The 72,089-nt window shown below is 35.0% G+C and overlaps 2 non-coding genes across 2 annotated transcripts; both read right to left on the bottom strand.

The window, feature by feature from the left end:
• Positions 1-36,790: 36,790 nt before the first annotated feature.
• On the bottom strand, positions 36,791-36,897 carry LOC141662398 (small nucleolar RNA R71). The gene has a single exon (XR_012550517.1). It is a non-coding gene; the product is annotated as a small nucleolar RNA R71 (small nucleolar RNA).
• A 5,490-nt stretch (positions 36,898-42,387) lies between these two features.
• LOC141662458 (small nucleolar RNA R71) lies at positions 42,388-42,494 on the bottom strand. Its single transcript, XR_012550574.1, has one exon. It is a non-coding gene; the product is annotated as a small nucleolar RNA R71 (small nucleolar RNA).
• Between the last annotated feature and the right edge of the window lie 29,595 nt (positions 42,495-72,089).

Genomic DNA, 72,089 nt, shown 5'->3' with positions numbered 1-72,089 from the left:
TTTAAACTTATATCTAATTAATAATTGTCTTATGAATGACAAAGATTTTCAGAAAAACGTTGAGACAAGGTTAGATATATGAGATCACCTTGCAACGATATTTTTTTATACAGTTATACACTGGGACTTTGTGTATATTATGCATGGAAGAGGACTTCCAATATTTTGAAAAGTATATATGTATATATACTGAATATTTTGCGACTTCATCGCATTAAGATATCAAACTTGGTTCATTTCTTTTGACCAAGACTTTCATGAGTATTATGAGTAGGCTCATATATTGTAAATCATTATACATATTATTTTGGTGGGCTTGCTGCTCACCCTTGCTTTATTTCTTCATCACACAACAACAGTTAGGAAAGATGGCCAGACTCCAGCAGACCCAGCGCAAGCGCGTGGGAAGCGTCCCGCGTCTTCCCGTTGATGTTGTAGCTGCTATAGCTGCAGAGGTAGATCTATTGTAGATCAGACCATCTACTTTTGAGAATCAATTATGTATAATTATAACTTGTGGCAGATAATGGCAATTAACTGTAAATTTATCAAGTAATCATTTTGGGTTGTAATAACTTTTAAATTGTGGATTCAAAGACTTGTACTTATTTAAATTTCATCTCTGAGACTATAACGGGTTGTGGTGTGTGTTAGTGTGGGGTCACAGCATAAGGTTATTTATTATTAATTAAGTGAAGTGATATTGTGGAAAGAAAGACCGTGACGACCCGGATCCCCGACCCCGGATCTGGGGGTGTTATAGAAATGGTATCAGAGCTAAGCGTTATAAACCTCAGAGATGATGTGACGTTAAGATAATAAGTTCACTAAGATAATAAGAACTCTTGCCAAGTTCATAGTCGGGCTACCTAACGTAGTACTGACAGTTAAAACCCTTATGGGAACCCTTATAAATATCGTGATAGGAGCGTAGTTCGTTATCGTATATGGTAGCGGAACTCCGAACCCTGAGGTTGAGGAGCAACAACGCGATGATGTTTTATTAGTTATTGGAAATCTGATTGTGGATCCGATAGAGTGTCCTAATGCAGGACCGGATGATGTTGATATTGAGGATGTAGCGGTTGAGGATGTTGTCCTAGAAGGGATAGTTGTTGAGGAGGATCCCATGGAGGATCCTGACAGGATTGGATAAAGGACCACTGATGAATTGATGACCATGGTTTGGTCGACTACCAGAGGTAGGATTGGCCGGTCACTACCGGAGGTTCGTTCAAGTTGTAAAGATAGTAGCCCCTTTAACGCGGCTTACTCGTAAGACTGAGAAGTTCGAATGGACAGAGAAATGCGAGAACAGCTTTCAAGAACTGAAGCAGAGGTTGGTGATGGCCCCTATGCTGGCATTGCCGGATGGAAAAAGGAGATTTTGTGATTTGTAAGTGACGCTTCGCATAAGGAATTAGGGTGCTTCTTAGCACAGCAAGATAATCGCGTCTGCGTCAAGACAATTAAGGTAATATGAAATTTGATATCACCGCCCATGAGCTTAGGCTCGTGGCAATAGTTTTACCCTAAAGATTGGAGGCACTACTTGTATGGAGAGAAGTGCGAGAATTACCTAAGCCATAAGTGCTCTAGTACATTCTTACGTAGAAAGAGCTCAACATACGCCAGAGGAGGCGGTTAGAGCTAATCAAGAATTATGATTGGGAGATTCTTTATCATTCGGGGAAAGCCAATATGGTGGCTGATGCCCTTAGTAAAAAGGAGAGACTCAAGATGATAATGTCTTTGGGAGAAGTGATAAGAGATTTTGAGAAAATGGAAATAGAAGTGAAGGTAACCGGAGCCGGTACCTAAAAGCTGTTTGAGATTGCAATACAGCCCGAATTATTGGAAAAGGGCATATTGTGCCAGAAAAAGTTATGAGTGAAGGCAGAGAGCCAACAATTAGATAAAAGATTAATATCGAGAAAGATGATAAGGGAATAATGAGGTATTCCTATAGAATTTGGGTTCCGAAAGTTCAAGAGCGTAAGGATGAGAACTTAGATGAGAGCCATAATTTGAGGAATAAGATTTAGAGCAAACCCTGAACGTGATAGTCAGGGAGGTCGCCATCAAGATAGAAGGAACCCATGACATAATGGAGTGGAAAATGAGGAGTTTAAATTAAAAGATGACCCCAATTATGGGGAGTAGGATGAAACATTTCATACTAAGGAAACAAAAAGTCGAGTAAGGAAAGGAGACCCGAGACGGTACTCCTATACGGCAATTCATGGACCTGTCTAAAAAGAACTTAGACTATTATCCCCAACCACCACCCTGAGGAGACAGTGCGGTGAGAAATTCTTTCAGGACCTTTAAGTCGCTAAGCTCTCAGAGTTCCAAGGAACAAGCTGACCCAGTCGAGGCAAGAGCCTGGCTAAAGGAAATAGATGAATCATTTGAGATTCTAAATGATTGACGAACCACAAAAGACTGTTTTGTCACTTACCCTCCCAAGAGAGAGACCACCCGCTGGTGAAAGACCAAGAAAGGCACGGAGCCAGAGGTTATGATAAACTGATTAAAGTTCAGCCAATTGTTTTCGGGAAAGTAATCCCAAGGTTATGGAGAGAGTGTAAAAGCTTTAGAGCCAGAACAAAGGCAGACGAGTATGATGAATTATGAATTTAAGTTGTAAAAGTTGTTAAGATTCGTTCTGAAGACGCGAATCCAGAATGACGGGATATTTGAAATCAATGCTTATGTTGTGTTGGTTCATGAAATAATGATAAGAGAAAGGAAATATTCGAAATTCTCAAGAATAAAAATGTTGATAAAGGAAATATGACATAATTATAATGATGCCAAGTGGGGCACGTGTTAAACCACGAGAAAGTATGGATCGAACCAGTAAAGGTCGAAATTATTCAGGGCAATTAGGACCTAAGACAAAAGATGTTCTAAGTACGATCGAGAGTCAGTCGCGACAGTGATTAACCTCTAAAGACTGAGGCAATAACTTATGGAAAGATGGTGTTATTTTTTTTACTCATCAGATTCTTAGGAAAACATCTTCACATAAGCTGTGATTGAAATGAGGTAGAAAATTTAGTTGAAGGTGGTTAAAAGACATTGACTGTAAGGAACTATTACTATCAGGAAAGGCCAAAGAGGTGGCCGACACTTTAATGGTAAAAGGAAAATTATAGGCGCTTGTGCCAAAGGAATACAGTGATGATGGTTAAAGTTGTGATGGTTGTATTTTGGGTTGGAAGATTGTCATTCCTTCTGATGACTGTGCAATACCCAACCGTAATAGTAGTTAGTAAAGGTTTAATTCGTGTAATCGCCATGAGTGGGTTATCTATCTTAGAAGGTACTATCTTGAGAATGAGCCTGGACCATATTTCAAAAGGACTAAACGAACCTTTGAGTAAGTCTTCTATTTAAGGCATATGATTAAGAATGGTATTAACCTGCTATCGTTGCTTTGATTGAAACTGTTCTGCAATTTTATCTGCTTCATGTCATGTATGTATGTCAGAATCAGGAGTGTACTCCATGAATCATGAATGGTGATTATGTTACCTCCTTAGAAGGATTTGATACGACATGTATGGACTCCGTATGGTTAGCTATTAAGACTTCATGGAAAATGAATGACTACAGTGGGTCAGTGGTGGACCATAGTAAGGCAGCAATGATTCTGCGAGTAGTGAGATGATTACAACCGTGAGAGTTGTATTAGAATGGGTGTTGAGATTGAGTACCACTAATCGGGTCGTGGTAGTGTATAAGTTATCATTGATAGACTAATTAAGTAGAGTATCTACCTAGTGAATAATTATTCTTTCTTATCAATAAGAGAGTCGTATTATTATACGAGGAAGGTTGCGGTGCGAGCATAGAATTCTAGTAACGATGATGTATAGAATGAGATCCCAGATTCGATTTTCGATGTCGAGGGAGTTTCAAAGGTGATTGTGTATAAGCTCGATGAAGAGCATGGGTCCATAGAATGATGGACGGAATAGAAATATTTAGGCATTGGAAATACGATGCTATAATACTTGATGTTGATATAAATACTCATATGATTCGTTCTCCTATGACAAACCTCTATAGTTCAGAGGTAGGTTCCAAGCCGGATATTTTGTGGCAGTATATTTTTTTCATATATACAATTCTCTTCCATTCGTTCTTTTCTCTTCTTTTCATTTCATGTAAGCTGAGAAGAACAACCCTTCCAGAAGGGGAGGTATTGCCGAATGACTATCTATCTGTGTGATAGAAGCCGAGTAGGATACCAGCTATTGTTTAATTGCTTGTCAAGTACTAAAGGCTGGCCACCTTCTGTACTAACTATGCGATATAACAAGTGTTCATGATCATAGTGATCTCTCAACAAATTCCTTTACTTCTATTTGATTGATCAAATTTTGGAAAATAGAAACAACTGAAAAAGGAGTAATAAAGTGGTGGTAGTATGCGGAATGGGAACACATTCGTGATACTAAGGTTGACGTGGTTATTAAAAGGTTATAGAACGCTAACGAGCAAAAGTATAACCAGTATAATATTAGGAACGGAAGGTAGTAGCGATTACGAACTGGAAAAGAATGGGTATTAAGAAGCAAAAGTTCTAATGATAAAAGCTATTATGAGAGTCTGTGCAATAGACTTGAAAGAAATTGGAATGATCACTTAACACGGAGTGAGTTTTCTTACGACAATAGATCATATGTCAGTATTGAGATATCGCCTTATGAGATCCTTGAGGGAAGACAATATCGATCTCCCTTATGTTAGGATGAAGTTGTAGAGCGCAAGATGCTCGGACCAGCAGTGGTCTAAAGGACCAAGGATATGATAGATCTAATCAGAGGACGGCTGGTAGTAGCCCAAGATGGACATGATAAGTATGTTGATTTGACACAAAAGGATAAAGAGTACGAAATAGGGGACCTAGTAATGTTATAGGTATCCCTTGGAAAGGATTGATGAGATTCGGAAAGAAAGGAAAGCTAAGTCCACCAATTGTTGGACCCTTGGATATATTAAGGAGTATTGGGAAGTTAGCATATGAGCTAGCCTTACCCCAGAACATGTAGCAAGTCATAGCGTGTTTCACGTATCAATGTTAAGAAAGTGTAATTCGGATGCTAGACAAATAGGGGCATATGAGCGCATAGACATGCAACCCGACGTAACCTATATGGAGCAACCAGGAAGGGTTATAGAGTGAAAAGGAACAAGTGCTTAGGGGAAGGATTATCAAACTAGGCAGAGTTTGGTGGCAGGACCACAATATGGGAAAATTTACTCGAGAGTTAGAAAGTGTAATGCTAAGAAAGTATCCCCATTTGTTTTCTATTTAATTCCGGGACGGAATCCTTTTAAGGAGGGGAGACTGTAATAACCCCAATTTTTGGAAATTTTTGAAACCCTTATGAATAGTGTTTTTGCTGAATGAGAAAACTTTTCATGCCACACTATGTAGGGGTTCTGATATGGATATTCTGAGATTTTATTAGTACTTTATATGGGATATAAGTGTATGTAAAGATCGTCAGAATCCAAATCCGAACACTTTGATTTTTCCCGGAAATCCAATAGATACGGAAAGAATTGAGTATAAGGTAACAGGATAAAAAGGATTTAAATTAAAGGATTATAATAGAGGATCATAAAAAGGAATATAATGTATTGAGAAAGGTTAAGGGAACCTAAGTAATAAGATCCCGGGCATGATCCTTCAAACGAGAAACGAGAACGAAAGTTAAGCGAACCGTATAACAGATCAGCGGTCATTAGGCAAACAATTAGAAGCTAATCAAAGGGATTAGTGGGGGATGATGTCATCCAACCAATATAAAGAGGACAAAGGAGGGGTGATGACATCACAAAGTGATGCAAGCATGACATAAGAGGGAAGGAAATGTGGTGGAATATTAGCCACACAAAATCAAGGGTAAATGGGTAATTGACCTAAAACAAAACAAAAACAACCAACCAAAAATCAAATCAAAGCAAAACCACAAAAATCTCTCTTTCTTCTTCATCTTGCTCTCGGCCTTTTCAAGAAAAACAAGGAGGAGTTTTCAAAAACTCAAGCTACACACCTTCAAAAATTATAAGGTTTGTTTCTTTAGCTTCCATAATTCATAACTTAGTTATGCTATAAGTTTGGATCCAAGAATCCAAGGTTTACCTAGTTAATCAATTCCTAAAAGTTTAGGGTGAATAGTAACTTTCAAGAACAAATTTTTGATTCTTGATTTTATTTGTAAGGACAAGGTAGCTTAAGCATAGATCAAGGCTTCCATGGGCTTTCCAAGGATCTTTCATTGATTAAAAGCTTCAAGAAGGTATAAAACTTCAAACCCTAGCTTTACTTTTGAGTATTAGGAATGGTTTTGATTGTTATAATTCATGAGGAGCATGATCCTTGTATACTTAGAGTGTGGTTGGATTTGTAATGAGTTTGAAGTTGTAAATCTTGATTATTGGTTAATGAACTTAAGTATAGCTTTTAGTTCATGTTTGAGGGTAGTATAAAGTTCATAATATTGAGTTTTGGGGCTGTTAGGATGTGATATGGATGGACTTTGATTGTATGAAGGGATTTGAGGTTGATTTGGGTTGTTTGTGAATGGGTTAAAATTTGGAAATCACGTAAACATAGCCGTCGTAACGTCCGATTTTCTTTGGACTGTTTGTGTGCATAGCATTAGGACCCGAGAACCCCCTGCTAGATTGTGACCACTGCCATGTTTAGATAGCTCATGTTACGAGCTTCGTTTTGATATGTAGTTCGTTCGATTCCGATGCACGGTTTAGGAGAAACGACCGTTTCAAGTAACGGCGTTTCGCGAACGAAACTTTTTCCCTCGCCTTACTTTGAAACATAGGTTAAAGACCAAAAAGGACTAATTGAAGTATGAAACATTTTTGGTAAGTGTGTTAGGCAGTTGGTAAGACACTCGCGAAGGAATCGCCTTAAAACTCGTAAAGGTTAAATTATTAAAAATGGTGGAGCCGAGGGTACCCGAGTGACTTAAGCGAATCAGTGAGCGCAAAACGAGCGTTAGAGTCTAAGTTAGTTAAAGTATAGATTTACAAGTGACTTTGGTTTAATTCCAACTTACTTGTTGCTTATAGGTTACCAGACTCGTCCCGAGCCATTCGTAACCCCCAGTCGCTCAGGCAAGTTTTCTACCCGTTATACTGTTGTTGTGATGTAAATATATGTATATGCATTATCTTGTGATATTGCATGATTGTTATTAGCAAATTTTGCGATATATTGGAGCATGCTAATATGGTATATATGCATGTCTGTTTCGTAATCTGGTTATCTATCTGTTGATTTCAATGCTTATAGTTGCATAATACCTATGCTAGAAATAAGCAAGTAGTTGCGTATACCCTTAGTATAGGGGATAAAAGGTGAACATATTTCTAAACCGGGAGTCGATGTTCCCGAGTATATTATATATATATATTTATATATATATATATATGGATATAGTTTTTAAAACTATGGATCGAATAAGGTTTATTCGATACCTTCATTCTATTATTTGAATATTATTTGAATATTCATTCGAGGGCTTATGACTCAGTTTATTTTATTATTTGAATATTATTTGAATATTCATTCGAGGGCTTATGACTCAGTTTATTTTATTATTTGAATATTATTTGAATATTCATTCGAGGGCTTATGACTCCTTTTATATTATTTATTGAATATTATTTGAATATTCATTCGAGGGTTTATGACTCAGTTTATATTATTTATTGAATATTATTTGAATATTCATTTGAGGATCTATGACTCCGATTATTTGCTGAAATATATTCTTTATTTTATTAAAGAATAAGGTGTAAATAATCAAACTTATTTTCGATTATTCAAATAAAGATAATACTTTCACATAAGTATATCTTTGGTTATTTAATACTTGTTTCAAGTATAAATTTTAATACTTCTACTTCAATTATTTTTATAAAGATTATTCTTTATGGGAATATTATTTAATTAATAATATTCAGATATTTTCTAATATTCTGGGGACTGATTTACTTCATTAAATCAGCTTTACTCCAAACACTCTTTAAAGTGTTTTCGAGTCTTCAAAATGATTTTTAAAAGTCAGAGCGGATCCCAAAACTCATTTTTATATTTAAGATCTTCCTTTTTAAGGGGATTTAAATACTCGCTCAAAACCTGGGGAATCCGGCTCTGTGGTGTGTTTTATATTCGCAACGAGGTTGCAGTTTTGATAAATGAATTGATTACTTGCCCAATGTTCGGGAAGTAAGCCCATCTAATTGAGTCGGCATAAGCGACAGGCCGGGGTACGGTCTATTATTGTGTAAGTGGCTGGGTGGCAGTCCATCAACGCGTGAGGGGCCGGGGTACGGTCGAGCGCGAGGTCCTAATGCGGCCAGGGTGATGACCGGTGAGGAATTCATCCATCTACAGTAGAAAAGGTTACTTATTGGTATCTTTGCCTGATCAGCGAGATATCGGGTTTATGCCAAAATTCTTTTCCTTTCCAAAATTCATTGGATGTTTCAAACTCTGTTCATACTTTACATAACAGAGGTTCCAGGAAATGTTTAAAGGGGTTTATATATGTGGATATATATATATACCGGGACTAAATAAAGTATCTCGTAACTTTATTTCATTCAATAATATTTCAAAGATTGAATCTATTCAAATCTTGTCTTGTAGTCTCATCTATGTGATGAAGTTTTGAAACTGGTTATAACTTGAACGGTGGTAGTTCAAGTAGTATTGGGAAAGATATAAGTATATTGGGGTATTTGGTAACCTCATCTTTTAAACTTATATCTAATTAATAATTGTCTTATGAATGACAAAGATTTTCAGAAAAACGTTGAGACAAGGTTAGATATATGAGATCACCTTGCAACGATATTTTTTTATACAGTTATACACTGGGACTTTGTGTATATTATGCATGGAAGAGGACTTCCAATATTTTGAAAAGTATATATGTATATATACTGAATATTTTGCGACTTCATCGCATTAAGATATCAAACTTGGTTCATTTCTTTTGACCAAGACTTTCATGAGTATTATGAGTAGGCTCATATATTGTAAATCATTATACATATTATTTTGGTGGGCTTGCTGCTCACCCTTGCTTTATTTCTTCATCACACAACAACAGTTAGGAAAGATGGCCAGACTCCAGCAGACCCAGCGCAAGCGCGTGGGAAGCGTCCCGCGTCTTCCCGTTGATGTTGTAGCTGCTATAGCTGCAGAGGTAGATCTATTGTAGATCAGACCATCTACTTTTGAGAATCAATTATGTATAATTATAACTTGTGGCAGATAATGGCAATTAACTGTAAATTTATCAAGTAATCATTTTGGGTTGTAATAACTTTTAAATTGTGGATTCAAAGACTTGTACTTATTTAAATTTCATCTCTGAGACTATAACGGGTTGTGGTGTGTGTTAGTGTGGGGTCACAGCATAAGGTTATTTATTATTAATTAAGTGAAGTGATATTGTGGAAAGAAAGACCGTGACGACCCGGATCCCCGACCCCGGATCTGGGGGTGTTACATAGAATATCCTATAACCTCTAATTCTCTAAGATATTACAGTATACAGGAATGTGCCACAAAAACTTATTTAAACATAAGCTACTCTTTCAACGGATGACAAAGTAAGATTATCCGTTGAAAGTTACAAATACACTTAATTAAATATTCTAAGGTGTTTTGGTGAAATATCATCAAGCCTACAACATATTTCTAATAAGAGTATTAAAGATACAGCTACTGAACAACAGTCTGTAGACCCTTTGATAAACTATGATGTGCCAAATGCTGATATTCTCCTTCAGGTCTAAGTATTGATACTTTCCTGCAGTCCACTCACATCTCTATGTTATCCATTATAACATCCCTATTCTTGCTGAAGGAAAGTCCATTCATTCTATAGTTCCACCATCTATTATTTACCCTATCACTGCTATTGATGTCGATGCAGGACAATGCATTAAAGATGAATGCATCATTGCAGAATCACCACAACACTCCGATGGTACTGAGGTTTCAGAGATAAATGCTGAAGCTCCACCTCTTATGGCCACTATTCTTGAAGATCTGGAGTTAAATGCTGATGACATGGCAGTTTCTGAAGCAACCGATTCTCACACAACTCCAATTCCTGATGATTTACTAAATATTGATACTGGAGATGAAGTAGCTTAGTTTGTACAAGGGCCAATTGCTGATGACGAATCTGTACATGGGAGTGAATCTCATGATGGAGAAAATGTTCATGTAGCTTTATATCCTGATGAGGATCTTGATGAGATTTTCTTTCCTGAGGACATGCCTAAACATAATAAGGAAATGAGGTTATCTGAGCTTGATACACAGAACAGTAGAAAGTCTTCTGATGCAGAATGGAATTCTACCTGGAAGAATGATTTGTATCCTATCTCTCTTGCTAATGTTTCTCAACATCTAGAGAGAGAAGAGCAGAATATTGCAAATCCTTATATTCTGACACATCTCAAGGCTTCTACACTATTGGTCAAATCAGTTCTGCACACTCAGTCTCGGGCTAATACTCAAATTGATAAACTCAAGGAATCCTTTCTTGAAACCAAGCTGACCACAACCAAGGATATCCAGAAGCAATTAGAATCATCATTGCTAGACAAGACAAAGTGGAAGCCAACCAGGTTAAGTTTGGAGCTACACAAGCTAAAATGTCTAGTCAATTGGATGAGGTATAAAAGTCTATGAAGATCATTATTTCCCTCCTCCTTGGTGATGATGATGCCAAAAAGGGGGAAAAGGTGTTGAAATCTAAATACAAGCAGGTCCAGTTGAAAGATGCTGATGAAAAGGATGGTCCTGGTGGTGATGGTAAAAAGAAGGAGCTTGTTTTGAAGAAACAAGGTGGAGTTCTGATTGGGTCTAGTAGTTCATCTAAAACAACTAGTCAATCTAGACTAGGTGGAGAAAAGAGGAGATCTGGAAGGCAAGTTTCAAAGACTGTGCAAAGTAAAGAAATGACCGTGGCTAAATCTCAAACTCTGAAAATCACAAATGCTGATGAAGACCAAGGTATTCTGGAGATAGAAGCTGGTGTTGAAGCAAGTCAGTATTTCCAGACACTAAAAGTAAAAGGGAAGAAAACAACTTTATTCTACAAGGATCCAAAGATTCAAGCTTTTGATTCTGAGGTAAGTAGAAGAATACTTTAAAGAGAAAATCCTGGGGTTGACATCGAACAACTTAGGCTTTTGGAGATGTTAGAAGCAATTGATGATATCAAACAGAAACTATTAGAAGCATTGACGGATGATGACTAAAAGCATCAACGGATGATGACCACAAGCATTGACGGATGATGATGACATCGACGAATGTTGATAATTGACGGATAATGATATCAACGGATGATGATGTCAAAGAATGATGAAATCATTATTTGTCACATCTGTTGATCTTTGAGAAGGAAAAAGAAACAGGAACTCAAGGCGGTGAAGGACTTTATCTCAAAAGCAATTGTATAGGTTTCCTTGTTATTAATAGAATAGGATTCCTTATACATTGGTAGCAGTGCTCTATATAAAGCACATATTAGGTTTATGTTATAAGCATTGCGACATTGTTATATCTTTCGCATAACCTAGCAGCTCTCAAGGATATTTCTTCATCCTTTTGAGAGAGTACGATTGTAATAAGTTTTTATCAGTTAATATAAAAATTGTTGATTCTGTTGAAGCTTTGTCGAATTGATTGTATTAACTGTATTCACCCCCTACTAGAGTTGATTAAGGGCCTAACAATTGGTATCAGAGCTTGCTGTTAATGTACAAACAGTTTAAGATCTGAAAATCAATCAACCATGTCAGACAAAGAAGAAGAAGAAACATAGAATCCAAATCCGAAACCACCACCCCCAGCCATATCATAGATAAGCAGCAACATGAGTAGGTATGAAGCAATCAAAGTGCCTATCCTGAAGATACATGAATATCCAACCTGGAAGGTCAGGATGGCCATGTGCTTGGAAGCCACAGATCCTGAATATATGAACAAGATCTATAATGGTCCTAAGAGACCAATGAAGGTAGCTGTTTCACTTGCAGGAGAAGCCGAAAAGATGATAGACAAAGACAGGAAGGACTACTCTCCTGAAGATATCTCATCTATCATGAAGGACGATAAGGTCAGACATATCCTGCAGAACAGTCTTGATAGTGTTATGTCCAATAGAGTCATTGGATGTAAGACAACAAAAGAAATATGGAATGCTTTAAAAGAAAAATTTCAAGGTATAACTTTTATCAACAAGAACAGGAGGACAATACCTACTCAAGAATATGAGCACTTTGACTCAAGGGACAATGAGTCTCTAACTGAGATCTATGATATATTTCAGAAGTTGTTGAATGACTTATCCCTTGTCGACAAAGAATATGATTTGGAGGAATCAAACTTAAAGTTCCTTCTTGCTCTCCTTTTAAAGTGGGACTATAAAGTCACATCAATAAGGGATAACTATCAACTTGACATCACACCTCTAGATGAGATCTATGGAGTTCTGAAAAGTCATGAACTAGAGATGGAGAAATAAGCAAGAGGAAAGGATCAAAAGCTAGACCAGTTGCACTCAAGGTTGAAGAGAAGCCAAAGGAGAGAGCTAGGAGAAAAAGCTACTCCAAAGGGAAAGCCATGATTGCAAAGTCAGATACTGAATCATCAAATACTGATGATGACTCAAATACTAATACTGAATCAGATACTGACAGTGACCATAACAATAATGAAGATATGGAACAGATGGTTGCCCTACTGCTTAAAATCTTCAAGAAGATGGTCTACAAGAACTTCAAGAAAGGGAGAAGATTTTCCATAAAAGGTTCCAGTTCCTCAAACTCTAATAAGAGGAACAACAGAAGAAATACTGATGGGAAGTAATCAAGATCTGGAAAACTTGACAAGTCAAAAGAGAGATATTACAACTGTGATGAAATTGGGCACTTTGCAGCTGACTGCAGAAAACCCATAGATGAGAAGAAACAAGCCTTGATCTCAAGAAAGGGAAACCAGGATGATTCATTAAATTCAGATGATGGAGTCAATTATGCTCTCATGGAAAAAGCTGATGCTGAGTCTGATAATGCTGAATTAAAGGTACCTCAGACTACTCTTGCTTTTGATACTGATGATATATAAGTATTAAGATTATTTCTTAAGTCTCAGCATGTTAGTTTTAGGGATCAAACCTTAGAGAATAATAGAATTAAGAGTGAAAACTCTGTGTTAAAGAAAAGGAATGACCACCTAGAAACTGAGTTGCTTTCCATGCTAGAAATTCAAAAAGAAAGAGATAATGCTATTTATGTTAAGGAAAAATTGCTAGAAAAACATGCTTATCTAGAAAAGGAGCTAGCAAAAAAAAGAGAAGTCATTAATCTTTGGACTAACTCAGGAAAATCAACTCAGGAAATTCTAGAGAACAGTTGTTGGGGATCAGGATTAGGATACTTAGCTAGATCTAATTCTGATAAGAAAATTGGAAAAGAAACTGAGATAACAGAACCAATAAAAATTGATAGCAAGGTCAAACTGAACAAAGTTCAAATAAAGACCATTAAGTATAATCCTAGTGCTAATACTTTTAAGTCAATTCATGAGGAAGGTACTACCTCAGCACCTAGATAAAACTTAATTACTGAAAAGAGTGAAAAAGTTCATATAAATTCAGTAAATATTGGTTCAATGACTCAGAAACAGCTTAAGCAAAAGCTGAAGGATCTACACATGAAAGACAAGAGGAAAATGTCTAGGAAAAATAGGAATGGCAAGGTAGGTGTTAATAAGAATGAAAATTATGCAATCCCGCCTAATGCACCTAGAAAGACCTGTTCAAACTATGGTAGCACTAATCATCTTGCTAATTCTTGCAAGAAGAATAAAAAGGTAAATGTTTTTTCTTCAAAATTAGAGTTTAGGAATAAAACAGTTAGATATAAACCACAGAGTCCTTTTTTCATTGTGGAAGTGTTTGGCATTTTTATTATACATGTAAAGAGTATCACAGTTTGTATTATGATTATTATAAACTGAAATCCTCTTTAATTAAAGCCAAATATGTTTCTGTATGTATAAATAATGATAGTAAGGATGTTAACATAAATTCTGATAAAAAGTCTTATGTTGCATATGTTAACAAACTTAAAAAGTCCAAAGGATCCAAGCAAGTTTTGGTACTTAAAAACAATAACTAATTCAAATTATTGATTGCAGGGTGACAAGAGGAATGCTCTAGTCTTGGACAATGGATGCTCAGGATATAAGACTGGTTATAAATCCCTGTTATCATAATTTGAGGAGAATGTTGGCCCAAACGTTTCTTATGGAGATGGCAACTTACGAAAAATCTTGGGATATGGAAAAATCAAAGTTGAAAATGTCATCATTGAAAATGTACCTCTAGTTACAGGGCTCAAGCATCATCTGATTAGTGGGAGTCAAATCTGTGACAGAGGTTACCATGTCAACTTTTATAAGGAGCATTGTCAAATTATCAATAAGTCTGACGGCAAGATCACATTGACTGGTGTGAGACATGTGAGTTTATATGAAGCCAGGGTCTCCACAAGTTTTGACAATTCAAAAGTTTGTCTACTGAGTAGAGCATCTGGAAGACAGTTGGAACTGGCATACTTCGAAGGTGAATCCAGACAATGTGTACTCATCAGTGGACTTGTTAAATAATGTCAAAACTGAATCAATCAAATCTATTGAACGTTCAACGGATGAAAATAGTTGATCAGTCTATCCTCACCGGACAGTGACTAACGGCCATCCAGAATAAAGAATGTGTTTTGGAACTTGGGAAAAGACTAGCTAGGTCTTTTCCCCAACGCTGGACTAATCGCTTAAACAGAGCGCCCAACCGAACTAGCCACTTACGCCTACTCAATTCCAATAGATCAACTGAATTCCCTTTTATTGCCTTTTTCCAAAGTTCCACGACATAGGTGGATCAAAGCATTCTCTCTATCCAATTTCCAAAATCACTATCACCTATCTCTTTTTAAAATCATTCTGTCACAACACACTATTCAAAACTTCTTTTATTTTTTAATCACTTTTAGAGATAGGTGCTTTCAGAAGTTACTTGTCCCCAACACATATTATAAAACAACATTTACAAATACAGGGGATATGTAACCTAAAATATTTTGTTCCATTACGAGAATAAAATAACAGTTACTCATATATACTAAACCACAAGAGTATGGTCAGGGGTACTTGCCTTGCAGAGCTTTACAACTAATATCGATTGACCTTGGACTGACTTGGACGCTCGGCTTTGTCGCCTTACTATCAGATTATCCTAGACCCGGCTTCAACGTTCAGGTCCTTCGCTTGGAACTTCGCTACGATTGTCGACTGATCACTAGATTATCTTTAGTTCGATATCACTTCTAGAGTCCTTCAACTAGAACCTACAGAGTCGAAATACCCTACGTTAGACGTCTAGTTATGCTTCACATATCCTCGCTAACAACTCTACCCCAAACAATACCAAAATCTAACTCATAATTGCACATATCATTATGATACACAGAGCAATCAGGGTTCACGTACTCAAAACTCGGTTTAGGATTTAATCCCGTAAAATACATATAAGCATCGTTTCAGTAAATCAGGGTTGCTGAATATCTTACAAAACATTTTACCATGACACACAATTAGATACTTATATTTACATAGCTATGCGTTCGAGTAGTATTCCTGATAATCGATAGGATACATTCCCGTATTTTGGAATTAATTTCCTGAAAAATCGGGCAGCACTCCCTTTGTTTATCGGACTACCCGTCGAAACATAGATCGACGTCTTAATTCCCAACAACAACACAACATCATAACTCCAATCAGCTCAAATTCATAACCCAATCACAATTAAATATATAATCCAAGTCTCAATACAATCTTTAAATACCGGTTGAATATTTCTCGTTTTGAAAATAATTTCACGAATTAAATTAATATTTTAAAATTTTAGGACTCAGAATAAACATCACAGTCCACCATCAGCTCACCGATGGTCATCGCTGACGGCGGTGAAATCTCAGAGGTACCCCAATTTCGGATGCCAACCACGAGTTTCACCGATTTATTATTAATAATTCTCGCATCAATTACTTATTTCACAAATTGTAATCAATAAGCCCTGCAGAAATTTATAAAATTAATTAATTAATCCAGACAATACACACAAAGCAAAGGCAAAGCAAAACATGGCGACCAGCGCACACGCGCGGTACCAGAAGTACAGGTCACCTCGCCAGAGTTTAATCCGGCGGCAACCGGATGGAACAGAGAAAAAAACAGCACCGCAACGAAGATATATACACACGTATATATACGTGATCAACACAGCCAAAATTGGAACAACCTGAAGTTACCAAGGCGACGACAAATCGCCGGAAGAACGGCCGGAAGTAAAGCATGGCGGCGACTATAATTCAGGGGAACAAGAGAAAAACACGGGAATCACTGAGGGCAAAGAGAAAGTAGTCGAAAGATGGAGAAGAAACCAGGCACAGTGAATAGCGAGAAAGAGAGAGCCGAGGAATTGAGAGATTAATGGTTGTGTTTATCCCTGTTTGTTGTTTTTTTATGTTAATACAACAATAGTAACAGGCCACGTATCTGTTTAATACCCCAGCTTGTGACACGTATATGCATTCCCTTTCTCGAGGCCTAAGTTTTATCCTGCATCTAACATTTTTAACGAATCACTTTACGGATAACTAAAATAAAAAATTACAGAAATAGTTCTAAAATTCTTGGAATAATTCAAAATTAATAAAAAATATTTTTCATGATTTTTAATGAATTTTTGAATTGCGCTCTACATCCGTATTTCACAATTAATGAACCGAGCTGTACCTAAAACAACTCTAAAAAATCTCGAAAATAGTCTTGAAGTGTTACAAATATCCTGAAGTAAATAAAAACATAAATTTCGTAATTTTGTAACAATTTTTGAAACACAGTTTGTACCCGCTTTTATCAAATAAACGAATCAACGTGCAGGTGAAATTAGTCGCATAAATCCCCAAAATAATTTTTAAATTTTCGGAATATTCCAAACTTAAATAATTATGAGTTTCATAATTTTTGAAGAATTCTGGAATTAAATACGGATTTTACAAATAAACGAAATCAGAAAATCATTCAGGGCTAAATAATTGATAAAATATTGGTTTCTAAATTTTATAAAATCCTAAAATATTTATTGTAATTATAAAACCATAAAACAATTTTAGAGACAATCCACATATTTATACAAATAAATTTTCATTAAATCCACTTTTAAAAGTAAAACAATTCAATACAATTCCATAATTAATTATGAGGACAACCCGGCACATCATAAATCACACATACATAATAATAAACAACACTGAGCTGACAAAAACTATACACATCATTTATTTATTTAATAATTCCATAATTACGCATTTAAATAATACAAAAATACACGAGTCGTTATATCCTTCCCCCTTAAAAGGATTCTGTCCTCAGAATCTGATCTAGCTAAATAAATGAGGATATTTGTCAAGCATATCTGACTCTAACTTTCAGGTAGACTCTTCGACTCAAGGATTTATTCCAAACATACTCATTATGGATATAAACTCCTTCATAAGGACTCGCTTTTAACGATCCATGATTAAGATCGATCATTCCACGCAGAATAAATTTGGATAAGAGCCCATTGGCTCCTAATCAATGGCTTGGTTCGAATCAGATACATATCACCTTAATATTGATACGCAGAACACATTATATATATATACTGCAACTACAGCGGTAACACTAACTCATAGACAATTTTACCCATATTTCTTTATACCTCGAACGATTCAATACATTTAGGAATTTACTTGCCCCTTCTATTCAAACTTAACAATCTCTTTCAAGGTGAAACTTTTTCCTGAACCACGATCCTAATTCTATATATTCATATTCTTTCAATGCAAATTTGCTTTCTTTCTTTGTCTATCCCAAGCGGTTTCAACTCTTTTCCGAACCAACACCACTACACTCTTGATGTACTGAATTAGTTTAGGACTTTACAATATCTCTACTCCCACTTCCTCTCAATAGAGTGAGGACCCATGCTTATGTTCACACAAGGCTTCGCAAAGTAGCATTCTCTTACTAACATGATAAATATTAGCATAGAAAACTCAATCCATGGTAGGTGATTACCTCGGTTTCCTTTTTAAACCCAACATATATACTCTCCCTATATCTTATATTGTTCGAATCATCTTTTTACTATGACCCTTCGTTTAAAGATGATAGGTAACCCCCATTTTCAACTTAGTTCCAAACATTCGAACACCTCTTACTCATTCTCATCCATCAGGGCTAGAATGTAATCTCATATATTCACTTTTTATCACTTTCAAGTATTCGAACTCCAACTTTTAATCTTCCCAATTTCTTTTATTAATTCCTCCATATTCTTAATCTCATTCAATTCGTTCTCTTCTACTCAAGACATCTTTCCCTAAATGGACCTTGCTTAAATTTCATACTTTTGAAGCTTAGTATACAATTGTTAATTTTCAATCCTTCACAGAAATTTCTTTAGGTGTTCAATTTGGCCTTTCTTAGCCCTTAAATAGGCGAGGATGTTATCAATAAATACAATTATGCCATCTAAGTACTCCTCACCATGTTCCTTAATTCCTTATAGACAACTGATACACTTGCTATTCCACATATCATCACCGGAACTCACAACACTCATAACTTATTCTAATCGCAATCTTTAATATGTTCGCAGGCTGGATCTTAAGTCACATAAGTAATCAATTCTTAATAGGGGTTACTTATTCTTATTCATCATTTTATTAAACTCCCGATAATCAGTACACAACTTCATAATTCCATCTCTCTTCTTCAACAACATCATTAGTGCACCACATTGGACTATATCAGGTATGTTCACTTTCCTCCTTCCCATAACTTTTACAATTATCGAAATAATTATTTTGTTCCACTGGCTTCCAGAGACTTCAGGGCATTTATTCATTACTCAAACTTCCCCCAGCTTAAGTACTTTCTTCTTCGTATCTTTGCACATGGTGGATCTACCTTATATCCTTAGCTTATTACTCCTTTTCTCACATGATCGAAAGAACTTCTATTACTTATGCACCTATAACTTACCTTACTATTGCCTTCTTCTAGTAACCAATCATTGTTCGGGTTCTTTATGAGGGTCTTGAGCAGTCGACCTTTTTCTCATCTTATAAGTCTCAGCCTTAGGTATACTGGATACCAAACCTTTTGATGCGCTACCTCCCATGCTATCTCGGGAAACACTTCTACAGTTCTTGGCCATATGCCCCACCTTGCCACAGTTGTAACAGGTGACTCCTGAATTTTCCACCTTACATTCTAACGCGTAGTGTCCTTTCTGTCCATACCTGAAACATTCAGTATTTGCCTTACACCTTCCACCATGCCTCTTACCACATTTCTTACACTCTAATATAGGCGACTTAACCGACTTGGCTTGATTAGAGCTGGCTGAGGTGTTACTAATCCTATTTAAAGAAATACTTTTCCCTCTAAATTCTTTATTCTTACTCCTTCCAACCTTTTTCTGAGACTTCTGGCTGGATCCTTCTTGACCTGATACTTCTTCCATATCATGTATCTTTCGCTTCTTATCTTCTTTTTCTCTAGCAGCTAACTTCTTATCAAATTCAATTACTAACGCGGCTTGAACTACGGAAGGATACGTCAAGAGTTATAATTCCACCACTCCACTACGAATTTCAGGCTTCAATCCTTGTTAAAACCTGCTTGCCTTCTGAGCTTCAAAGCATACATAATCTGGTACAAACCTAGCCAACTCTGTGAACTTAGCCTCATACTCAGCTACACTTCTATTGCCATGCTTCAATTCTAGAAACTCAATCTCCATTTGACTCCGCACACAATATGGGAAATAATTTTCCAAAAATAACTCAGTAAACCTAGCCCACAAAACAGGGCCTTCTCCTTCTAACGCTCTGGTTGACTCCCACCAGTAATTCGCTTTATTCTTTAAGAAGTAGCTTGCATAATCAGTCTTAAGATTATCACTTACTTGGACAAGATTGAAAGCTTACCCCATCTCTTTTACCCATGCTCCAGCAGCTACTGGATTAGGTTCACCTTTAAAATCAGGAGGTTTAACACTCTGGAAAGATTTGAAACTAACACTTTGGTTCACTCCTTGTTGTTGCTGCCGCAACAGTAGTTGCTGTTGCTGAACCTGTTGGATTAACTGCAACTGTTGTTTCTGTTGTTGGAGCAACAAGTCTAGAATTTTATTTATAGTTGGACCCTCCGCAAAACTATTACTATTTTCTTTAGACTGGGTAGCTTTCTTGGGTGGCATTTTCCTGAAATATATAAAAGAGTTTATTCAAAACATAACAAAGATTATTTAACAAAAGATATCACCGTTTAAGCGGTACACCTGTATCAGGAAAATGCTGCCCAATAAAATACCCATGTCCTTAATATCTGGTTCCATTTACAAAAGAAATCTAGATTAATAGCACTAGAAATCATAGCAACAATGACAGTAGCATAATCAACAACAGTTCAGGAAGACTAAAATACAAAGAAACTTAACACCATCGCATGACTCCTTAATTTAACAGCAACTGACTAACTTCCCGTCACTACTCAATTACCACACCCACTTTAATATACTACAAGACTTGGCTGGATATATCAACCACCAATTACCTTGAACAAACTGATAGACCAGGTCAATTTAAGAAACGCTGGGCTCTTTTAGTCACCAAAGTCCAAATTTCAACTAATCATTCCTCTAAGGATGATTTCTTATCATCCACAAATAATTTACCAACCACTGAATTACTTTTTCCAAGGCTATAACTCCACCGATAGATTTTGAACCTTCGTTGCTACCCTTATTCGCAAATAACATTCGAATATAGGGCTTTCATTCTTCCCAACAATCAACTTTTATTTGCTTTCAGTAACGGGGACCATCGAATCGCAGAAATTCATTATCATTGAATATCATATAAGATTTCAAAATCAAGGGAATCGAATAGGAAAAAAGTGAAGAAGATGTAGATATGACTGAGAGCAACCATACGAGTACATAAGATGGCTAGTCTTAGTACCGCACAGTTCACAACACATAACTCGGTGGCGTCCCACCAGACCCTTTGTTACACAGACAAATAGTCAAATAATATGCATTGTTTGCCCTAATCAACCAATAGAATATCCGAGAAAAGAAACAATACTTAAATAAAAAAATTCACAAATAGGGAAGGAGAAAATCTGAAATATAATGGGATCAATAAAATCCTAAGTTGCTTACTCCGAATTTGACTTCCTTGCAGATAAATAAGCAACTTACTGGGAAACATGCATTCATTCTAGAAAACAAAATATGTCTCAAGAAATGTGTATAAGATTTAAGATATAACAACAGTACTAATCCCCATACTTCACGGAACTTGGCTATCATAGCAGCCGCCGATTATTATCATATTTTTTGAACTCACCGAGATCACATACTCGGTCCATCAATATCCCTCAACGTTGAGAATGCTATATTTAGGGATAATATGGGTGTCTCTGTAACTGACATACCTAGGATCCGCACAAAAGCTGAATTCTCGCGATCAGACTCATTTTTCTTGAGAGAAATCTAAAAATCTCTATCGAAGCGTACCAATAATACATATATGAGGGAAACATACTCTAGGCTAGGGCAGTTCCAGTCAATCATCACTAGACGTCAGGGTTACGTCTCCGGAACCCTTGACTGAACTCATAGACTCGCTCCTCTGACTGATTTGCTGACTCACCATTTCATATAAACATTTATACACTCTTCTGACTCTACTCCTAACCTAAATCAAGGACTCAAACCTGTAGCTCTGATACCAACTGTGATGACCTCAACCCCGGGGTCAGGAGTTGAAGTCATCAACAACAACTATAAGATAAACAATTCAATGATAAAATATAACTACGACCCCTTTACCAAGATCTTTTCCAGGTTTAAGTATGATTTAGGTTACAAGTATTACAACACCAACTTACACAAGCCATTCTGACACTACTAATTTAACACAGCAACTCAATAGACCATCTTTGGTCCCACACAACTACCTCAGAGGAGCCTGACAGTGAAGGCACTGGAACTTGGCCTTGACTACCACAAAAGAATCTCCTAGGTATATGTAATACATATATAAAACATTCTGCAAGAGTGAGCAATCAATTGCTCAGCAGTACCACTATATGAATAACAAGTAAAATAGTTTATAATAAAACAGTAACAGGAACAGAGATTATAGCTAATTTTCAAAACATGGTAAACATTTATAAACTGGATATTCAAAACTAACATGCTATGAAAATCAACAATATCAGTCGTGTGCTGTGTATAAATACCAGAGTTAAATCTTAGCATGCTATTTCATTTTCAAATCATCCGTCTTAAACAAATTGATTTGTTAAACAATTTCAAAATTGAATCAATCAAATCTATTGGACGTTCAACGGGTGATAATAGCTGATCAGTCTATCCTCACCGGACAACGACTAATGGCCATCCAGAATAAAGAATGTGTTTCGGAACTTGGGAAAAGACTAGCTAGGTCTTTCCCCCAACGCTGGACTAATCGGTTAAACAGAGCGCCCAACCGAACTAGCCACTTACGCCTACTCAATTCCAATAGATCAACTGAATTCCCTTTTTTTTCCTCTTTCCAAAGTTCCACGATATAGGTGGATCAAAACATTCTCTTTATCCAGTTTCCAAAATCACTATCACCTATCCCTTTTTAAAATCATTCGGTCACATCACACTATTTATAACTTCTTTTCATTTTAATCACGTTTAGAGATAGGTGCTTTCAGAAGTTACTTTTCCCCAACACATATTATTAAACAACGTTTACAAATACAGGGGATACGTAACGTAAAACGTTCAGTTCCATTACGAGAATAAAACAACAGTTACTCATATATACTGAACCATAAGAGTATGGCCAGGGGGTACTTGCTTTGCAGAGCTTTACAACTAATACCGATTGACCTTGGATTGACTTGGATGCTCGGCTTTATCGCCTTACTATCAGACTATCCCGGATCCAACTTCAACGTTCAGGTCCTTCGCCTGGAACTTCGCTACGCTTGTCAACTGATCACTAGGTATGCTTCACATATCCTCGCTAACAACTCTACCCCTAACGATACCAAAATCTGACTCATAATTGCACATATCATTACGATACACATAGCAATCAGGGTTCACGTACTCAAAAACTCGGTTTATGATTTTATCCCGTAAAATACATATAAGCATCATTTCAGTAAATCAGGGTTGTTGAATATCTTACAAAACATTTTACCACGACACGCAATTAGAGTTCAAAAAATACTTATAATTATATAGCTATGCGTTTGATTAGTATTCCCGATAATCGACAGGATATATTCCCGTATTTTGGAATTAATTTCCTGAAAAATCGGGCAGCGCTCCCTTCGTTTATCGGACTACCCATCAAATCATAAATCGACGTCTTAATTCCTAACGACAATGCAACAATCACAACTCCAATCAGCTCAAATTCATAACCCTATCACAAATAAATACGCAATCCAAGTCTCAATATAATCTTTAAATACCGATTGAATATTTCTCGTTTTAAAAATAATTTCATGAACTAAATTAATAATTTAAAATTTTAGGACTCAGAATAAACGTCACAGTCCACCGTCAGCTCATCGATGGTCATCGCTGACGGTAGCGAAATCTCGGAGGTACCCCAATTTCGGATGCCAACCACGAGTTTCACCGATTGATTATTAATAATTCCCGCATCAATTACTTATTTCATGAATTATAATCAATAAGCCCTGCAGAAATTTATAAAATTAATTAATTAATCCAGAAAATACACACAAAGCAACGGGCAAAGCAAAACAGGGAGACCAGCGCACACCTGTGGCCCCAGAAGTACAGGTCACCTCGCCGGAGTTTAATCGGGCGGCAACCGGATGGAACAGAGAAAAACAAAACAGCACCGCAACGAAGATATATACACACATATATATACGTGATCAACACAACCAAAACCGGAACAACCTGAAGTTACCAAGGCGACGATAAATCGCCGGAAGAACGGCCGGAAGTAAAGCACGGCGGCGACTGTAATTCAGGGGAACAAGAGAAAAACAGGGGAATCACAGTGGGCAAAGAGAAAGTAGTGGAAAGATGGAGAAAAAACCAGGCATAGTGAATAGCAAGAAAGAGAGAGCCGAGGAAATGAGAGATTAATGGTTGTGTTTATCCCAGTTTGTTGTTTTTTTTGTGTTAACACAGCAATAGCAACAAGCCATGTATCTGCTTAATACCCCAGCTTGTGACACGTATATGCATTCCCTTTCTCGAGGCCTAAGTTTTATCCAGCATCTCACATTTTTAACGAATCACTTTACGGATAACTAAAATAAAATATTACAGAAATAGTTATAAAATTCTTGGAATAATTTAAAATTAATAAAAATAATTTTTTCATGATTTTTAATGAATTTTTGAATCGCGCTCTATATCCGTATTTCACAATTAATGAACCGATCCGCACCTAAAACAACTCCAGAAAATCTCGAAAATAGTCTTTAAATGTTACAAATATCCCGAAGTAAATACAAACATAAATTTTGTACTTTTGTAACAATTTTTGAAATGCAGTTTGTACCCACTTTTATCAATTAAACGAATGAACGAGCGGGTGAAATTAATCCCATAAATCCCCAAAATAATTTTAAAATTCTTGGAATATTCCAAACTTAAATAATTATGAGTTTCATAATTTTTGAAAAATCCTGAAATTAAATACGGATTTTACAAATAAACGAAATCAGAAAATCATTCAGGGATAAATAATTGATAAAATATTGGTTTCTAAATTTTATAAAATCCTAAAATAATTATTGTAATTATAAAACAATTTTAGAGACAATCCACATATTTATACAAATAAATTTGTATTAAATCCACTTTTAAAAGTGAAAACAATTCAATACAATTCCATAATTAATTACGAGGATAACCCGGTACATCATAAATCACACATACATAATAATAAACAACACCGAGCTGAAAAAAACTATACACATATTTTATTTATTTAATAATTCCATAACTACGCACTTAAATAATACAAAAATACATGAGTCATTATACAGTTCTAGAGATCAACTCCCATTTGCAAGGAAGTGGACTAAATCACACACCTGACTTAATAATTGGAGATCCTGAAGCAGGTGTCAGAACTAGAACAGCAACATCAAATGAATGTCTCTGTCATTCTTTTCTATCTCAGACTGAACCAAAAAAAGTGGAGGAAGCTCTTCAAGATGCTAATTGGGTGCAAGCAATGCAGGAAGAGTTAAATAAATTTGAAAGAAATAAAGTATGGACCCTAGTGCCAAGATCAAAGAACAGATCCATTGTTGGCACAATATGGGTGTTAAGAAACAAAACTGACAGTGATGGCATAATTACAAGAAACAAAGCAAGGCTGGTTGCTTAAGGTTACTCTCAATATGAGGGTATTGATTATGATGAAACATTTGCTCCAATTGCTAGATTGGAAGCCAAAAGAATCTTTTTGGCTTATGCTGCTCACAAGAAGTTTAAAGTCTTTCAAATGGATGTGAAAAGTGCTTTTCTCAATGGAGAATTGGAAGAAGAGGTATATGTTGAACAACCTCCGGGATTTGTAGATCCAAAATTTCCTAATCATGTCTACAGACTTGACAAAGCACTTTATGGCCTTAAGCAAGCTCCAAGAGCATGGTATGAGACTTTAGCTCAATTCTTTCTAGAAAGTGGATTTACCAGAGGCACAACTGATAAAACACTGTTCTACCTCAACCATGGAAAGGACTTACTTTTGGTACAGATATATGTTGATGATACCATTTTTGGTTCTACAAATGCCAAACTCTGTGAAACGTTTGCAAAGCTAATGCAGTCAAGATATTAAATGAGTATGATGGGAGAACTTAGCTATTTTCTGGGACTTCAAGTCAAGGAAAATCAAGAAGGTACTTTCATAAATCAATCCAAGTACACCAGAAATTTACCCAAGAAATTTGGAATGCAAGACTGTTCAACTACATCCACTCCAATGGCCACTGCAACCAAGTTAGATAAAGATACTGGAACACCAGTAGATATTACTAACTACAGAGGTATGATTGGCTCTTTACTCTATTTAACTGCAAGTAGACCTGATATCATGTATGCTACCTGTCTTTGTGCAAGATTTCAGGCAGATCCAAGAGAACCTCATCTAATAGCTGTGAAAAGAATTTTTAAGTACCTCAAAGGTACAGCTGATCTAGGATTGTGGTATCCTAAAGAATCATATTTTAAGCTAATAGGTTACTCAAATGCAGATTTTGCAGGATGCAAAATAGACAGGAAAAGCACTAGTGGAAGCTGCCAATTTCTTGTAGGCAGATTGGTTTCTTGGTTTAGTAAGAAATAGAAATCAATTTCCACATCAACTGCAGAAGCAGAATATATTGCTGCAGGAAGCTGTTGTGCACAGATTCTTTGGATGAAGAATCAGTTACTGGACTATAGGTTAGAATTTTCTAGAATACCCATTTACTGTGATAATCAAAGTGTTATTGCTATGACAGGTAATCCAGTTCAACACTCAATGATAAAGCACATCAGCATTAGGTACCATTTCATAAGGGAACATGTGATGGAAGGTACAGTGGAATTGCATTTTATTCCAACAGATCAACAACTAGCAGATATCTTCACAAAACCACTATGTGAAGCTACTTTTACAAGACTGGTAAATGAACTTGTAATGGTTTCAGGTTCTTTCTCAAAATCTGCTTAGTTTTTATTCTCATGCATCAGACTTTATGATCAGTGTTTGCAGATAGTCTTATCTCCATGTAATATGTGCTTAAATTATAATATATTAAATACTGATTATTATCTGATGTGATTCTATATACTCTGATAGTGTTTTGAATGTTCTGTGACTATTCAATCCAATGAGGATTATTTGTTAGATGTTGACTTAGTAGTCTTTAACAAACTGTGTATCCCATGTATGAATTAGTTGTTTATGTGGAAATCAATAACACAAGCAAACTCTGATTTTGATCTTAGTCAAATTTACTTTTTGTATCTTATTATTAAGTCACAAACTAGATTTTCTCTTCTTATCTGCCAAATTCTGATGTCAGTAATTCTTAAGGATGAACTACATGCTTGATAAGCCTCACTTATCTGAAGAAAAAAAAAGCAAAGAAAATTGAAGTTAGGTACTCCTTTGAGATCTAGAGTAAATATATGAAAGGGAAGACCCAAGTGCATTGCTGGTATTAAGTTATATTCATTAGAAAAGCAAATAAATTTTTCTTGGTGACTTTTCACATTCTCTGATTACTGGAGAAATACTCTGATAATAGCATAAATTCTGATAGCAGTTGTGACTCATTTACACTGAGAAGCCAGTGTAAAAAGAATGCCAGAAGATGCATAAAATGAGCACAAACAGTTGAGGTGGACTCTTGCATACATTTATTCTATAGTAGACTTCAAAATTAAAGACAAATTTTAAGCACTTTTCTTAGTTATGACTTATTTCTAAGATACACTGAAGTTTATCAAACTTTAATCATTTTCTGATCATTTGCAAATACACACACTCTCACTCCATATGAATGATGAAAATTACCGTGGTGATTAAGTTGTTTTTGACAAATAGTTAAGTATTATTTGCATAAATTCTGAGGACAAGTTCTGATGAAAGTTCTGATGATTAAACTCTGAAAAAACCAGTCAGTATTTGTATGAAGAATCATAGCAACAGACATTCACTTTTTGAGTGAAGAAGCCATGTTTTGATGACCGTTAAATTATGATAATAGTCAAGTTCTGATGCAAATCCTGATGGAAACTCTGATGCTTACGTGGCATTATTTATTACTTGACTTATTTGTGATATTAACTGTAATGGTCATATTTATCAAAAAATATTTAAGTGAGAGAAAAACAGTGATAATCATTTGGTTTATGGGTTGCGTGTTTGTTTTGAAAAACAGCATGTGAGCAATAATTACTGCATATTTCTCGTGCCCACTAACCACTATTTTGACTATTTACTGCGTGACAGGTGTCTAATGTCGGTTCTGCTTCAGAATATAACCGTTGTAATTAGTGGGTGTATAAATAAGAGAGTTAAAAGATTTTACAATCTTTTACCTACTTTTCTTATTCTCTAATCTCTCTTATTCTCTTTCACTCTCTAACATTCTCTGAAGCTATTTTCTTAGAGGCATTTTATCAAACACCTTGTGTACACACTATTTTTACTTGATTTTTCACCGAAATGGCACCAAAGGACATCATTTTTAATGGAGCCAAGTTTGTTCCCAACAACTACATGGCTATTCTTAGCAAGGACGAAGCTCCATCAGATCTTCACTTTATTCAGGACTTTCTTGCTAATAGTGAGATTGGGTATGCATTGATCCAGCCTCAATCACTCTCAGGAACACAGATACTGGAGTTTTGGAGGTCAGGAGTTTATGATGATGGTGGTGAAGCTGGATCCCCAAGTATTATCTTTACAACAGGGGAAGATGAGTACCTGGTTACTTTGGCTACAGTTCGCCAAGCTTGACATCTTCCAGAAGATTTTACTTTTAATGCTCAGATTGAGGGGCCACTTATGCAAATTATGATGACTAATCTGGGCTATGAGAAAGGTTTGTCCAAGCTGGGACAACTAAAAAGGCCATACATAAGAAAGGAGTGGAGTTTCTTCTTTGACTGCATTACCAGAGCTTTTGCCAACAAATGCTCAAATTTTGATGCTCAGCAAATCGGGTATGCTCTCATTAATCAAACTCATTTTGAGAATGCTAGTGTTGTGCTAGGATTTATTGGGGATAGGATGCAAGAGGACAAAAATACTATTTATTTTGCTAGATTTTGTCAACTCATTTATAGTTTGTGTTGCTCTGATAAGCCCCAGAATTTTAGTGAGTCAATTCCACCTTTTAAACTTGCTAAAATGGCTTTTACTGACTTATTATCTACTGATAATAAGAAGAATGTACTAAGACAACTCCAAATTCCCTTATCTAGTTCAACAAATCTTAGTAAATTCTGACCCCAACAAATACAAAACCATATATCCTGATGTAGCACCATCTCAACCACTATCAGCACCTACAACCAATACACAACCAGCTCAAACTTCTCAATCACAACCTACCATCAGAACATATTTTCAACCAGCTCAATCATCTCAACCATCAGTACCTATCATCAGAACTTCACCTCTCAAAACCAACCCAACCTCTGTTACTTATCAAAAGGTGCCAGTTATAAAGTCTGACAAATCCTCTAGGCCTAAAAGGACTATTTATGTGCCTAAATCTCCACCAAGGAGAAGGAGAAGGATCATTCTGAGGGATGAATCTGATGATGAAGATGAACACATACAGGTTCCCACATCAGAACCTGTAGAGTTAGAAGCTGAAAATGTTATTTTTAGGAGGGAGAAGCTATAGAGGTAACCCCTCAGAAAAAGACTGAAGCTGAGGGTTCTAGTCTTCAGAAAAGAAAAAGGTTATCAAACTCTGATACAAATAATGTCTCTCCTCCATCAAGAAAATCAAGATCAAAGAAAAAGAGAGCAGGTGTGCAAGCTCAATATGAAGAAGCCGAGGAAGGGGATCAGGAATCTCTGATCTCACAAGAACCAATTATCATTGAAGCCCTTCCAACACCTAAAGACACTGTTCATAACATAGTGATCACACCTCCTATCTCTCCAATCAAAGCTACAGATAATGTTGAAGAACAAGACACAAGTCCTGAAATAGATATTCACAATTTGAATATACCTTTTATTCTCTATCTGGAAGCTCCAACTGCAGCTCAACCATCTACTGTTACTTCTCTAATCTTACAAGCTGAGATACCATCTACACAAATTCTGGATCTGGAAACTAAAGATCAGAATGAAGTTGTTCCAGAATCTCCTTCAGTTACACACACTCTTGTGTTATCAGAAGATGAGGAGATGTTATCAAGTTCTAGAGACAGTGCTCCAGTTAATGCTCCCATTCTTGGAAAGGAGGAACTGCTTAAAAAGTTTATTGAACAAGATGCTCCTGTTCCTTGGGAAGAAACTCACAGAGGAGTTGAGTGGACCAAGAAGTGGAATGAATCTGATTTCATTCCAAGCTCTAAAGTTCTGACAGAGCATATTGCAAAAGCTGATGAGTTGTTGACAAACTCTGATTTTAAGTACCAACTCAAAGTCACAGCTCTAAGTACTAAAAACCTTCAAGGTCAACACTCTATTACTCATGAAAAAGTTGACAAACTTCCGGAAAGAGCTGATAAGCTGGATATGGAGATCAAGCTAGACAAAAAGAGGTTTATCAAACCTATTCATGAGAAAGTTGAAGCTATTGAGAAGGTTCAAGAAAAGCAACAGGCCCAACTTACTGAGGTCCTGGTGAATCAAACCGCTCAACAAGCTCAATTGAATGAAATTCAATCTTCAGTAGAACTTCTTCTCTCTCTCCTACAACCAAATGATGCCAAAAAGTGGGAGAAGGTTAAGTCCAAATGCTCAACTAGTCAAATACTGAAGAAGAAGGATGATAAAGGTGATGACCAGGGAAACTCTGATAAGAGTAGAGGTCAGAGTCAAGGTCGAGGAATAGGTCAAGAAAAGTCTTCACAGAGAGTAATTTATGATGTTAGCAAATCTTCTACATAGAAGAAGTCAAGTTCTGATGCTGTGCATGCTAAAAGTATGATGTCAAGTTTTGATATCCTGATTTAGTCAGGATCTAAAGACTCTCAGAAGTTCTTGCAAACTCTGAAGCTCAAGGGAAGAGAGACTACAGTCTATTATAAAGATCCCAAGATTCAGACACTTGATGAAGAAATTGTTAGAAGACTATTTCTCAAGCATAATCTTGGAATGGATTTAGAGACTCTCAAGGAGGAAGAAGCTAGATTTGCAGCTGAGAAGACAAATCTTAAATCTAAAGCTTCTGATGCAAAGAAACCTCCAAGGCCTAAGGTAAAGGCATCGTGATCAAGGAAAAGTCAAATTCTGAGGCTTCAAAGCCCAAGACAAAATCACAAGTTGAAGTTAATCCCAAGGATAAAGGGAAAGGAAAGATTGATGAACCAACAAAGCCACAGGAGATGAAGATTCCTCAAATCCTGATGAAACCTGTATGCAAACTAGTTCAAGTATTTGATGATGCTGCTGCAGTAGATGAAACTGTTCAAACTCTGAAAAGAAGGAAGATAACTGAAGAATCCAAGACAACCTCTAACACAGCTCAAGTTGTTCGGAGTGCAAAACAGCAAGCTACAGAAGAAATAACAAATTCTGATCAAGTCATCAAAATATCAACCTCTAACAGTGCTCAAGTTGATTTGAACAAATTGACAGTTACTGATAAGAGAAAACTCCTATGGAAGAATGTTAATCCATCAGATCCTAAGAAAAGCTAGCTGTTATCTGATTTCATGACTGTTGGATTGAAATCCATAAAAGCAAGAGACAGAGCTGGATTAGGTTCTAAAGAAGCCAAGATCAAGACATGAGTTGAAGTACTTACAAGAGATCCATTTTTATTGACTGACAAACCTCTTGAAGAAGTTATACAGAAATACCTTGATAAAGTTATATCTGTTCAAGTGGTACTGGATGCTCATGATAAAAGTAATGTCAAAGAAAAACTGATTCTATTTCTTAAAGATGGAAAGACATATAGAATGTCAGAATCAGATGTGCTGAACAAATCTTTGAAAGAACTTCAATTCTTTCATTATCTTTTGGAGATAAAGTCTGAGATTACCAGGAGATGGTCAAATTTCATCATGAAGACCATAAGAGATAAAGCAAGTATTTCTGCATCAAGGGTTACAGAATTTGTTCCAAACATAGTTGAAGATAATGGAAGTGAAATTCTAATGAAGAAGGATTCTGCTAAACTTGAAGTGATTCTGAAAGAGAAATGTATGTGCTATAATGAAGACTCTTCTCATCCAAGGGTGATCAGACTTGGTGATGGTTTTGAAAGAAATCATATCTCAGCACTTAGGACTGCAATCTACCAGATTGGAAGTCAAGATGAAGAATTGAAGCAAGGCAAAGCTACACTAGCTCAAGTCCTAAGGAATACAGAAGAAAAGCTGATATCAAACTTTGTCAAGAATCACTTTGGATTCAGATTGACTCTGTAAATTTGGTAAAAGCTATAAGGACTGTAAGTTATAGTTAGTTGTCTAAATAAACTCTTATTGCATTTGTACTTAAATGTTTTTGACATCATCAAATCTATTAACTTGTATATTTTGCATAATTTACAAGTTGGGGGAGATTGTTAGATATATTTGAGATGTCATGTCTAATCTGTTGTGTTTAGTTTCAGAACTTAATATCAAGACTTACTGGAAATCAGAACTTACTGAAGTCAGAACTTATATCAGAACTTAAGGCCGTCAGGATTTATATCAGGACTTAAGTGCGGATACTTCAGATAAGGAAATTAGCTGATTTACAGGAAATGATCGTGACTAAAATAATAGAAGATATGTATGAAGAGTTAGAAGACTAGAAGACTTGTAGAAGATATTTGATTGATATATTTTAGGAGACAAAATTATATTCTATATCAATTAAAAGATATCTTGTAACTGTGTACTATATAAACATAGCTTAGGGTTTACACTATATGTGTTATCATTCACGAGAAAGATTATACATTGTAACCTAGCAGCTCTTAGTGATATTGTTCATCACTGAGAGAGAACAATTGTTCTATTGTAACAGAGTTATTGAATATACTTGATTATTGTTACATACTTGTGTTCGAAATCGATTTGATTATATAAACACTATATTCAACCCCCTTCTATAGTGTTGTGTGACCTAACATGTCCAACTCACATATCTCAGGTTTCAATTTCTTGAACCACTGCAATATTTTGCTCTCAATATTCAATGCATGATAAGATCTTAGTGTTTAAATGTTTAACACTCGCACAAGCATGCTAGCATCACACATAGATAACGCTGAACTAGTTTACTAGAATATTTTTCTGGTAACTAGGATTGTTGTTTAACTTGTGCATGTTACTTTTGATGATCTTAAATATGTGTTTGAATATTTGTTGAACATGATTAATTGCTTTAGTGAGATATATGTTTTCCGGCACCTAAGACCTTTGTTAATGCTTACTCTCTGTATCCGACTACAATAAGATTTATTCATTTGATCTGAATTGTTTGTTAAGATGTGTTAGTATTATATTTGGATTGATACAGCTAGATGAGATACTTCAACAAGATTGGACTAGATAGAATTAGTGACTTATTTGTTAGTTCTGTTTGTTCCATATCAAGCATGTCTTGCTTAATTCTTATGTGATATTTCTGAATGAATGCCATGTACTCCTATTTCAATGCTTGCTTATTTTTATGCCATGAATGCATCTCTTAGTACTTGCATTAATTATAGAAAAGCATGTTTAGGATTTCAATAGGGCAAAGACTGTTACTCCCCCTTATATAAGGTTGGAACCATTTTTCTCTTAGCCTAGAGAAAAATTTGTCAAGGTATTAAAATGGAGAAAATGGTCAGTCAAAGACAAGAATTAGCATGATAAGGTTGCAATTGTTGTTATCTTTGTTTATAGTAAGATCTCTAATCCATCTGGAAACAAAATGATAAGTTAGGTACCAAGAACTGTTAATCCATTTATGAGTGCAGGAAATAACAGGTTAATTGATTCATATGTATTCTTGGTAATTCATACTCAAGGAATATGATCAAAGAAAGAGCCTCATAATCAAATGTGATTGACAAAACCTATTCCGTCAATAATCTTTGGAGATGACAACAAAGCTATGCAGAAAAAGGAATGTCATCATGGACTCAACAATTGCTATCACTGATAACAACTAATGTAATATCCGAGAAATATTGTGTAATAATTTTTATCAAGAAATCATTGTTATGTGAATTTTTGGGAGAATTATTTGATAATTGAAATTGATGTTTGAATGTTTATATGTGATATAATTAGGGTATTTTAATTTTTAATTATTCAGAATTAAATATAGATAATTTTGGTATTTTCTTGTAATTTTGGATTGTTATATGATATTATAAGGATTTATAGATTTAATAATAATTATTTTTAAGTAATTATACAATTAATTTATAAAACTTGGAATCATCCAACTTCAACCGTTTTTGCATTTTTATAACCCGAAACTCTTCGGAAAACTCTTTCCTAACCTAATTTGATTATTCTGAACATTTTTAGTGTTTTTAATTTTTCGATCTGAGGTACGGTTTGACCTGTACGAGTCCCGGCATAAAATTTTTGATACGGTAGTCATTTCAAGAGATCAATAAAACCCGTATTCTCGAGAGACGGAATATTTGTACATTATTTTCTCATAGGGTGTTTTATAAGAAGCTCGATTTTGATAATTATCCAAATCTGGTATCAAATTTTATCATTTTTATAGTTACTTAGCGGCTTAGTAATCTATTTTCGGATCCAATATATAAGTGTAGTTATGGAATTATTAAATAAATAATTTTTTTATGGTTCTATCAGCAGAGTGTTGTATTTGTTATTAGCTGGGTGATAAGTGGATTTTATATCTACTTGGAATGCTTCATTACAAGCTTAAGTTGGTGTTTTAAACCCAAGTTGTTAGTATTTTTGATAGGTTTTTGTGTTATTGCATTCTAAGCATCAGTGAATGAAGAAAGGAGCTTTTCAAGTAAATATGCTGAAAAGCTCTAAGAATTGGAAGCCTAGGCCATTCTCAAGTTGAAGAGAATCTCGTTAGCTTCACGTGGGCAGTTGAATTGCCTAATTCTGACGAGCAGAACTCAAGATACGGCCAGAAGAAGAATCAGTAGAAAATTCCAGAAACCCTGCGCGGCCGCCCCAAAACCACCGTGGCCGCGCCGATTTTCTGCCAAAAACCAACGCGCCCGCGCTGATTTTAGTACGGCCGCCCCCGCCCTTTTTGCCCTAGAATCCTGATTTTAGTAGAATTTGATGATTTTGAGGGTCCAGGTCCACTAGGGGCTTATATATAGTGATAAAAAGACGTTTTAACAACGAGGAGACCAGGGAGAGGAATAAGAATACCTAGAAAGCACAAGACGGCTACAGAGCAGAAGACTTTTGTATTTCATTATAATTGTACTTCAGATGCTTGTTTTCGATTTATCTTTGAACCCCAGTACTCTTATATTGTTTATTATCATGTTTTCATTGGAACCCATGGTGACGATGAGTTCGGTTATGAACTAATCATTGTCGTGGGGTTCTAACGGATTTACTTATTGATTTCTATAGTTAATTTGTTTCAATATATTGGTGTGTGGTGATTGATTGATATCCTAGTATTGGTTGGGCTTATTCGTTTTATGTTTGTAGCTAACATATAAGATAACGTGTTAATCTCTATTGAAGCGACACTGAATATAGAGATTTAGAACTTGCCAAGCTAGCATAGGTTCATGTATTTATTATGCATGATTCGTAGGTAATTTTAACCATCTTACTTGCCCTATGTAATCACGATAGATAACTTGCACATTCAACCTTTATTTTGTCAAATTCTATAGACATATAGGGTCTCAACATAATTGGTATCTATTCAGCTTCTATCTCTTTTGTGGATTTCTGGTAGTAGGGTATTCGTACAACGAAAGTTGGTGTTTACTAGTTTTGTGCTATCTGATTAGTTGCCATCACCATTGCATGCTAATGTTAAGAACAATGACATTGAATGAAGTAGTAATGAAGTTAGAATCCCATATTTGTCTCATATAGTTAATTCAATCACTTTTATTTATAGTTAATTACATGTTAGTTTAATCTTAGTTATAAACATCTCAACTTGTTACTGTCTTAGCATTGAGTGATAACCATACCTTTGTTGCATAGGTGCATAATCTTAAGTTAAGTAAAAAGAATCTCCGTGGGAACGAATCTGATTTATAACTTATACTACTTGCAAACACGTATACTTGCGTGTAATTTTAGCGCGTGTTATCGCCCTAACTAGGTTTTGGCGCCGCTGCCAGGGACTCAGTGTTAATTTCTAGTTTATGTGCTTGACACCAGTGGTTGTTAAAGTTCACTGACTCAGACTATCTTACTTATAAGGTTTACTTTAGTCGTGTATTTCAGGTACTCTAGTTATCATTGTAATGGGAGAACCAGTAGCAAATCCGAAAGCTTTTATGGATTATTCTCAACCGAAGATCAATGACATTCAGTCTAGCATTTTTAGACCAGCCATTATTACTAATACTTTTGAAATCAAGTCTAGCACGATTAAATGGGTACAAAATTCAGTCTAGTTTGGGGGTTCTCCAACAGAAGATCCAAATATGCACATCAGGGATTTCATAGAGATCTGCGACACCTTCGGGTTTAATAATGTTTCTGAAGATGCTATATAGCTGAGGCTTTTCCCATTCTCTCTAAGAGATAAAGCTAAGTGCTGGTTGTGTTCTCTACCAGCAGGTTCTATCACTACTTGTGAAGATCTTGCTCATAATTTTCTTACTAAATTCTTCCCTATGGCAAAGACAGCTGTAATCATGAACGCACTTACTCAGTTTGTGCAACAATCGAGAGAATCTTTATGTGAAGCTTGGGAGCGCTACAAGAAGATGTTGAGAAAGTGTCCGCATCATGAAATGCTTGATTGGATAATCATCAATTGCTTATATAATGGTTTGGGAGCACAGTCAAGACCCATGCTCGATGCAGCATCAGGTGGAGCACTATAGGCAAAGAGCTATGATGAAGCTTATGGAATAATTGAACTGATGGCTGCTAATGAATATCAGTATCCAACCCAGAGATTGCCACAGGGCAAGGTAGCAGGACTTCTGGAAGTGGATACAGCTAAGCCTATCACTGCTCAACTAAAAGCGTTTTCTATAAATATCGATTCTCTGGCTAACTATGGTGTTAATCAGATAACCAGTATTTGTGAGCTGTATGCAGGTTCGCATGCGACAGAGCAATGCGCTATATCTAGTGAATCAAATGAGTTTGTGAGCAACTTTGAGAGATCACAGCATCCAGTTCCAGCCACTTATCATCCTGACAACTAGAATCATTCTAACTTCAATTGGAGCAAAAATCAGAGTGCGATGCAACAGCCTTATCAGCAGTATGCAGCAAAGCAATTCAACCCTCCCGATTTTCAACAACCGCAATATGCACCAAGACAACAACTCCAACTTTAACAACAAACTCATGGAGGTGCAGGTCTATCTTCGAATGACAAATGTGAATTGGAGGAGTTGCGGCTTATGTGCAAAAACCAGACTCTTATATGCCAAGGCCAAGATGTTTCTATCAAGACTCTGGAGAACTAACCAGGGCAAATTGCTAACGCCTTATTGAATCGGCCATCAAGAACGCTTTCTAGTGATACAGAAGCCTTTCCAGGAAAGAGGGAAGTTAACGAACAGGTGAACGCCATCACCTTGAGGTCCGGCAAGGTCACAAGCCCCCAAATTCAGCAAGACAAAAAGTCTAAAAATTCTATCCAGAATGCAGGTGCATCTGCACCTTTGACAAATCCATAAAATTAGATTGTAGCTGAAAAAGTGGTCCAGAAGGATGTCGAGGTGGAACCGAAGAAGAAAGATGATGAAATCAATCCTCCTGAGGGTAATATAGGGGATAAACAGGTCTACCCACCTCCGCCATATCGTAAAAGGCTTCAAAAGCAAAAGTTTAACAAATAATTTACCAAGTTTTTGGAAGTTTTCAAGAGAGTGCATATCAACATACATTTTGTTAAAGCTCTAGTACAGATCCCGACCTATGCTAAGTTCATGAAGGGTATTCTATCTCGGAAGCTAAAACTTGAGGAGTTGGAAACCGTTACTTTAACGAAAGAGTGCAGTATTGTGTTGGAACATAAACTACCTCCTAAGCTTAAAGATCCAGGAAGCTTCACGATACCTTGCACCATTGGGAATCTGTTGTTCGACAAATGTTTGTGTGACTTGGGAGCTAGCATCAATTTGATGCTCTTATGAGTTTTCAAGAAACTTGGACTACTTGATCCAAAACCTGTGAACATGTCTTTGCAGTTGGCTGATCGTTCCATCACTTATCTGCGAGGAGTAGTGGAGGATATCTTGGTTAAGATGGATAAGCTCATCTTCCCTGCTGATTTTGTCATTCTAGACTTTGAGGAGGATAAGAAGATTCCCATTATCTTGGGAAGACCATTCTTGGCTACAGGCCAAACTGTGATTGATGTGCAAAAAGGAGAGCTTATGATGACGGTTCAATATCAGAAGGTCACTTTTAGTATGTTCAAGGCAATAAAGTTGCCCACAGATAAAGAGAAGAGCTTTAAAGTAGAGTGGGTAGACTCTGTCATGAATTCGGAGAATGAGGAATCGCCAAAGTAAAATACCTTAGAGAGAGCCTTAATAGGGGAATCAGTTCTTGAAGATGAAGAAGGAGCAGAGCAACTACAGGTTTTGAATCCATGGAAGAGGAAGTTGGATATGCCATTCGATTCTCTTGGGTTAGCGGAGCTGAAAATTTCTCAAGAGCATCTCGAACCCTCGATTGAAGAAGCTCCCACACTTGAGCTCAACCCACTGCCAGATCACTTGAGTTATGCATTCTTAGGTGCACCCGCGGAAAAGGGTTTGAATTATATCTATGATAATCTAACGGGTGACTGGCCGGTTCCTCCCGTGCTTACAGAGGGTCCCTCTCGTACATCACAAATAATCGATGGGTTTGGTCTTGGTGATGCGCAGTATAGAAGGTTGATTCGGAGTATTGAGGCAATGCATGACATCCACTGATGTTTTGCTGAAGATTTGACACACGCTCTTGAACTATTTTCCGAGACACTAGTGTCGAGGTTGATTGGCCACCTGATCCTCCACCCGAAGAAGGTGATCCTCCCGCTAACTAGGTATGCCTGAAATCCTTATTATTGCCTTCAATGAGAACATTGAAAATTTTAAGTTTGGGGGTGATAATGTAAGGATTAGTTTGTATGTGTCCATATAGATTCATGTAGATTCATGTAGCATGTTTAGTTGTATTTCATTCGTATTTTTGCATGATTGTTCATGTAGATCATATTTGTTTGCATTTTTGTTTCTTTTTATGTGAGTTCATATAGTTGTGGGTGCATGCATATAACATGATCCCTTAGGTTGAGCTATTTCTCATTGAGTGGTTGATTTTGATTTGAGTGTAGTGATGTCGAATAGAGGGTTGTTTAAGTATTAATGAATTGATTTGCATGCCATAATTTTTTTTTCTTTCACAAAGTCTTATAGGATTGCTTTCGAGCTAGATCACTATCATACTTGTTTATTTGTTGAGATTTAATCACTTGTTTATATCTAGAATTTTTGGTATTCACGTAATGACGTAAAAACATTTATTTTTTAAATTGAAGAAAAACTTAGAATTCAATGCTAGTTGTGGCTAGGCGTCAAATGACTAGTAGCCGGCTCATATTTATATGAGTAGTCTAGGGTTGAGCGAGAGGGAGCGAAATGCACTCATTCAAATTCATTGAAAAAAAGAAAAAAATAAAAAAAAATAAAAAAAGAGAAAAGTATGTGTTTATGCATAATTGATCAAGAGTGAGCTCTTTAATACTCGAGTCATTAAGTTCTAGGGGACTTTGTTCCTAGTGACCTAAGGCTTTTATAGTCCGGGATCCGCTAACCTAACGCTCGCTACCTGGGTATCATTGCATAAGTCTTTTGGGACCTCATTCATTCCACGGTCAAATAAGCATCTTTGTTATGTGTTCTATAATAGCATGAATCCTTGTATAACTCTAGTAGGAAGGAGGTGTTGAGAGTCATTATGCGTTTAACGTCTATTCTATTTATAAACTTGTGATTGTTTTGATGATAGATAAGTTATATTTAATTGATCTAGCATCGAAAGTATATCGGTTAAGCATCCACACACGCATGTTTCTGGTTTGTGAGTTGATTTGTGAGATTTATGTGAACTCTGTGTAGAGTTATTGCATTCTCAAAGGCATTCGCTTGTTGGTTGGTTATGGTTATTCTGAGGGGATTGATTGCATTATCATTTAGTTGCATTCACGTAGTTGCATTCATGCTTAGGATGTTTTATAGTTTTGCGTCTATTTATGCTTGAGGACAAGCATCGATTCAAGTTTGGGGGTGTGATAAGTGGATTTTATATCTACTTAGAACGCTTTATTACAAGATTAAGTTGGTGTTTTGAACTCAAGTTGCTGGTAATTTTGATATGTTGTTGTGTTATTGCATTTCAGGCATCAGTTAAATGAAGAAAGGAGTTTTTCAAGGAAATATGCTGAAAAGAGATAAGAATTGGAATCCTAGGTCATTCTCAAGTTGAAGAGAATCTCGTTATCTTCATGTGGGAAATTGAATCATCTAATTCTGACGAGCAGAATTAAAGATATGGCCAAAAGAAGAATCAGCAGAAAAATTCAGAAACCCTGCGCGGCCGCCCCTAAAACCAGCGCGGCCGGGTCGACTTTCGGCCAAAAAACCAGCGCGCCCGTGCTGATTTTAGCGCGGCCGCCCCACCCTTTTTGCCCCAGAATCCTGATTTTAGTAAAATTTGATGATTTTCAGGGTCCAGGTCCACTAGTGGCTTATATATAGTGATAAAAAGATATTTTTAACAATGATGAGACTAGGGAGAGCAATAAGAAGACCTAGAGGCACAAGACGGCTACGGGGAAGAAGATTTTTGTATTCTTCATTATAGTTGTACTTCCGATGCTTGTTTTCGATTTGTCTTTGAACCCTATTACTCTTATATTGTTTATTATCATGTTTTCATTGGAACCCATGGTGACGATGAGTTCGGTTATGAACTAGTCATTGTCATGGGGTTCTAATGGATTTTCTTATGGATTTCTATAGTTAATTTATTTCAATATCTTGGTGTGTGGTGATTGATTGGTATCCTAGTATTGGTTGTGCTTATTCGTCTTATGTGCGTAGCTAACATATAAGATAGTGTGTTAATCTCTATTGAAACGACAATAAATATACAGATTCAGAACTTCCCATGCTAGCATAGGTTCATGTATTTATTATGCATGATTCGTAGGTAATTTTAACCATCTTACTTGCCTTATGTAATCACGATAGATAACTTGCCCATTAAACCTTTATTTTGTCAAATTCTATAGACATATAGGGTCTCAACATAATTAGTATCTATTCAGCTTCTATCTTTTTTGTGGATTTCTAGTAGTAGGGTATTCGTACAACGAAAGTTGGCATTTACTAGTTTCGTGTTATTTGATTAGTTTTCATCACCATTGCATGCTAATATTAAGAACAATGACATTGAATGAAGTAGTAATGAAGTTAGAATCCTATGTTTGTCTCATATAGTTAATTCAATCACTTTTATTCATAGTTAATTGCATGTTAGTTTAATCTTAGTTATAAACATCTCAATTTGTTACTGTCTTAGCATTGAGCGATAACCATACCTTTGTTGCATAGGTGCATAATCTTAAGTTAAGTAAAAAGAATCGCTGAGGGAACGAATTTGATTTATAACTTATACTACTTGCAAACGCGTATACTTGCATGTAATTTTAGCGCGCATTTTTGCCCTAACTAGCTTTTGGCGCCGTTGCCGGGGACTCGGTGTTAATTTCTAGTTTATGTGCTTGACAACAGTGGTTGTTAAAGTTCACTGACTCGGACTATCTTACTTACAAGGTTTACTTTAGTTGTGTGTTTCACGTACTCTAGTTATCATTGTAATGGGAGAACCAGTAGCAAATCTGAAAGCTTTTATGGATTATTCTCAACCGAAGATCAATGACATTTAGTCTAGCATTTTTAGACCAGCCATTATTGCTAATACTTTTGAAATCAAGTCTAGCATGATTAAATGGGTACAAAATTCAGTCTAGTTTGGGGGTTCTCCAACAGAAGATCCAAATATGCACATCAGGGATTTCATAGAGATCTGCGACACCTTCAGGTTTAATAATGTTTCTGAAGATGCTATAAAGCTGAGGTTTTTCCCATTCTCTCTAAGGGATAAAGCTAAGTGCTGGTTGTGTTCTCTACCAGCAGGTTCTACCACTACTTGTGAAGATCTTGCTCAGAATTTTCTTACTAAATTCTTCCCTATGGCAAAGACAGCTGCAATCAGGAATGCTCTTACTCAATTTGTGCAACAATCGAGAGAATCTTTGTGTGAGGCTTGGGAGCGCTACAAGAAGATGCTGAGAAAGTCTCCGCATCATGGAATGCCTGATTGGATAATCATCAATTGCTTCTATAATGGTTTGGGAGCACAGTCAAGACCCATGCTCGATGCAGCATCAGGTGGAGCATTATAGGCACAGAGCTATGAGAAAGCTTATGGAATAATTGAACTGATGGATGCTAATGAATATCAGTATCCAACCCAGAGATTGCCACAGGGCAAGGTAGCAGGAATTCTGGAAGTGGATACAGCCAAGGCTATCAGTGCTCAACTAAAAGCATTTTCTATGAAGATCGATTCTCTAGCTAACTATGGTGTTAATCAGATAACCAGTGTTTGTGAGTTGTATGCAGGTTCGCATGCGACAGAGCAATGCGCTATATCTAGTGAATCAAATGAGTTTCTGAGCAACTTTAAGAGATCGCAGCAACCAGTTCCAGCCACTTATCATCCTGACAACTGGAATCATCCTAACTTCAGCTGGAGCAAAAATCAGAGTGCGATGCAACAACCTTATCAGCAGTATGCAGCAAAGCAATTCAACCCTCCCTGTTTTCAACAACCGCAATATGCACCAAGACAACAACTCCAACTTTAACAATAAACTCAAGGAGGTGCAGGTCTATCTTCGAATGAAAAATCTGAATTGGAGGAGTTGCGGCTTATGTGCAAAAACCAGACTCTTATATGCCAAGGCCAAGATGTTTCTATCAAGACTCTGGAGAACTAACGAGGGCAAATTGCTAACGCCTTATTGAATCGACCATCAAGAACGCTTCCTAGTGATACAGAAGTCAATCCAGGCAAGAGGGAAGTTAACGAACAGGTGAACGCCATCACCTTGAGGTCCGGAAAGGTCGCAAGCCCCCAAATTCAGCAAGACGAAGAGTTTGAAAATTGTATCCAGAATGCAGGTGCATCTGCACCTTTGCTAACTCTATAAAATGAGATTGTAGCTGAAAAAGTGGTCCAGAAGGATGTCGAGGTGGAACCGATGAAGAAAGCTGATGAAATCAATCCTCCTGAGGGTAATATAGGGGATAAACAGGTCAACCCAACTCCGCCATATCGTAAAAGGCTTCAAAAGCAAAAGTTTGACATATAATTTACCAGGTTTTTGGAAGTTTTGAAGAAGCTGCATATCAACATACCTTTTGCTGAAGCTCTAGTACAGATCCCGAGCTATGCTAAGTTCATGAAGGGTATTCTATCTCGGAAGCTAAAACTTGAGGAGTTGGAAACCGTTACTTTAACGGAAGAGTGCAGTGTCAGTTTTCAAGAAACTTGGACTACTTGATCCAAAACCTGTGAACATGTCTTTGCAGTTGGCTGATCGTTCCATCACTTATCCGCGAGGAGTAGTGGAGGATATCTTGGTTAAGGTGGATAAGCTCATCTTCCCAGCTGATTTTGTCATTCTAGACTTTGAGGAGGATAGGAAGATTCCCATTATCTTTGGAAGACCATTCTTGGCTACAGGCCGAACTGTGATTGATGTGCAAAAAGGAGAACTAAAAAGAGTCTATGTGGGAATCAATCTGATTTATAACTTATACTACTTGCGAATGCGTATACTTGCCTGTAATTTTAATGCATGTATTCAACCTAACACTAGGTGTGACTCTGTGGTGTTCGAGGATTAATAGTATTATTAAATGTTGAGTTGTATTATCTTGTTTTTACTCTTAAAAGTGATTTTATTGAAGAATTATTTTCATAAATATTGAAATTGTCTCTAAAATTATATTTATTGTTTTATAATTTCAATAATTATTTTTGGGAATTTATAAAATTTAGAAATCAATATTTCATTAATTATTTAGCCCAAAATGATTTTCTGATTGCACTCAAGTGTAAATTCAGTATTAAATTCCAGAATGTTCCAAAAATCATGAAACTCTTATTTTCTTATATTTAGAATATTTCGAGAATTTTAAAATTATTCCGGAAATATTTTGAGTTATATTTACCCGCATGTATATTTGTTAATTCATTAAATGCGGGTATGTGGCGTGTTTAAGAAATACATATTAAATTATGAAAATTTTATTTTAATAACTTTTGAATATTCTAAAAACTTTGGTATTTAATTCATAATTTTTCGATAAATTCTGATGCGCAGCTTTTCCATTAATTTACGAGAAAGCGAACCAGAAAATTGATAAAAATTAAAGCAGAGGAGATAAACACAATTGTGCTTACCCCCTGTTTTTTTCCTCAACCTCATGGTTTCTTCTCTCTCTGTGGTGTCTTGGCCTCTCTCTCTCTCACATCTCTCCTCTCTTTCTTTTCTTCTTCTCGCTCGATAACTCCTCCCCCTCCTTCCCCCTTTCTCCTCTCTCTGCTCTCGTTTCCTTCCCCCTGTTCGTGGTAAGTCCAATCGCCATTTTTTTTATTTCCAGCCACCGCTGCTTGTATAAGTTATGTTATGTTTAATAAATATATATGTATACGCTATGTGTATGTATATATCTATGTGGTTATGTTGTGTTTTCCGGTTGTTCCTTTTTCTTTGCTGTTTCGGTTGATTTTCAGGTTGAGGCGCGTGTGGTGCGCGTGCTTCTTGTCGGATTTGAGATTTTATTAATTTTAATTCCATTGTTGGAGGAATTAATTGAATAATATTCGTGATATAAATAATTTCATGTGGGAATTAAAAATTAAACGGTGGAATTTGCGTTGGAAACCCGAAATTAATCGGGTACCCGTGAATTTTACCGCCATCGACGATGAGCGTCGGCGAGTCAACGGTGGACCGTGATGAATTATTCTGAGTCCTAAAATTTTAAAATAAATAAATTAGTTCGTAAAGTTATTTTTGAAAAAAAAATAGTTATGAAGTGTATCGAATTTTGGGATTGCGAAATTTGAGAGTTGTTGGTTGGGACGTCGATTATGTTTCGACGGGTAGTTCGATAAATAAAAGAAATGCTGCCCGATTTCCGAAAAATTAATTTCGGAAATACGGGAACGTATTCTATAATTATCGAAAATACCAATCGAATATGTATAATTATCAAATTATAAATATTTTACGAAAACTACGTTCGTATTGTGGTGAAATATTTTACAAAATAGTTCGGTGAACCTATTTTTCAGAAACGACGGTTATACGTATTTTTCCAGAAAACAAGTACGAACCGAATTTCAAGTACGTGAACCCTAGATGTTCTATGTAATAAATTAATACATATAAATATTATTCAAGTTATGGAATCGAAAGGGTATAATTGATATTGATGTTATATCTAACATAATCGACCATCTACGTGAGGGAATTTGGATTCTGTAGGATCCAGATGAAAGACTAAGTCCCAAAGTCAGTCCGAAAATAACCTAGCGTTCGGTAGGAAAAGCTTTGCAAGATGCGGATTGTTCAAGATGATAAGAACCGGACGTTCAATAAGAGTGGGATAGAGTAGTCTTGAGTATCTAGCTTCTAGCAAGTGTGGGAGCAACATATTAAAATAGAAAGATAGTGAGATCATGAGACATCAGACTAAGATGGCACTGTTATTGCTAAACAGCAAAGGAAAGTATTCCTAAACTTTCTTCTGATATACTGCAACTATTTCTTTTCTATTCTAATTTCAGAATAGTTAATTGTTTTATATTTCGCTGTAATTACTCTTAAATATGCACGTATCTTTCATTATTGTTCCTTTATTATCGATTGATCTTTTGAATAAATACCTATTATTCCGGGTTATTTGCGAACCCTAAATCGGGATGTTTTGAAATCAAAATGATTTGATATCAAAATACTCTACAGACTGGGTGATTATGATAGGGCCAGGAATGGACTGGACCCTAAGGGCCGATGATGGACCGGACCCATGTTATTGGGCCATAGTTCTTGGGTACCCGACTGGATCTATACAAGTAGGTATAGATCTGCACTATACCCTGACTGATCAGCAGGATATGAGTGTGAACATTGATCTAGTGTCCAGTCTAATTTATTTTTGATCACCATTAACGGCATTCCCTCTTGAAAAGCTTTATGATTAAAAAACCAGACAATTGAAAAGATGAATCAGTAAATTACTCGTTCCTTTTGATTTATGATAGAGGGACAATAAAGGCCAATATTTTATTCACTCAACTACTTCAATAAATGAAATGTTTATAAATTTAAAAATTGTATCCGAAAATTTCTTTTGATAATGATACTTGGAAATCAGCTATGGTACTTGTTTGGAATTTTTGGATCACTCTTGCTTTGTGAATTCTTATTTCTTTCAGAATCAAATGAGGATAAAAGTGAATACCTCTTAATAGACAACAAAATTTGAGAGATCTCAGCTGCAAGAGGATGGAGATGTTTAGAATGAATAAGACAAGGAAATTAGTATAGAGGTAATAAACTTTTATTTAGTTGTTGTAGATTTTAGTAGGGTAGATTCTTGTTTCATGCCATAACCTGTAAATGATCCGAAATTGAGTGGTCATCTATATATTATTGTATATTATATGAAGATTATTTAGTGACACCCAATCCTGACCCCGAATTTGGGGATTTTACAAGTTGGTATCAGAGTGACATTTTATTGGTCCCTGAAATAAGAATAGCAGGAAATAAGGTAGGAGTATCAGGCCATATAAGATAGGAAAGACCCTACGTATACCCATTTTGAGTGCGAAGTAGGATTAGCGGATCCGATATGGATTAGTAAGATAGGATATTGTTAAGAGAAGTGTAAGGTGAATATGTTGACACTATAAATATATTGAATTCTCAGATCCTATAGTTGTGAAGAGTCGAAAGCTCGGCGGAGACCGGGTAAATTACCCTACTTTTCATACAATTAATTCATGTGAGGACTTCGTATAAGGAAGGATAGATGAGTTTCAGTATGATCCAACGTAGAATTATGTAGTAGGACAAGCTCCAGGCTGGAGGTGACGAGTTGATTGAAGCTGACGAAAAGCCAATGTCGTAAGTTTCAAAGGCACCACTGTTGTGAGAAGTTTCTTATCACTTTTCGGGAGCCGCGCAAGGAATGACATCTGTCTAATTAGATATACTTAAGATTAACAAGAAGATACAATTTTATTTACGGATAGAATGTTGAATTGCATTAATTGGTGGTAAACATGACATCAAGGACGATGATGAGAACATCAAAGATAATATTAGATGTTAGGATCATGATAGGACAGTATGCAATGGTAAGTGAAGTTTTCGTTGACCAATAAATGCGAAAAGAACCCAAGGGAAAATAGAAGATATACCAAAGTAGAAGGGCCCTTATGTGGTCGCTTCATTAACTAGATACCTTATTGGTATATTTTGAGAATAATAAACAACTCCTATAGTAATGACGAGCATGTGTGTGATTTTCAAAATTCTAAAAACCAGTTGTCAACAAAGGTTTTCTTAATAAATTTCTAAAAGATCTTTACCCAAAATGAGTTTTAAAATTTGGTTGTCAAATTACTACTTGAGTTTCTTGTTTGTTACCAGTAGTAGATTATTTGCAAGAATAGTTGATCTAGGCTCAATATTGTTAGTTCAGAGGGCCAAGTAGACCCATGATTACAGAGAAGTTTAAAGTTTTCCCTTGAAAGCCGAATGCAAACCTTGTTTAATAATATCAACAATTGAATCAACATGCGAAAATATTATTTACCCAAAACCTGAAATTATTAAAGTTTAAAAAGGTTTGTTGACCTAAACGAAACCCGAAGATGATTGAAGAAAACGGGGAAATCTACTAGGCGATTGGAGAAGAATAATACTCCTATCGACGAAGTTGAGATGTTGCATGATCGATGGTTATTCTACGCGAAATAGATGAAGTTAGAAGCTATGACTGTAAATTTTGTAAGAATCCAATTATGGTTGAACTATTAAAGTGATGACCGTCGATGGCGAGCAATGGTATCATTCTTTTCTATAACATGATAGCGTATATTCTTCTTAATCCTTGAATAAGTTTAAACTTCTTTGTTAATCCGTTCAACGAGGCAATAAAGAAGAAGAGATTGTTGAATACTTTTTCAAATTATTCTTCCTTTAAGATATTTCTCCTAATCGAGATGAGAAGTGTTATGGTGTGACGCTTTGTCAAAATGATGAAGAGTCGGGTGGGACGCCACCTAATCATGTGCTGTATGCCATATAGTACGAAAGACTGGCCATCTTGAGTACAAATATGGTTATCTCATTCATATCTAAATCCTCACTCATTCTTCCTTCTTCAATTATAATTTATTGGCTTATGGATTCTTCCAATTGTTTTGTTGCACCGTTGTTCTTTACACAACTTTCCAATCAAAATCATATACACAAATTCTCTTCTTGTGTGAAGTCGATTCTTTAAGAGTTTTAAAAGCAGTGAGATTATCCCGTGTAACAGATGGAATTACATATTCAGTATAAATATGATTACAAGCCAATAAATGATGGACAATTTCGTGCAAAGAGGAATCGATAGCCAGATAACGTAGTTGATGAAGTCATCAAATCAGAAACGGATACCTGATATATATATATATGATATATTTCAAGTCTAAAATTTTGGCCTAAAATGAACAGGTAGCGAATCGTATTATATAAATTAATTATAAAATAAGAAAGTAAAGTTGTGTACATCAGACAAATCAAATGAATATTGGGACGGTAATCGAAGACTAAGAAAATCTTAATATTAACTCGGACCAGCGATCGATATGTGAAAAGACGAAGCATACTTTAATCATGTGGGAAATGCTTGTCATGAAGAAATTTTAAAATTGTGAATGAAATTCAAGTGTGTTCTTCAAGGAATTATTAGGTTCTCTAACTTAAGTAAATGAGTTATGGAGAATTTGACACTCATAGCTGAGCCAGCGACGAAGGTTTTGTACGAGAACATAAGTGGAGATGAATGAATGATAATTCAACTGCAAAATCTTTTAAGAAGAAATGTTTTAAAACCAATTGAATTTCCAAAATATTATGATAATGTTGGTTGAGACCATGTGTTGATTATCAGAAGCTAAACAAGTTAACTAATGAAAATGAGTGTATATCATCAAGGATAGAGGATTTGTGTGATTAGTTAAAGGATGCGGCATCATTCTTAAAAAGTAACTATACACAAGTAATAATGGTAGGAGATATAATTAAAAGATATCCTAAGACGGATTTATGAACAAGCATAAGTGATATGAACCATTAATTAGAGAGCTTGGATTTAAAAGATAAGTTAGAAGATCGTGGATTAAAGTTTTTGAGAAATAACAAGATAATTTTAAGTGCATTAGTAATATTCTGTGATATTCTGAAAGAATTGAGGAAAAGTATGGTAATATTAATAACTGTTTGTTTATGACCTTAGTTCAATTAGAAGATGTATATTATGTCAGTTAGCAGTATACGTGGTTATCAGCATAATATATTCTAAAATATGGTGAAATGACGAGTTTGATTGATGGGAGTGGATTGATATGACCGTGGATGGTTTGGATAATTGATGGTGTCAGCTTGAGTCCGAACGGTAGTCAATAATATAAGGGAAATGTTGCCCAAATTTTTAGAAAATATCCTACTCTTAAAGGTAGAAAGTATACTTCCATGTGTTACTGATATTCCTGTTGATACTCCAAACGATTGCGATTTCGGTTCTTGAAAAAGGGTGGTATGACAAAACTGACTTTATATAATTGGTTTTGATTTTATTTAGCTAGCCATCACTTGGTTTCAATTAATCAGTTCAAAGGGTTATTGGGTTAATTTTATCAACTTATGGTCAGTTAGATGGAAATCGATTCCAATTAGATTAAGTCAAATTCGGACATGATTTTCAGATCCGAAATCAAAGCCATTAGAAATTTAGAGGAAATAAAGACACCAGTAGAATTCAGAAATGTAGTGGAACTAGCGCGATGTTATTGCAAGCGTGCGGGACCTTATCTAGATGAATATGCCCTTTTGCAATAGATAAGAGAATTAGAAAGTTATTTATACATGCAAATGAGAAAAACATTTTCAAGAACTGAAGGTTCAAGATAGGGCAAAAAGAAGAAAGAATGAATAAGGAAGGAGTTGGTAACTACACCAAGGTGGATATTGTTAGACAATCAAAGAGATTTTATCATTTGTAATAAGCTTCCATGAAGGACTTAAATTTATACCGTATAGAATGATAATGTAATGGAAGTTACTCTGAAATACTAGAGAACTCGCGAATACAAATATTTGATGCATGGTAAAAGTTGGTAGTGCTAATATATGAACTAGAGATGAGGAGGTAATGCCTATGCAAGAAAGAAGGCAATTAAATTGCACAACCCCAGTAATGTGAAGCATATCTTCAATTTGAGAAAGCTAAATCTCAGACAGAGAATAGTTGGAGTTGATTAGAAATAAAAATTGTGCAATTAGTGATTATTTGAGTAAGGCTGAGGATGTTGCTGTCAATGGATTTTGATAATTCTATTAGAAATAATTTAAATACTTATAAATAAAAAGCTTGCATTCCATTGTTAGCCATAGAAATGGCTTATTTAATAATGAACAAATCAGTACTATTAAGAAAAAAAATCATCTATGTTAAAGAGAGACAATAATTCATGAGAATAGAGAACTTAATTTGGGAAGTAAGTGGAATCAAAAGGATGATAAAATGGTCCAGGATGTAAGTAAGTTGTGAATCTTAGTTATGCCAGAACTAAAGTAAAGGATGGGGTGAAACGCCGATAACTGGAGATAGGAAATTCATTCTGAGAATATGAGTAAATACAAAGTATTAACCAAAGGTATTGGTTGACATGGTATAAGAATGGAAATGGTAGAGTATGTAAGAAAATGTTATATCTACTGAAGAATCAAAGCCAACATCAAAGATTGAACAAATCCTTGTAACCGTTTTGAAAATTAGTATAGCTCGTTAAGGAGTGATATAGTAGAATTATTTGAGAACCAGAAACGAAGAAAGCGTTATTTGAATTACTAGGGATAGGTTAACCAAACCTAATCATTCTCTTATTAATGAATACTTTACAGAGGAGTAATTTCGATATTATTTAAAGGAGATGATGCTATGCTATCATATTCAAGTATGGATTGTAATTGATCGATATTATTATTTAATCTAATATGTTGGCAGAAGTATGGGAAACACTATGAATCGTGCTGAACCGAAATAAGATATACTAATTATGAATAAATAGGAACGAGGTAAGGCAGGATTAAGAAATAGGAGTTGGCTAAATCTCGATAACTAAAGAGATTCAAGTTACCCCAAGAATATGATAAAAGACATAGATGTAAAAAGAAGACATTCTGATAATATAATGCGAAGACAGGAATAAGCATTATAGGTGGATGAACGTCAGGAAAGAGCCTTGTAATAAATTTTATATCGGGACTCCCTAGAACCAAATAAATGATAATATGGGTTATAGTATATGGGAAATGTATCCAGGTTAGTATATTTTCTTTTAAATAGTAAAAGATTTTTGCTCGATGAATATATTTGATTGTGATTCAAGGAAATTAAGGTATAATAATAAGTTGTAAGTCAAATACATATATTAAAAAAATTCTCTTAAATTTTAAATTCTAGAATTAATTTAGAATGTTTAGAAACCAAAGGCTCCATGAGCTTAGTATATCATTCGCAGATGGACGAAAGGTATAGGAGAACGATTAAAGAGCCTTGTTACATTATATTCATTGTATTGTCAATTCTTATATCCGGGTTGGCTTCCGCAAGTCTTTTAAGAACAACTGCTGAAATGTCAGGGAAATATTATGTAATTATTTTTATCAATAAATAATTATTATGTGATTTTTATGTAAAATTTTGTGAATTATTTGATGATGGTTAATAATAATTGGATGTTTATTTCTGATAAAATTTAGATATTTTAACTTTTAATTATCTAGAATTAAATGTAGATAATTTTGGTATTTTCTGGTAATTTTTGGATTGTTGTATGATTTTATAAATATTTATAGAATTAATAATGATTATTTTTACATAATTATAAAATTACTTTTTAAAATCAGAAATCATCCCACTTCAACCATTTTTGCGTTTTTACAACCCGAAACTCTTCCGAAAACTCCTTCCTAACCTAATCTGATAATTCTGAACACTTTTCGTGTTTTAACTTTTTCTATCTGGGATACGATTTGACCCGTATGAGTCCCGGCGTAAAAGTTTCGGTACGCAAATCATTTTATATATCGATAAGAATCCATATTTTCAAAAGGTGAGACATTATTACCTTATTTTCGTATAAAGTATTTTATAGGAAGCTCTGTTTTGATAATTATCCAATTCTGGTATTAAAATCGTATCGTCTTTTTAGTTACTTAGCGGCTAAGTAACTTATTTTTGGATTCAATATGTAAAATAATTATCGAATTATTAAATAAATAAAATGTGTGATGTGTCTGTTACCTGTGTGCCACCTTATTATTGATTATGGGTAATTATTGTGGACGAACCTTATTAGTATACTATATAATTAATTATTGAACTGTACGACATTATTATGTTTTTAAAATGATTTTATTGAATATTTATTCTTATAAATGCTAAAATTGTTTCTAAAATTATTTTGGCTGCTTTATAATTTTATTATTATTTTCAGGAGTTATGAAAATTTAGAAATCAATATTTTATTGATTATTTATCTTTAAATGATTTTCTGATTTCATTTAATTATAAAATTAGTATTAAATTTAGAAATGCTTCAAAAATCATGAAAAATTTATTTTATTAACTATTAAATATTTTGAGAATTTTAAAAATATTTCGGTAGTTTTCTGGCTTTTATTCACTTGCGTGTTTATTCGCTAAATAGTTTAAATACGGGTCTGATATAAATTTCAAAAATAATTCAAAAATCATAAAACTTTTATTTAGCTAACTTTTTGAATATTCAAAGAATTGAAGTACGTAATTTATAATTTTTCGACAAATTTTGATATGCGAATACTTCGCTAAATTGCGGGCAAACGGGTCAGGAGTTAATTGCGGGGAAACTGATGAAGTCCGCATGTGAACTCAAGGAAAAAAGATGTTGACCAACTAGGGAAAGTTAAATACGCGATCCGTGATGAGTTAAGCAAGGCTAAGAGAATAGATACCGATAAAATTCGATAATTCTATTAGTAAGAATTTAAATATTATAAATAAAAGCCTTCATTCCAGTGTGAACTCCATAAATGACCTATCTAATAATGAACAGATTAATATTACTAAGAAAAAGAAATTCATTATGTTTAAAAGAGATAATGAATAATGAGAATGGAGAAATAATGAAGAAAAGAAGTGGAATCAAAAGGATGATAAAGAAATTTTATAAAATAATCCAGGATATATGCAAGTTGGGAACGTCAGTTGTGCCAAAACTGTTAGGAGAATGAGGTGAAACGCCGATAATTGGAGATAGGAATTCGTTCCAAAAATGCGTGTAAATAGGAAAAATTAAACAAAGGTATTAATGGCAAACTGTTAGAGAAGAACGTTATAATGAATCTCATGTCAGAATTCTTTAAAATTAAAGTGAAGTCCTGGAGGTTCGAGCGAATGATTTGCCAAGGTTACCTCGGGGAATGAGGTAAGAATTTCTCGTCGGTTACTGCACAGAGTCAAGCTGATGTCAAAAGCCCTGTATCGTATAACTCAATAGGAATGAAATGATGAGTGAAGGAAAACTTCAGAAATGTGGAATGAAAGAATGATGAAATAAAGAGTATTTTTGCGCTGTGCACAAAAGTGATCAGGAGAAAAAGTAGAATGGAGGTATGAAGTTACGCATTGATTATCAGAAATCGTAAGTTTGAAGATTAAATGAACATAATGTACCAGGAGTATTTGGATAGTGTAATTATATTTATTGATAACATCCTCGCTAATTCAAGGACTAAGGAAGACCAAGTTAAGCGTTGGAAGATATGTCTGCGGAGGGTTGAAAAGTAGCAACTGCATTCTAAGCTTCAAAGGTGTGAACTCTGGTCATAATAGATTATGAGCTACGGAAGTATGGTTAATTACCAACCAAGCAGGATCCATTTAGAGACAGATGTCTAGAGTAGAAAGGAAAGAGTGAATGTTACTAAGATTGTTGGAAAGTGGATAAAGGAATTGGAAAAGTTATAAATTGAAGAATAGGCTTTGATCCATCTTCTGGGTTATGCTGATACTTACTTTGTTGTTAGATATCAAAGGTGGTATTAATACAGATGATTGATGTTGCCTTCAGTATGGGACGTTGCGAGCATCAAAGTTCGTATTGATATCTAATTTGATATGACAACAAAATGAGTATTAGTACCAAGAGACCGGGTTTTGAATGAAGTTATGATTCGTTCCTTTCCCAAATTAATATATTTCCTTTCAGATAGTAAGAGATTATCACTCGATGAATCTACTTGACAGTGATTGAAAAGAAATAGAAGTATGCTACAAAGTGTGAGTTAAATGCAACTGCCGAGATTTTTCTTTAATTTTTAGTTTTTGAATAGATTTAGAACATTTTGAAGCATCAGACGTCATGAGCTCAGTATATCGGGCGCAGACGGATGGAAAGTCCAAGAGACTGATTAAAGATTCTCGAATTTGATTAGAAAATGAGCATAGGCCAGACTAACCGAACAGACGGAGACATGAAAAGTAAAGTAGAACAGTCAGTGAAAATAGAAATTTCATGAACACGAACTATTAGAATTGGAAAGAAAAGAAGGTTAGTGTAAATTAAGTTAGTCCTTTGAAACAGTAAGATAGATAGAACGATTGTGAATGAGTTGATTTTATTGTTACAGGTATAATGAGTTCATAAGACATTCATGTGTGTATGACTATGAAGAGTAATTTAGCTTCAAATATATGAAGTAAAGATAGAGTTAGGGGTTGCATGAGCAACTGATAAATTTGATGACGGTAGGGGACCATTGAATGGTGATTAAAGTGAGGAGTTCCGAGAAATTTTAAGTAAGATACTCGAAAAATATCATGGCTTGTTCCTTAGCATGATTCTGAGGACAGAATCCTTTTAAGGGGGGAAGGATGTAACGTCTGGGAAATATTATATAATTATTTTTATCAATAAATAATTATTATTTGATTTTTATGTGAAATTTTGTGAATTATTTGATGATGCATAATAATATTTGGATGTTTATTTCTGATAAAATTTAGATATTTTAATTTTTAATTACCTAGAATTAAATGTAGATAATTTTAGTATTTTCTGGTAATTTTTGGATTGCTGTATGATTTTATAAAAATTTATAGAATTAATAATGATTATTTTTACATAATTATAAAATTACTTTTTAGAATCAGAAATCATCCCACTTCAACCGTTTTTTGCGTTTTTACAACCCGAAACTTTTCCGAAAACTCCTTCCTAACCTAATCTGATAATTCTGAACACTTTTCGTGTTTTAACTTTTTCGATCTGGGATACGGTTTGACCCGTATGAGTCCCGGCGTAAAAGTTTCGATACGCAAATCATTTTATATATCGATAAGAATCCATATTCTCAAAAGGCGAGACATTATTATCTTATTTTCGTATAAAGTATTTTATAGGAAGCTCTGTTTTGATAATTATCCAATTCTGGTATTAAAGTCATATCATCTTTTTAGTTACTTAGCGGCTAAGTAACCTATTTTCGGATTCGATATGTAAAAGTAATTATCGAATTATTAAATAAATAAAATGTGTGATGGGTCTGTTACCCGTGTGTCACCTTATTGTTGATTATGGGTAATTATTGTGTACGAACCTTATTTGTATACTGTATATTTTAATTATTGAACTATACGACATTATTTTGTTTATAAAATGATTTAATTGAATATTTATTCTTATAAATGCTAAAATTGTATCTAAAATTATTTTGGCTGCTTTATAGTTTTATTTATTATTTTTAGGAGTTATGAAAATTTAGAAATCAATATTTTATTGATTATTTATCTTTAAATGATTTTCTGATTTCATTTAATTAAATTGTTTTATTAAATTCAGAAATGCTTCAAAAATCATGAAAATTTTGTTTTATTAACTTTTAAATATTTTGAGAATTTTAAAAATATTCCAGTAGTTTTCTGGCTTTTATTCACTTGCGCGTTTATTCGCTAAATAGTTAAAATACGGGTCCGATATAAATTCCAAAAATGATTCAAAAATCATAAAACTTTTATTTAGCTAACTTTTTGAATATTCCAAGAATTGAAGTACGTAATTTATAATTTTTCGACAAATTTTGATATGCGAATACTTCGCTAAATTGCGAGCAAACGGGTCAGGAGTTAATTAGAATAAAGAGATAAAATACAATAAAAAATAAAACAACAGGAGATACCCTCCCCTGTTCCCCCTTTTCTTCTCCCTTTTCTCACCTCTCCACCGACTCTCTCTCAAATCTCTCTGGACTCTCTCTCTAATTTCTCTCTTCCCTCTCCCTCTCAGCTCTCGATTGTTGTCTCTCTCTTTTACAGCCTTTCTCTCTCTTCTTTCTTCTGTTTCGTTGGGTTCCGGTAAGTTCGCCGGCTTTCCTTCTTTTTCGGCTGGGTTTTGTGTTACCAGTATGTCTCAGTTTGGATTGTTAATTGTATATATCTATACACATATGTATATATATATGTTGCAGTCCCTGTTCTTCTTGTTGGTTGCTGTCTCTCAGAAATTCCGAGAGGTGTGGTGGCCGGGTTTCAGCGCGTAGGCGCAAGACTCCTGTGATGTTATGTTGCTTTTGTTTTCTTCGTTCCGGTGACCCTGTCACCGCCGCCGCGCGTGCATTGGTGGTGAGTGTACGGGTTGGTATGCTCTGTGTTTGCGAATATAATTCGTATACTTTGTAATTTCTGATTCTCGGTGATTATTTCGGATTATTGATGATTGGGTTATTTGGTTATTTCCTCAAATTCCGAAATGAATATTTAATATATATTTACTCGGATTATTTAGGTAAATATTTAGAATAAATTCTTATGATTATTCAAATTTTAATAATTAATCGGTGGAATCTGCGTAGGAAACCCGAAATTAATCGGGAACCCGCGAATTTTATCACCGTCGACGATGAGCTTCGGCGAGCCGACGGTGGACTATGATGATATAATCTGGGTCCTAAATAATAAATAAAAAAAGTTGTTGTGAAATAAATTTTGAAACGAAAATAATAATAGTAATTAATAAAGCGAATTCGGATTGGTGGACGGGATTGATAAATGGATTATGAATTGTTTGATGTTATTGTTGATTGTGATTGACGTCGAATTGCTCGACGGGTAGGCCGATAAACAAAGGAGACGCTGCCCGATTTTCGGGAAATTAATTCCAAAAATACGGAAACGTAACCTATAATTATCGGAGGTGTCGAATAACCATATATAATTATATTATACAAATTTAATTACGGTTGAGACAAAATAATTTATAAATAATTGATTAGCTTGTTTTTCAAAACGACGAGTATACGTATTTTCCGAAAATAAATACCGAACCGAGTTTTGAAGGTGCAAACCATAATTGCTATGTGTATTTCAATAATACCTATAAATACGAGACGGGATATGAAACCGTGTGGGTAGAAGTGATAGCGATTTGATGTTAAGCTTAAGCGATTATCTGAATTAGGGTATTTCAACCCTATAGGTCCTAGACGGAAAACCCGAGTATCGACATCGGACTAGGAATGATATAGTGATTAGACGTCGAGATCAATGAAGTTCCGATCGAAGAACCTGAGTGTTGGGATCGTATCCAAAATAAGATAGTAGTTTGACGATAAAAGCTGAACATTCAAATTGAACCAAAGTCAACTAGTAATAGCGGTTAAAGCTTATCGAGGCAAGTATTCCTGAGTTTTCTTTTAAAATACTGCAAATATTTATTCGTTCCTATTCTAAGTTCAGAATAGTTAAATGTTTTTCATTTCACTGCAATTACTCTTATTATGCATGTTCTTTTCATTATTGTTCCTATAATTCGATTGCTCTCTTGAGCAAATACCCATTCTTTCGGGTTATTTGTGAACCCTGAATTGGGATGTTTTGAATTCAAAATAATTTGACATCAAAATACTCCATGGGATAGATAATTATGATGTGTGGGATTAAGTTTTACTTAATCCTAAGGACCGGAACATGACCGGTGCCTTGAGATGGGCCATAGTGCATGGGGACCCGACTGGATCTATACAGGTAGGTATAGATCTGTACTGTATCCTGACTGATCAGCAGGATATAGATGCAAACTAGTGTTCAGTCTAATTTGTTGTTGATCGCTATTAACGGCATTCTCTCTCGAAAGGTTTTATGATTCCGAAACCGGACAAAACCCTTATTCAGGAGATGAATCGGGGAATCGCTTGTCATTTTTGGATTTATAGTTAAAGGCCGGTGACAGCCAACATTTATTCACTCAACTCACTCGAATAAATAGAATTGTTTAAAATTGTTTTAAGATTTTGTCTAGAAGGTTTTCCTTTGGTATTAATGCTTGAAACTCAAATTATATACTTGCTGAGCATTTTTGGCTCACTCTTGCTTTGTAAATTCTTATTTCTGCCAGAAACAGATAAGGATAAAAGTGAATAGCTTTGATAGACAGCAGAAGTTAGAGAAATCTCCGCTGTGAGAGGTTGAAGAAGTTAGAAGAATATGACAAGAGCGTTAGGAAAAGGTATTTTCACTTATATTCTAGTTATTGTAAGTTGTAAAAGGTTAAATTCTTGTTTCATACCATAACCTGTAAACGATCCAGATTCAAAGGGTTAATTAAATATTATTTTATTTTATGTAAAGATTGTTTCATGACACCAAATCTTGACCCCGGATTTGGGTTGTTACAACTGCCATATTTTGCTGTACCTTTAGCTCGACACTTTCTTCAACTTTCTTTACTTTCTCCTAGAATTCAGACTCAACTTTCTTCACTTTGTCCTCCAGTTCAGAAGCAAGGCATTCATTTATCTTTGCGGTCAGCTCTTTGGCATACGTAACTGTTTGCACGTTATTCTGCATATTTGGCCTAACGCACCTCCCTGTGAGCCAATTCGGATTGTGCCTTGTACCAAGTTCATCCCAAGCAGCATCTCCACTGCTGAGTTTTTTGTTAATGTTTTCCTATATATAAAACAAATATAAAAAAGAGAACTGGTCATCAAAAACAAGATAGCAAAACATACAACAAATCTGCAGTAAACTAGGAAACGAGGAATAAAATATATATAATTTTCTTTTTGATTATTTCTAGATTGGTCTTGTACTTCCACCCGCTCCCGAGTTTTAATAAAAACCTCTGCATCATAAGGTCCACTCTTAACTGCCGCCTTTCATTTTAGCAAAAAGAAAGAACATGACAAAATGAGTAACATATTGGTAGTACTTAGGACATATACAATGAAATACTGAAATTGAGCAAGAAAAGACCTCTGTATCACACGGTTCAATGTCAGGCTCAACTACCGCCTTGGTTTTCTACCAAAAAGAACGAACAGGATAAAATGAGCAAAATTTTGGCACTACTTAAACATATATAGTGAAATCGAACAAGACAGTCAAGCAAATAGAGAAATTATACAAATTACTAGGTATATCATCTTATTCCGATGTTGGGAAAAACTTTTCGGACCAAGAGTACGAGTCTCAACATACGCCTTACGGCTTGTTGCATTTATCTTTGCTCTCTTCTACAAAAATAATGAAAAATTAAATTATCATGATACCGAGATAGCCTAAATGCTTAACATCATAGAAGTATACCTGAACAGTCTCATCATTCCAATATTTCAGGAGCATTTTAAAAGTCTCCCGTGGAATGTCATCTGGTCTGTTTACCAATCTCAGTTCATCGTTCTCATAAGGTGTAAAATGACCTGCCTTAATTCGACTCTTGTACGTCTTCCAACATGAATGTATTGTCTCGATCACCCAATTTTCGAACTCATCGGGAATTATATATCGGGCCTTGCAAACATTAATGAGAATAAATTAAAAGAATAGTCCTCCCTAATTAGTTTTTCATAAATTATCCTTATAATTATAAATGATAATAGACCTATAAAACTAATTATAAATGATAATTAAAACTAAACATAATATGTCCCTACCTTGACAGAAATCAAAAGTAAAGATAAACAATGATATATAGTCATAAATACCTTGATGTAATTCCACAAATCTCCCTCAACTGTATCGGGACATGGCGCCAAGTAACATAAGTTAGCGACACGCATCGCTTAGCATGCGTTCCAATGAAGCTACTTAATTCGATAATATTTTATCATTTTCTGCAATATGATGGTAATCATCATTCATCCTGATGACAATTCTCTGCTCCAAGCTTCTCATATGAACTCTGTCCATCCTAGTTTTTCCTCTCATCCTTTGTGGAATTACAACTGCATTTTTTGAAATTTTTGTATAATAACAGGAAGGTAGGACCAAATTTGAAATTTAAAATGAAAATAAAAAGAATAGGCTAACCTTGCTCATCACCTTCCTCATGGCCTTCCTCAGCGCCTTCCTCAAAATCAATATCAGGGATTATATTCTCGTCGACAATATTCTTACTTGCACTAACATCTACTTTTTCCTTTTCAGTTATTTCTTGTTGAGCTTTTCCCTTTTCAGCCTGTTCCTTTTGTCATTTTCGTATAGACCAAAAAGCGGCCATTGAACCTTTGTCGTCATCTCCTTCTGGTAAGTCAACTATAGGAGCTGGAGATGTTACAGGTACAGATCGACATGTGTCCTCCTTCTCGCTTGCATCCTGAGTTGCAGGCTTGGCTGAATTGGCTACAACCATTTTGGGGATGGCATGCTTAATAGATGCCTTGATCCCCTTGATATACCCTTCACTGAACTTTGGAAGGTTTATCCAAATTTCATGCATGTCGTCCATCACTATAATTAAGAAAGTTCAGAATGTCATAATGGATAACATTTATTTTATGCATACTCATTTAAACCTAATACATTTGAGTTTTACTTTTTTATTTATAATAATTAGGTAGTTCTCCCTGTAGTAAATATAAACCTTCTTTATTTAAATAGTACTCGGTCAAAACGCAGAGTGGATACAAAAACAGATCTAGGACCTATTTGTTTATTTCTATTTTAACAGTCTTAAACTCTACCGAAAGCATCCAAACACTATTTTAACAGTCCTAAACTCTATCCAAAGCATCCAAACACTAACTTGGTCATTTATGCAAAAACAATACCCGGTCAAAACGCATAGTGCATACAACCAAATATCTACAAGCAATTAGGAAAGAAATTGAGAAGGTACAACACAATAGATAATTTTCATCAAATAAATCCACATACACAAATACGCACCATAATTACAACCGCAAACATTCAAACACACCCACAAACACACCACACACAAACACACCACACACAAACACACACAGAGAGAGAGAGAGGGAGAGAGAGAGAGAGAGAGCACGGAGAGAGAGACAAAGAGAGAGAAGGCACACAGAGAGAGGGCAAATTGAAAATACCTTAACTGAATGAAGACTGGAAGCCCTAAATGCAATGAACACCTTCACTGGAAGCCCTAATTGAATGAACACTTTCACTAGAAGCCCTAATTAGACCCTAATTCAACTGAAGAACCTGCAGCCCTAATTAGAAAGTCCTAATTTAACTACTAGAGATTTGATATGTTGAGATTGGCGTCAAAATTTAGCAGAGACGTGTAAGAAGGGTGAGAGAGGTGAGAGTGAGTGAGAGGAAAGTAAAGTACTCAGATATGGAAAGAGCGGGGGGAGAGGGAATTTTTGTCCGAAAATTTCAAGACTAAAATTTGGAGCCCAAATTTTGGGTTGGAGCCCAACATACTGTCCAGCTGTGCAAGTCCCAAATTAATTTTTTTTTAATAAATTATAATCATAAAATTTGTTAAAAATAATAGAAATATATTTATTTATATATTTTATTATCTTTATAATTTAAATATTTATAATATTTCTTATTATATATTTTTGAAACATATATATGAGTATTCATACAACACTCTTGTAAGATTAAATTCATATTAATATTTAATCTTAAAATTTATTTTATTTATATTTTGATACTCTAAGGTAACACTTTGACAAAAATGTTGCAAGCTCTAACACATTCTACCTAATGTAACATCACATTTTTGGCTAAGGTAACACAAAAATCACAATGTTACATTAGACCATTTGTAGCATAGTTAATGAAACATATTTGGGTAACATATTTTTGGAGGGGGTTGCGATAGGTCATATTTGGTGTAGTGCGTGTAGAAAGTTCATAGGGTGTTTATATGTATACCCAAGAGGACTAAGTTAGCTCGAAAATGGAGACTAAAGTTAGATTGTATGAGTAATCGGTAGAATATGATATCAGCAAAAGGCCGTTGAGTAATGATTGATGATGCGAGTTAAAGTTTATGAAAAAGTTGTACAGGTAAAAGATTAACCTGAGAACATATAAGTGAGATACTTGAAAAGTATCATTATCTGTTTCTTAGTATGATTCTGAGGGCTGAATCCTTTTCAGGGGGAAGGATGTAATATCCGAGAAATATCGTGTAATTATTTTTATCAATAAATCATTGTTATATGAATTTTTGGGAGAACTATTTGATAATTGGAATTGATATTTGGATGTTTATATGTGATATAATTAGGGTATTTTAATTTTTAACTGTTCAGAATAAAATATATATAATTTTTGTATTTTCTGGTAATTTTTGGATTATTATATGATTTTATAAGGATTTATATATTTAATAATTATTATTTTTAAGTAATTATAAAATTACTTTATAAAATCAGAAATCGTCCAACTTCAACCGTTTTTATATTTTTACAACCCGAAACTCTTCGGAAAACTTCTTCTTAACCCAATCTGATTATTCTGAATATTTTCCGTGTTTTGACTTTTTCGATCCGAGGTGAGTCCCAGCACAAAATTTTCGATACGATACTCATTTCAATAGATCAATAAAACCCGTATTCTCGAGAGACGAGATATTTTTATATTATTTTCTTATAGGGTGTTTTATAAGAAGCTAGGTTTTGATAATTATCCAAATCTGGTATCAAATTGTAACATTTTTTTATAGTTACTTAGCGGCTAAGTAATCTATTTTTGAATCTAATATATAAGTGTAGTTATGGAATTATTAAATAAATAAAATATGTTATGGTTCTGTCAGCAGAGTGTTGTATTTGTTATTAGCTGGGTGTGACTCTGTGGTGTTCGAGGATTAATTTTATTATTAAATGTTGAGTTGTATTGTCTTGTTTTTATTCTTAAAAGTGATTTTATTGAAGATTTATTTTCATAAATATTGAAATTTTCTGTAAAATTATTTTTATGATTTTATAATTTCAATAATTATTTTTGGGAATTTATAAAATTTAGAAATCTATATTTCATCAATTATTTAGCCCAAAATGATTTTCTGATTGTATTTAAGTGTAAATTCAGTATTAAATTCCAGAATGTTCTAAAAATCATGAAACTCATATTTTCTTAAATTTGGAATATTTCAAGAATTTTAAAATTATTTCGGAAATATTTCGGGCTATATTTACCCGCATGTCTATTCGTTAATTCATTAAATGCGGGTCTGTGGTGTGTTTAAGAAATACATATTAAATTATGAAAATTTTATTTTAATAACTTTTGAATATTCTAAAGATTTTGGTATTTAATTCTTAATTTTTTGACAAATTCTTGCCCGCAACTGTTTCATTAATTTACGAGAAAGAGAACGAGAAAATTGATAAAAATTAAAGTAGAGGAGATAAACACAATTGTGCTTACCCTTTGTTTTTTTCCTCAACCTCACGGTTTCTTCTCTCTATGTGTTCTCTCGACCTCTCTCTCTCTGTTATCTCTCTCTCACATCTCTCCTTTCTTTCTTTTCTTCTTCTCGCTCGATCACTCATCCCCCCTCCTTTCCCTCTTTCTCCTCTCTCTCTGCTCTCGTTTCCTTCCCCCTGTTCGTGGTAAGTCCGATCGCCGTCTTTTTATTTCCGGCCACCGCTGCTTGTATCGGTTATGTTCTTTTAATTAATATATATGTATACGCTATGTGTATGTATGTATATGTGTGGTTGTGTTGTGTTTTCTGGTTGTTCTTTTTTCTTTACTGTTCCGGTTGATTTTCTGGCTGAGGCGCGTGTGATGTGCGTGCTTCTTGTCGGATTTGAGATTTTATTTATTTAATTCCTTTGCTGCAGGAATTAATTGAATAATATTCGTGGTATAAATAATTTCATGAGGGAATTAAAAATTAAACGGTGGAATTTTAAAATTTTAAAATAAATAAATTATTCTGAGTCTCGGCGAGTCGACGGTGGACTGTAATGAAGTATTCTGAGTCTTAAAATTTTAAAATAAATAAATTAGTTCATAAAGGTATTTTTGAAACAAAAATAGTTATGAAGTGTATCGAATTTTGGGATTGCGAAATTTGAAAATTGTCGGTTAGGACGTCGATTATGTTTCGACGGGTAGTCCGATAAATAGAGGAATCGCTGCCCAATTTCCGAAAAATTAATTTCGGAAATACGAGAACGTATTCTGTAATTATCGGAAATACCAATCGAATATGTATAATTATCGAATTGTAAATATTTTACGAAAACTACGTTCTTATTGTGGGGAAATATTTTGCAAAATAGTTCGGTGAACTCATTTTTCCGAAACGATGGTTATACGTATTTTTCCAGAAAACAAGTACCAACCGAATTTCAAGTAAGTGAATCCTAGTTGTTCTATGTAATAAATTAATACGTATAAATATGATTCAAGTTATGGAATCAAACGGGTAGAATTAATATTAATGTTATATCAAGCATAAGCGACTGTCTAAGTGAGGGTATTTCTATTCTGTAGGATCCAGATGAAAGACCAAGTCCCAAAGTCAGTCTGAAAATAACCTAGCGTTCAGTAGGAAAAGCTCTGTAAGATGCGGATTGTTCAAGAAGATAAGAACCAGACGTTGAATAAGAGTGGGATAGAGTAGTATCGAGTATCTAGCTTCTAGCAAGTGCAAGAGCAACATATTAAAATAGAAAGATAGTGAGATTGTTAGGAATATATTGTGAACTTGATGATAAGTTGAACAAAACACCTTAGTAGATTTAACTTAGTATTTTTGTAACTCTCGATGGATATTCTACAATACTCTCGATGGATAATCTTAATAATCCCGACGGATGATCTCTAAACATCCATCGAGAGTGTAGCTTATGTAACAATAAGTTTTGCAGTACATTTCTGCAAACAACAATGGTTTAGTTGATTTATATGCAGAATAGGTTGGCTAATTGTAAATATAAGATGTCTTGTAATTATGTATAAGTGAAATAGAGTCAAGTGACAGAATGACTCCCAACGGATGATCAACAAAGCCTCCCGAAAGATAATCAACAAGGCTCTTGACGGATGACCAACATAGTCCCGACGGATGATCATATATTTAAAAGAGCAGTTAATAGTGACAAGACAGTCACATGCATCGGGTGTTTGCAAATGGAATGTGGCAGCCTAATTGCAGGTATTAGAGAATAAATAAGCATTACCATTTCCATGCAATTATGAAGATATTCAAAGATGCTCGATAGAGTAATGTAACAGCATGAAGTTAGACTAGATTTAGTTTGTCTTATTGTCTTGTCTTACTATCATGTAACCTGGTAATATATAAACCAAGAGTAGCAAGTTAAAAATTATCGAAGTTAAAAAGAAAAACTAGAGAAATAGAAACAGCAAAATCAGTAAAGAATTTCTCAGTTGTTCTTGTTGTTCAACTTGTAAGCAGCTGTGTGCTATTCAAGCATCACAGAGTTTTCATCTTTATATACATATATATATATATATATCTGGTGGATAAGTTCAAATCCACCAGAAAGTTTTAAAGCCTTGTGTTTTATTGCCTTGTGTTTTGATTTTTATTTTACTTTCATTCTGCACTTCTTGCAAAATCAAACACAGTTATATATTAAGTAAGAACATTCTTAAAAACAGAAAAAGAGCCAGAATTACCTTCAACCCCCCTTCTGTAATTCTTGTTGCACTGTTTGGGAATAACAATTAGTATCAGAGCAAGCTCTTGAAGTACAAAGAGTGTAAAGATCACTACAATTAGTAAGATGATCAGAAAGGATGTTGGAGTGAAAATTCCATTTCTGGACAAACACAACTATCACCACTGGAAGGTGAAGATGCACCTACATCTTATTTCTCAAGATGAAGCTTATGTGGACTGCATTGAGACAGATCCTCATGTTCCTATGATAGCGAACTGCTACAGGAAATGAGCCATCAGTTCCAAAGCCCAGACATGAATGGTCTGATCGAGACATTGAACAAGTCAGGAAAGATAAAAAGGCCATGAACATATTGTTTAATGGTGTTGATGGTGATATGTTTGACAACATCATAAACTGCAAAACAGCAAAAGAGGTTTAGGACATAATTCAAATTATTTGTGATGGAACTGAGCAAGTAAGAAAGAACAAAATACAGATCGTGATTCAGCAATATGAGCATTTTCACTGTGAAGAAAGTGAGTCACTCACTGATATATTTAGTAGATTTCAAAAGGAACTGAATGCTCTCAAGTTGCATGGAAGGGTCTATCAAACAAAACACTCAAACCTTAAATTCCTTATATCTTTACCAAAGGAATGGAAGCCCATGACAGTGTCTTTCAGAAACTCTCAAGATTACAAGAAATTCACCTTAGAAAGACTATATGGAATTCTAAAAACCTATGAGCTTGAAATAGAGCAAGATGAAAAGATGGAGAAAGGAAGGAAGAAAGGAGGATCCATTGCACTAGTTGCTAAGCAAGAAAAGGAAAAAGAGATGAAGGTTGAAGTTGTGGAATCTGTATCAAACTCAAGGGTTTGTGAAAGCAAGGGTAAAGGGCTGGTAGCTGAAAATGAAGAACATTTGAGCCAAGATGACATGGATGACATAAATGAGCATCTTGCTTTTCTATGCAAGAGATTTGCCAAGCTCAAATTCAAGAAGAAATTTAGAGCAACTAAGTCAAACAGAAACATGGTTGATAAGTCTAAATTCAAGTATTTTAAGTGTGGCTTGGCAGGTCATTTTTCTAGTGAGTGTAGAAAGCCTGAATCTGGTAAAAAGAAGTTTGAGCCTGTTGATTATAAGGACTTTCAATGGATGTGGATTTGACGGATGATGAAAATTATCCGTCAAATACTCAAAAGGATTATCTGTCGAAAGACAATGAGCCTCATCCATCGAATGTAAGTAAGCCAGTTAGCAAAGCTAAGCTAGCTAAGTTGAATGATAAATATGGATCAGTTTCTAAAAACTTTGTTCCAGGAGAATCAAGTCAAGTGAGAAAAAAAAAGAGTCAATGTTGGTCATCTGTCTATCAAGCAATTGAATGATAAATTAGAAAAGATTGAGGTTAAAGCAGAATCAAAAAGGAAAAACAACAGAATTTGGAAGGTAGGAATTAACAAATATAACAACTACACACCTGATAAATATGCTCCTAGAAAAATCTGTGTTAAGTGTGGTAGTGTTAATCATTTGTCTGTTAAATGCAAAATTGCTATATCTACTCCTATATCTACACCACCTTCTTTTCCCAACATGACTAACATGCCAGCAATGCCTATGAATGCCTTGCCTGCACAGAATATTAATGCACAATTTGCTAATATGCCATTTGTAGCTAATCCTTATTATGCTGCATTTAGTATGCCTCAAATGCAATTTAGCATGCCTTACTAGAATAACATGTTTCCACATAACATGTCTTTTCATGTTAATCAAAATGTGCATGATAATTTTGCTTCAATGAATGGTTTTAAAGATCCAACTCAAATGACAAAGGATGAATTTGAGATACCCAAGTCAAATGAGATCAAACCTAAGAAACCAAAGAAAAAGGCTAACAAAGCAGGACCCAAGGAAACTTGAGTACCAAAATCAACTTGATTTGATTTTGATGTGTGCAGGGAAAGAGAAAGAATCTTTGGTATTTGGATAGTGGTTGCTCAAGGCACATGACTGGAGATTCTACCCTGCTCACTGAGTTCAAGGAAAGAGCTGGCCCAAGTATCACTTTTGGAGATGACAGCAAGGGTTATACTGTGGGATATGGCTTGATTTCAAAGGATAATGTCATCATTGAAGAGGTTGCCCTAGTGGATGGACTCAAGCATAATATGTTGAGTATTAGGCAACTTTGTGATAAGGGCAACTCAGTTACTTTTAATGCAGAAGCCTATGTTGTGACTAACAAGAAGAGAAATAAAGTGGTTCTCACTGGAGTGAGAAAAGGCAATATGTATCTAGCTGACTTCAACTCAACAAATGCAGAATCTGTAACTTGTCTTCTCAGTAAAGCAGGTCAAGATGAGAGTTGGCTATGGCACAACAAGCATTAATCCCATCTAAACTTCAAGACCATGAATGAGCTAGTCAAGAAAGAATTGGTTATAGGTATTCCTCAACAGGAGTTTTCAAAGGATGGATTGTGTGATACCTGTTAGAAAGGAAAACATATTAAAGCATCATTAAAAAGAAGCTTTAATCATCTATTGAAGAACCTTTAATGGTGCTTCACATGGACTTGTTTGGAGCAGTAAATGTGTTGTCTATCTCAAAGAAGAGATATTGCCTAGTAATTGTGGATGATTTTTCAAAGTTCTCTTGGACATATTTTCTAAAGTCCAAAGATGAGGCTAGTGAAATCATCACCAATCACATAAGGAAAATTAACAATCATCCTAACTTCAAGGTTAGAAGAATCAGAAGTGACAATGGAACTGAGTTCAAGAATTCTGTTATAAAAGTATTTTGTGAAGAGTATGGAATCATGCATGAGTTTCTGCAGCAAGAACTCCACAAAAAAATGGTGTAGTGGAAAGGAAGAATAGATCACTCATTGAAGCTACAAGAACTATGCTTGAAGAATCAAGGCTGCCAACTTACTTTTGGAGAGAAGCTGTAAATACAACATGTTATACTCAGAATATCTCCTTGATCAATCAAGCAAAAGGCATGACTCCGTATCAGATATTCAAGAATAGGAAGCCAACTCTAAATTTTCTTCATATCTTTGGATGTAAATGCTACATTCTAAGGAATCAAACTCAACAGCATGGAAAGTTTGATGCCAAAGAAGATGAAGGAATTTTTGTTGGATATGTTGTTGGAAAAGCATATAGAGTCTACAATCTTAGAACAAACATTGTCATGGAATCTGTACATGTTGTGTTTGATGATAAAAAGATTGAAGGACTAAAAGATGAAGGTTTCCATGATAACCTCAAATTTGATAATGTTGAGATGATTAGTGATGACAGTGATGATGATAATGATCAAGAAACAGTGGCTAAAGATAATGCAGAAAAAACTATCTCCAATAATGCACAAAATTCAGCAGCAATCGAGTTACATAATGCATCATCCGTTGGAAGACAATCAGCTTCATCCGTCGGGATACAAAGTGCATCATCCGTCGGAACAATGAGAGAAGCTGAGAGTCAAAATAGATCACTTACAGAAAGAACTCCTTCTTCAAATCAAAGACTCACAAACTCGGGGGAGTTTCTTCTAATCAAAACTCAGTCACACATCAAGACAATGATGAGGCCTCTTCATCAATAGCTAATCTACCACAACAGAGAAAATGGACTAGAGATCGCCCTTTTGAGCTAATCATTGGTGATGCATCTTCTAGAGTTCAACAAGAAAATCAACTCAAGAAGAATGTCTATATATCAGCTTTCTCTCAAAGGAAGAACCAAACAAGGTAGAAGAAGCTCTGTTAGATCCTGATTGGGTTCTAGCTATGCAGGAGGAGCTAAACCAATTTGAAAGGAATAAGGTATGGAAGCTGGTACCCAAGGCTAAAGGAAAGAATCCAATTGACATAAGTGGGTATTCAGAAACAAGATGGATGAAAATGGTATAGTTGTCAGGAACAAAGCTAAATTGGTTGCTAAGGGCTATTATCAACAAGAAGGAATATATTTTGATAAAACTGTTTCTCCTGTTGCAAGACTTGAAGCCATCAGAATTTTCTTAGCCTATGCAGCCCATGCCAATTTCAAAGTCTATCAAATAGATTTCAAAAGTGCCTTTATGAATGGAGTCTAGAGGAGGAAGTCTATGTCTGTCAGCCTCCTGGTTTTGAAGATCCAAATTTTCCAGAATATGTCTATTATCTTTTGAAAGCACTTTATGGATTAAAGCAAGCACCTAGAGCCTGGTATGATACTTTGTCAAAGTTTCTCTTAGAAAATTACTTCACAAGAGGTATTGTTGACAAACCTTTATTCTTTATAAATGTTAATGGCTCTAGCATACTTGTTCAAATTTATGTAGATGATATTATATTTGGCTCTACAGATGAAAAAATTTGCAAAAAGTTTTCCAAATTGATGCAAAGTAAGTATGAAATGAGCATGATGGGAGAACTAACTTACTCTCTTGGTTTACAAGTTAAGCAAGTTAGTGATGGAATATTCATTAGTCAAACCAAATATATTTATAATCTTTTAAAGAAGTTTGATCTAATGGATTGCACATCTGCAAAAACTCCCATGGCCACTGCAACTAAACTTGATCTAAACACTGCTGAAAAGTCTGTGGATATTTTAAGCTATAGAGGCATGGTTGGCTCACTTTTGTACTTAACAGCTAGTAGACCAAATATAATATTTGCTACTTGTCTTTGTGCTAGATTTCAGGCTGATCCTACTGAGTCTCATTTAATAGCTATAAAGAGAATTTTTAGATATCTCAAGGGAACACCAAAGTTTGGCATTTGGTACCCTAGAGATTCTGGTTTTAATCTAACTGGTTATTCAGATGCAGACTATACAGGGTGCAAGATTTATAGAAAGAGAACTACAGGAACCTGTCAATTTCTAGGAAACAAGCTAGTAACCTGGTTTAGTAAAAAGCAAAATTCAGTCTCTACTTCTACAGATGAGGCTGAATATATTGTTGTTGGCAGTTGCTGTGCACAAAATTCTATGAATGAAAAAACAATTGTTGGACTATGGTCTGCAAGTGGACAGAATTCCTATTTTCTGTGATAACAAAAGTGCAATTGCTGTTACAACCGGTATATTTCTAGTTGAATTATTTGCTTTTATGAGTCTTAAGGGTCATATTATCTGAGTTGTAAATTAATTAATTTATTTGGAAAATTTTTGAGAAAAGAAATGCATTTATTGGAGTAATTTGTGATATAATATTATTGATATTAGTTTATGGAAATTCTTTATATAAAAACTTGTTTCTTTTAAAATTTTTGAAAGTGATCTCAAAAAGTTTCTAATATCCTAAACTATTTTATGGTATGACTTTTTTGATTTATAGATTTATATTTTTATTTATAAAATTCTTTCTCTAACATGATATTTGATTTATTTGATTAATAATTTGCCATTTACCATGATAACCTTGCATGCAAAAATCCATTCAATTGAAGGGAGGGGTATTGTTGTCAAATCCAACCCCACTAACTTTACTTTAACTAGTCAATTTCCTAAGTTGCCCTTACATGCAAACCTTGCTAGTTTTTAGAAGGGGGATAAAAAAGTAAATATATATTACACTATCATCAAAACACCACCATATCATCACCTTGTGTTATTTTCACCACTTACACACTCCA

This window comes from Apium graveolens, chromosome 5, assembly GCF_009905375.1.
Source record: "Apium graveolens cultivar Ventura chromosome 5, ASM990537v1, whole genome shotgun sequence".
In the NCBI taxonomy this organism is placed as follows: domain Eukaryota; kingdom Viridiplantae; phylum Streptophyta; class Magnoliopsida; order Apiales; family Apiaceae; genus Apium; species Apium graveolens.
The sequence above is the reverse complement of the archived record's forward strand: the minus strand, read 5'-3'. Positions and strand labels throughout refer to the sequence as shown.